Source organism: Nerophis ophidion, linkage group LG13, assembly GCF_033978795.1.
Source record: "Nerophis ophidion isolate RoL-2023_Sa linkage group LG13, RoL_Noph_v1.0, whole genome shotgun sequence".
Lineage (NCBI taxonomy): Eukaryota > Metazoa > Chordata > Actinopteri > Syngnathiformes > Syngnathidae > Nerophis > Nerophis ophidion.
This window is the reverse complement of record NC_084623.1, coordinates 16989399-17061487: the sequence shown is the minus strand read 5'-3', so window position 1 is coordinate 17061487 and position 72089 is coordinate 16989399. Positions and strand designations below refer to the sequence as shown.

The following is a 72089-nucleotide window of genomic DNA, read 5'->3' as shown; positions in this document are numbered from 1 at the left end:
CATGTAGTTGTTTCTTTAAGTGTAAAACTGTATTTAAAATACATTTTTAGGTCATGGTCATATGCAGAAGTCGTCATCTTGTATAGCAGTCCAAATCTATTGGAATAAATCAAAATTCCCAGACATGCGTCAAATTATTGTGTAAAGTCTTTGCAGAAAAGTGAAAGTTGTTGAATATCACAAAAGTGCACAAAAGCTTGGAGGTTTCTGTTTTCTGTCTTCTCAAAAAGAACAACCACGAAACAGCCTGCTTTAGGCCAAAACAAACATTAAAAAGCAGGGCGATGACTTACCACCAAATAAAAACAGCAACAGAGGCCCAGGGTGGAAAATCACACAGCAAACTGACAGCATGCATTTTCCCTCCGGGGGGGTTTCTGTGTTGCTTTTTGCAGTGTTGTGGCCACAGAAGTCAAGAGTGTGATGTCACCTCCACCTGCCAATCAATCAATCAGTCAGTCAGTCACGCACCATGATGCCGAGAAGACAGAGAAACATAAGTAATCAGAGTCATGGCTGTCATGTCCGGCGGCTTGCATGTTTATAACGTGAGACATTGTGGGATGGAAAGATGAAAATGAACCCAATGAAAATAAATGAATGCTGAAATGCATACTTGCCAACCCTACCGGATTTTCCGTGAGACTCCCGAAATTCAGCGCCACTCCCGAAAACCTCCCGGAAGAAATTTTCTCCCGGAAATCTCCCGAAATTCACGCCCCCTCCAGCTCCATGCGGACATGAGTGGGGACAGCCTGTTTCCACGTCCGCTTTCCTGTTCTATAAACAGCTTGCCTGCCCAATCACGTTACAACATCTACGGATTTTTAATAAAAAAACTGCACACACAAGGAGACGAAGCAGAAGAACGAGGAAGTTACAGCCATGGCAACGCCGTCTGTAATAGAGTGATTCTATGTTGTCTGTTGCCATCTCCTGGTGAATGTTGGCTTTAGCGTTATGGGGTATCTTTTTGATTGGCCAACGATTTACGTGGTGTTGTGCACCTGACGGCAAGTGACTCTCGCCAGTACCCAAATGGCAGAACAAAGGTTACTCAAATAGTGAAAGGTAAGTGTTGTTGTTGTTGTTTTTCTTAATAACCAGCAAGCATAGTACAGTTAGTAGAACAACTGTGTTTTTATTACTGTGTATTTGATAGGTGCCGTCTGAAATTCAACTATTTATTTTATTTAAAATAAATATATATAGCTAGAATTAAATATATAAATATATATAGCTAGAATTCATTGAAAGTCAAGTATTTCATACATATATATATATATTTATATGTATATATATGAAATATATATGAAATACTCGAGTTGTTGAATTATACTGTCCCCTCTTAACCACGCCCCCCGCCCAAACCATGCCCCAACCACCTTTAATTCATACAGAGTGTAAAGTGGAGATTATACACTGATGATTAACATTAGTGGGTAATATGAATCATAACATTACATGATTATTTTTAAGAATATGATCACCATATTTGTCGGACTATAAGGCGCACTTAAAATCCTTTGATTTTCTCACAACTCGACAGTGCGCCTTTTAACCCTGTGCGCCTAATGTACGGAATAATTTTGGTTATGCTTACCGACCTTAATGCTATTTTATTTGGTACATGGTGTAATGATAAGTGTGACGAGTAGATGGCAGTCACACACAAGAGTTAGGTGTAGACTGCAATATGACTCGAGTAAATAACACCAAAATTGTATACCTTCCTTTGAAAATACAGATTATTACCCTCAACGCTTAAAAATCCATCAAATTTTTTAGTACGACTTTGGTAAGCTATGAATTCGCACCACTTGATGGATTGTACTGTACTTCAATATAAGAGTATTATTATGGTGTATGTATAAGGTAAGACAAATTATCTGGCGTTTTGTTTCGCAATATTATGCAAATGCAACTTTTCTTAGCTTCTGGTACCTGCTGATCTGCATTTAGGATCTGCATAAATCCTGAAAAATTTGCGGGTATCCGCCTTTGTTGTCCATGTAGACACCGTAGTCGATAAGCTTCTTCTCTTTCTCTATCTTCCTGTTATGGGACATTCATCCTCCGCTGTTGCCATTTCTAATATAAAGTAGTGTAAAGTTCTTACTTATATCTGTCAGTAAACTCACCTTCCACACATTGATAGTCACACACACCAGGTGTGGTGAAATTACCCTCTGCATTTGAACCATCTCCTTGTTCCACCCCCTGGGAGGTGAGGGGAGCAGTGAGCAGCAGCGGCGGCCGTACTCGGGAATCATTTTGGTGATTTAACCCCCAATTCCAACCCTTGATGCTGAGTGCAGGGAGGTAATGGGTCCCATTTTTATAGTCTCTGGTATGAACTCATGACCTACCGATCTCAGAGCCAACTAGTGGTGCTATTCAGCTTCATTCTTTAGAACTATTTCAGAATTGTTCTGCCGTCCGTTAGAAATACTTTTTTTCCTTCTATAAACCACAAACAGTCGCTTTTGTAGTTATTCTATGCGTGTCCCACACACGGCGGGCTGCTTCCATTTAAATCCTGGAAATACGCTGCTGTGAGGAATAAAGCCAACAAGAGAATCCACTTTCAGCCTTTTTATATGGAAGAAAACAGAGTTTGTTTGTTCTGACTGAAAGTACCGTGTGGGCTCCGAAGGGCTTCTACAGTGAGCCCCTTGCAATTTCTAACGGGTTTCGGCTGCGCAAATCTCTTTATAAAACGAGATGAACACACTTAAAAGTACGACTCATTAGTTTGCTCTTTGAATTACCGATGTTTATGAAGTGTGCTACGCAACAACCTAACACATGGTGTGTTTGAAATCTAAGTAACTCTAAATCTCAGTAATCACAACCACCGCAATACAAGTGCGGTTACTGGGATACCGTGAATACAATACAAATATACACAACCAAATTCCACAAAGCCAAGTGGCAGCTGCCATGAGTTGATTGACGTGGACCCCGACTTAAACAAGTTGAAAAACTTATTCGGGTGTTACCATTTAGTGGTCAATTGTACAGAATATGTATTGTACTGTGCAATCTACAAACCCCGTTTCCATATTTCTACCTCAGTAGAAGCATTTAAGTCTCACCTTAAAACTCATTTGTATACTCTAGCCTTTAAATAGACCTCCTTTTTAGACCAGTTGATCTGCCCCTTCTTTTCTTTTTCTCCTCTGTCCCTCCCTCCCTTGTGCAGGATGACCATGGATGAAGTACTGACTGTCCAGAGTCGGGACCCAGGATGGACCGCTCGCCTGTGTATCGGTTTCGGACATCTCTACGATGATGATTCGACTCCGCTTGGGCTGGTTTCCTGTGGACGGGACTCTCGCTGCTGTCTTGGATCCGCTTTGAACTGAACTCACGCGGCTGTGTTGGAGCCACTATGGATTGAACTTTCATAGTATCATGTTAGAACCGCTCGACATCCATTGCTTTCGGTCCCCTAGAGGCGGGGGGGGGGGGGGTTGCCCACATTTGAGGTCCTCTCCAAGGTTCTCCTAGTCATCATTGTCACTGGCGTCCCACTGGGTGTGAGTTTTCCTTGCCCTTCTGTGGGTTCTTCCGAGAATGTCGTAGTCGTGGTGGTTTGTGCAGTCCTTTGAGACATTTGTGATTTAGGGCTATATAAATAAAGATTGATTGATTGATTGATATGAGTTGGGAAATTGTGTTAGATGTAAATATAAACGGAATACAATGATTTGCAAATCATTTTCAACCCATATTCAATTGAATATGCTACAAAGACAACATATTTGAAGTTAAAACTGATTAAAAAAAAAATTTTTAGCAAATAATCATTAACTTTAGAATTTGATTCCAGCAACACGTGACAAAGAAGTTGGGAAAGGTGGCAATAAATATTGATAAAGTTGAGGAATGCTCATCAAACACTTATTTGGAACATCCCACAGGTGTGCAGGCTAATTGGGAACAGGTGGGTGCCATGATTGGGTATAAAACCAGCTTCCCAAAAAATGCTCAGTCTTTCACAAGAAAGGATGGGGCGAGGTACACCCCTTTGTCCACAACTGCGTGAGCAAATAGTCAAACAGTTTAAGAACAACGTTTCTCAAAGTGCAATTGCAAGAAATTTAGGGATTTCAACATCTACGGTCCATAATATCATCAAAAGGTTCAGAGGATCTGGAGAAATCAATTTCTTGAGTTTTCCATACTTCTTTTTCATCTTCAACTTCTTATGTCGATGTCGGGCTCAGCAACACCTTCATTTATGTACACTCAAAATTTGGGAACTTCAACAACAGATTGTATATAATCTGTAAACAAAATTACATTTTCAAAATAAGCATTTGTATACAGTCCAGTGGCGGTACTTGGTGGGGAGTAAAAAGTATGAGAACCACTGCAATAATGTTTCAAGTAGTGATGTGCTGTCAGGGGAGGCAAGTCAGGCAGTGCCTCACCTTGCCACCAGGAGGGGTAAAAAGGCTTAACTATGAGATGTACAAAAAAACTGAGTAACAACATAAGTTTGAATAGTTCTCTTTTGGTCTATGCTTTTTATGTGATTTTGGTGTGGTTCCTGTATATTTGGATCATTTTAATGGTCAAAATCGCGGAAATTCTGTGTTTCCTGATCAAAATAACACAGCAGACCAGAAGTGAGGCAGACACAGGTGGTGCCTCCATGGCTACACATAGTGTGTATTGGGCGTTTGCGTGCGAGGGGGCGCATGCAAGGCAGGCCTTGAGGCAACAAGTACCTCTGCCTCAAAGTAGGGGGCGATATATTGTTCAATGCCTCAGCAGTAATCTGACTCGCCACACTGTGAGAAATGGGGGCAGACACATGTCTCTCCAGCGGAAGCCAGCCTTTTTAATTGTTTTATTTTTTAAACTAATACAGAAAGGTAAGATACACTCACAATACTTGATTTATTTTGTTAAAAAAATGGGACCAAAAAGTATTTAATAACAACTTTGTCAAATATTTTTTGGACCAATTTGTCGAATCATAAAGGCCTACTAAAACACACTACTACCCAGTCTGATAGTTTATATATCAATGATGAAATATTAACATTGCAACATATGCCAATATGGCCTTTTTAGTTGACTAAATTACAAATTTAAATTTCCCGCGAAGTGTCCTGTTGAAAACGTTGCGGAATGCTGACGTGTACATGACTTCACGGACTGTTAGGAAATATTAGCGCTGCGCACACACACAGATAAAAGTCATCTGCTTTAACCGCATAATTACACAGTATTTTGGACATCTGTGTTGCTGAATCTTTTGCAATTTGTTCAATTAATAATAGAGAAGTCAAAGTAGAAAGATGGAGTTGGGAAGCTTTAGCCTTTAGCCACACAAACACACGGTGATTCCTTGTTTAAAATTCCCGGAGGTGAAACTTTCCTATGGATCAGAGCGGTCAAGCGAACATGGATCCCGACCACTTGTCAACCAGCAGTTTTCGGTGAGAAAATTGTGATAAAAAGTCGCCACTTACCGGAGATCAGCTGAGCTTGTGCCGTCCGTACAGCTGGCGTCGACTTCCTTCAGACACTGGCCTCAAGACACCCCTCCGACTATCAGGTCCTATTATAAACTCACTAAAACAATAGGAACACAATAAAAAGATATGGGATTTCCCAGAATTATCCTAGTAAATGTGTCTAAAAACATCTGAATCCATCCCAATGCAATTGCGTTTTTTTTTCTTTTTTCTAGTCCGTCGCTATCAATATCCTTAAACACAAATCTTTCATCCTGGCTCAAATTAATGGGGAAATTGTCGTTTTCTCGGTCCAAATAGCTCTTTTTACTAGAAGCTCCCATTAAAAACAATGTGAGGATGTGAGGAGCCATCAACGGGTGACGTCATCATCTGCGACTTCCGGTAGAGGCAGGGCTTTTTTATTAGCGACCAAAAGTTGCAAACTTTATCGTGGATGTTCTCTACTAAATCCTTTCAGCAAAAATATGGCAATATCGCGAAATGATCAAGTATGACACATAGAAAGGACCTGCTATCCCGGTTTGAATAAGAAAATCTCATTTCAGTAGGCCTTTATTATCATTATGATAATGTTTTTATGAAAGCAAATTACTCCCTTCGTTTTCCTGTTTTTCTAATGTGCAACATAAATCAACAATGGTTAGAACTGCTCATATGAATTTAAGTAAAAAAGAAAAAGAAGAAAAAAAACTCCAAAAGTATCAATGCCTCACCTGGTGTTTATTTCACCGCACGTCACTTGTTTCAAGGGTATGTGTATTTTATTTTGTATCTTCTGACAAGCAACAAATCCATGCATAAATGTCTCTAAATGCCTAAAATCGTATTTTAGTTGTGATTTATAATGAATCAATGTTTTTTATGAAAATGCATCTGCTGACTAAAGATGCAGTTCAATAAGAGATGATGGTAAAAAAAAGAAAAAGTTCCAAGTCTGCATGAAAGATCAATAATGGGTTTGGCCTAAAGCAGGGATGTCCAAAGTGCGGCCCAGGGGCCATTTGCGGCCCGCGGGTTGTTTTTTAACAGCCCTAAGCACATTCTAAAAATACGATTGAAAAAAAACAAAACAGAAAAAGCGGTAAAGAATCTGGGTATTATCTTTGACCCAACTCTCTCCTTTGAGTCACACATTAAAAGCGTTACTAAAACGGCCTTCTTTCATCTCCGTAATATCGCTAAAATTTGCTCCATTTTGTCCACTAAAGATGCTGAGATCATTATCCATGCGTTTGTTACGTCTCGTCTCGATTACTGTAACGTATTATTTTCGGGTCTCCCCATTAAAACATTACAGTTGGTACAAAATGCGGCTGCTAGACTTTTGACAAAAACAAGAAAGTTTGATCACATTACGCCTGTACTGGCTCACCTGCACTGGCTTCCTGTGCACTTAAGATGTGACTTTAAGGTTTTACTACTTACGTATAAAATACAACACGGTCTCGCTCCATCCTATTTTGCCGATTGTATTGTACCATATGTCCTGGCAAGAAATCTGCGTTCAAAAGACTCTGGCTTATTAGTGATTCCTAAAGCCCAAAAAAAAGTCTGCGGGCTATAGAGCGTTTTCCGTTCGGGCTCCACTCTGGAATGCCCTCCCGGTAACAGTTCGAGATGCCACCTCAGTAGAAGCATTTAAGTCTCACCTTAAAACTCATTTGTATACTCTAGCCTTTAAATAGACCTCCTTTTTAGACCAGTTGATCTGCCGCTTCTTTTCTTGTTCCCCTATGTCCCCCCCTCCCTTATGGAGGGGGTCCGGTCCAATGACCATGGATGAAATACTGGCTGTCCAGAGTCGAGACCCAGGATGGACCGCTCGTCGGGACCCAGGATGGACCGCTTGTCGGGACCCAGGATGGACCGCTCGCCTGTGTATCGGTTGGGGACATCTCTACGCTGCTGATCCGCCTCCGCTTGGGATGGTTTCCTGTGGACGGGACTCTCGCTGCTGTCTTGGATCCGCTTTGAACTGAACTCTCGCGGCTGTGTTGGAGCCACTATGGATTGAACTTTCACGGTATAGTGTTGGACCCGCTCGACAACCATTGCTTTCTGTCCCCTAGAGGAGGGAGGGGGGGGGAGTTGCCAACATTTGAGGTCCTCTCCAAGGTTTCTCATAGTCAGCATTGTCACTGGCGTCCCACTGGGTGTGAATTCTCCCTGCCCACTGGGTGTGAGTTTTCCTTGCCCTTATGTGGGTTCTTCCGAGGATGTCGTAGTGGTTTGTACAGTCCTTTGAGACATTTTTGATTTAGGGCTATATAAATAAACATTGATTGATTGATTGATGATGTAAAAGAGTAAACAGGTGAAATGTAACAAGAAAATGTTGCAATGTTTACTCTAATAACACAAAGCTGCCATGCAGGCTGTTATTTTCTTTAAAAAAAAAAAACAATAATTAATCAAAACCAATGTCACATTAAATATTCCACTTTGAGATATTTTGGGGGAAAATGTTTCATATTTTGTGTTTGCCATATAAAAACAAGAAGGGCCTAATGAAGTGAAGTGAAGTGAATTATGTTTATATAGCGCTTTTTCTCTAGTGACTCAAAGCGCTTTACATAGTGAGACCCAATATCTAATTTTTACATTTAAACCAGTGTGGGTGGCACTGGGAGCAGGTGGGTAAAGTGTCTTGCCCAAGGACACAACGGCAGTGACTAAGATGGCGAAAGCGGGGATCGAACCTGCAACCCGTAAGTTGCTGGCACGGCTGCTCTACCAACCGAGCTATAAGAACAAACAAAAAACATAAACAACAATAAAAGTTTTAATTGACAGATGGATCTGAATTTGATTTCAAGACGATTGTGTTTAAAGTAAACAGTAAAAAAAAAAAAGTTTTTTATTTTTAATGAGGAGGACCCCTTTTTGATCCCCAATAAATTTAGTGCGATTTTTTGGGGTGTGTCATTGCTAAAAAAAATAATAACAAATTGAAATCAATGGTGTTGTGTTGACATTGTTAAGGCTCCAATTATTCTATAATCTCAAATATTCCACTTTAAAATTCTATTGGGGGAAACTATTGCATATTTTGTGTTTTTTTCCCCATAACAAAACAGGGTTTTCTTCAACAAAAAAGGGCATACAACTTAAATCTTTTAAAAACGTTATATTGACAGATAGACCATCTAGAGCAGGGGTAGGGAACCTATGGATCTCGAGCCAGATGTGGCTCTTTTGATGACTGCATCTGGCTCTCTGATAAATCTTAGCTGACATTGCTTAACACAATAAGTAATGAATAATTCCGCTGGTAATCCATCCATCCATCCATTTCCTACCGCTTGTCCCGTTCGGGTCGCAGGGGGTGCTGCAGCCTATCTCAGCTGTATTCACAGTGTTAAAAATAATGTTCAAAATGTAAAACATTCTCATGCATTTTAATCCATCCATCCGTTTTCTAGAAGTCGCATTCATGGTAAGAAGTCTTCCGAGGATGTCGTAGTCGTAGTGGTTTGTACAGCCCTTTGAGACATTTGAAGTGAATTATGTTTATATAGTGCTTTTCTCTAGTGACTCAAAGCGCTTTACATAGTGAAACCCAATATCTAAGTTACATTTAAACCAGTGTGGGTGGCACTGGGAGCAGGTGGGTAAAGTGTCTTGCCCAAGGACACAACGGCAGTGACTAGAATGGCGGAAGCGGGAATCGAACCAGCAACCCTCAAGTTGCTGGCACGGCCACTCTACCAACCGAGCTATGCCGCCCCCATTTGTGATTTAGGGCTATATAAATAAACATTGATTGATTGAAGTTGTTTTTATTTCTTATCTGTTAGCTTCAGAATAACAATGTTATCAAAAAGAACAAGAGACTTATTGTACTTCAAATATGTTGGTCGTACTTAAAAATGCATGCATTTAGTTGTAGTCAGTGTTAAAAAAAATATCATTTGGCTCTCACGGAAATACATTTTTAAATATTTGGCTTTCATGGCTCTCTAAGCCAAAAAGGTTCCCGACCCCTGATCTAGAGATCTAAACCTTGAATAACAATAATACAAAATAACAACACATTTGAAATATTTTTTGACCAAAATCCTTTGGGGTCCCCCTGGGATCAAGCCTGAGGGGAGGCCTAAATGTATATTTTTACACACATATTGTATTGGTTTTTAAAATAAAAACTTGCTTTGATTTTCCAGTGTGCGGCCCTCAGTGGAAAAAGTTTGGACACCCCCGGCCTAAAGGGTGACGCAACACTCCCATCTTCTGGCCGAAAGGGGGAACTTCACCCCCCTGTGAACAAAAGCGGGAGCGATTCTCCGTCCATTGCGTTTATCTCACAGGTCGAACGCAATCCCGGCGAGTCTGCTTCTCTGTCTGTATAATGAAGGAGTGTGATGGTGTTTTATCGCGCCTTCATCTCCTACATTAGCTGAGATATAATGAGGGTTACTCAGAGGACGGCGCGCCATGATTAAAGACCTTGGAGCGTGTTGGTGACACTGCATCGGTCATTAGGCCGCCTCACTTCGCCCTTTCATATATCTCCAAGTAAGTGCCTGGCAGCGGGTTTAACGGAGCACCTAATCTGCCTATTTAGCGGCCAAGGGGAAAGGGTGCCGTGTCAGGTAAATACGCCGTCACAGGTCCGCTCTTTTACTGGGGATTTCATCATCAGTCAGGCCAGGGGTCACCAACACAGTGCCCGCGGGCACCAGGTCGCCCGTAAGGACCAGATGAGTCGCCCGCTGGCCTGTTCTAAAAATAGCTCAAATTGCAGCACTTACCAGTGAGCTGCCTCTATTTTTTTAAATTGTATTTATTTACTAGCAAGCTGGTCTCGCTTTGTTCGACATTTTTAATTCTAAGAGAGACAAAACTCAAATAGAAATTGAAAATCCAAGAAAATATTTTAAAGACTTGGTCTTCACTTGTTTAAATAAATTCATCTATTTTGCTTCTTATAACTTTCAGAAAGACAATTTTAGAGAAAAAGTATAACCTTAAAAATGATTTCAGGATTTTTAAACACATATACCTTTTAAATTCCTTCCTCTTCTTTCCTGACAATTTAAATCAATGTTCAAGTAAATGTGTTTTTTTTTATTGTAAATAGCAATAAATACATTTTAATTTAATTCTTCATTTTAGCTTCTGCTTTTTCGACGAAGAATATTTGTGAAATATTTCTTCAAACTGAATTATGATTAAAATTAAAATTAAAATAATCTGGCTAATCTAGAAAATCTTTAAAGTCACATTTAAATCTTATTTCAAAGTGTTTCGAAATTCTTTAAAAAATGTTGGTCTGGAAAATATAGAAGAAATGATGATTTGTCTTTGTTAGAAATATAGCTTGGTCCAATTTGTTATATATTCTAACAAAAAGGCAGATTGGATTTTAACCTATTTAAAACATGTCATCAAAATTCTAAAATTAATCTTAATCAGAAAAAATTACTAATGTTCCATAAATTATTTTTACAAATTTTCAAAACGATTCGAATTAGCTAGTTTTTCTCTTCTTTATATCTTTTAATTTTTGAATTTTAAAGAGTCGAGATTGAAGATAAACTATTTTTCAAAATTTAAATTTTCATTTTTTTCCTGTTTTCTCCTCTTTTAAACCGTTTAATTAAGTGTTTTTTTTTCATCATTTATTCTCTACAAAAAACCTTCCGTAAAAGGAAAAACAAAGTACGACGGAATGACAGACAGAAATACCCATTTTTTATATATATATATATATATATATATATAGATTTATTTATTAAAGGTAAATTGAGCAAATTGGCTATTTCTGGCGATTTTATTTAAGTGTGTATCAAACTGGTAGCCCTTCGCATTAATCAGTACCCAAGAAGTAGCTCTTGGTTGCAAAAAGGTTGGTGACCCCTGAGTCAGTCAATACCAAGGTGTCTCCGGCCCATAGGGGGCGACATAATTGCCCCGAGCTTCCAAAGACAAGAAATAGTACATCGTGAACTACCTTGCAGAATGACGCTAAAGTCCCCTTTGTGTAAAATACACAAATCAAGCCCCTAAGTCATACTTGCCAACCCTCCCGGATTTTCCGGGAGACTCCCGATATTCAGCGCCTCTCTCGAAAACCTCCCGGGACAAATTTTCTGAGTGGGGACAGCCTGTTTTCACGTCCGCTTTCCCACAATACAAACAGCGTTAAAACAGCGTTATAACTGTAGAATGATCGAGGGCGAGTTCTTGGTTTCTTATGTGGGCTTATTGTTAGGCAGTTTCATTAACGTCCTCCAGCCCGGTAACAACATACAACAACAGCAGTCACAAAACACTGTCATCAAAATGTACTTTAACATTATAATAATGACTATAAATATGACAACATTCCTATATTTCACAGCGATGATCTGTTACTTAACAATTAAGTACTGTCATCAAAATGTACTTTGTATATTAATATAACTGTTATTTCACAATAATATACTGTCATCAAAGTGGAGTCTAGCATTAAAATAATGACTATAAAAATAACAAATAATACTAATCACAGCGTTTAACTGGTATATGATAATAAAATACTATCATCAAAATTTACTCTACATTAAAATATAACTGTTTTTTCACAGTAAAATACTGTCATCAAAGTGGAGTGTAACATTAAAATAATGACAATAAAAAAATAACAAATATTAATACTAATCCCAGCGTTTAACTGGTATATAATAATAAAATACTGTCCTCAAAATTTACTGTAACATTATAACAATGATTATAAAATGACAATATTCATATATTTCACAGCGATTAACTGTTATTTAACAATTAAATACTGTCATCAAAATTTACTGTACATTAAAATATAACTGTTATTTCACAATAAAATACTGTCATCAAAGTGTAGTGTAACATTAAAATAATGACTATAAAAATCACAACATTCCTATAATTTTAAACAATTAACTGTTATTTCAAAATAAAATACAGTCACCAAAATGTACCGTAACATTACAACAAATGACTGTAAAAAAATGGCGATATCCTTATAACTACTATAAAAATAACCATATCCTTAATTAACAGAAATTTACTGTTATTTCACAATAAATTACTATCCTCAAAATTTACTGTAATATTAAAATTATGACTATAAAATAAATATTATTGATATTCACGGCATTTAACTGATATTTAATAATAAAATACTTTCATCACAATTTACTGTAACACTGTAAAAATGACGACATCCCTGTATTTCACAATGATTAACTGTTATTTCACAGTAAAATACTTTCAAGATTTACTGTAGCATTAAAATAATTGCTCTAAAAATCACAATATGCCTATGTTTAAAGCAATTAACTGTTATTTCAAAATAAAATACTGTCATCAAAATTCCCGGCAACATTACAACAAATGACTGTAAAAAATGGTGATATCCTTCTAACTACTTTAAAAATGACAATATCCTTATAATAATATAACAGCCATTTACTGTTATTTCACAATAAAATACTACCATCAAAATGTACTGTAATATATAAAAAAAAACACATAATGTTAATAATCACAGCATTTAACTATTTAATAATAAAATAGTCATGAAAATTTACTGTAACATTATAATAATGACTATGAAAATGACAATATCCCTGTATTTCACGATTTACTCTTATTTCACAGAAAAATACTTTCATCAAGATTTATTGTAACATTAAAATAATTACTATAAAAATCACAATATTCATATATTTTAAAGCCCTTAACTCTTATTTCAAAATAAAATACTGTCATCAAAATTTAATGTAACATTACAACAAATGGCAATATCGTTAGAATTTCTATAAAAATAAGAATATCCTTAAAATTAACAGCCATTTACTGCTATTTCACAATAAAATACAATCATCACAATTTACTGTAATATTAAAATAACTTATATACTGGTAAGCTCAATAGTTCTGAATATGAATGCGTGTACACACATACATATAGGTGTGTATATATATATATATATATATATATATATATATATACACACATATACATATATGTATGTATATATATATACATATACATATATTTATATATACATATATATTCATGTGTGTGTATATATATATGTATATATATATATATATACATACATACACATATATATACATACATATAAACATATATATATACATACACGTATATACACACACACACGTGTGTATATAAATAAACACACACATACATATATATCCAGATATATATGTACAATATATATATATATATATATACACACACACATATATACAAATATTAGTGTGTATATAATGATACCCACATACATATAGTATATATATACACATATGTGTGTGTATATATACATATATACATATATATATATATATATATATATATACATATATATATATATATATATATATATATACACATATGTGTATATATATATAAATACATATATATATTCATATATATGTGTGTGTGTATATATATATATACATACATACACATGTATATACACATTATATACATACATATAAACATATATATATATATATACACATACACATATATATACACGTGTGTATATAAATATACACACACATACATATATATACGTATATGTACAGTATATATATATACACACACACATATATATATATATAAATATTAGTGTGTATATGATACACACATACATATATTATATATATATATATGTGTATATATATAAATATATATATATATATATACATATACATAAATACATACATATATACATGTTTATGTATATATTTTTATGTACAAATATATATACATATATTTTTGAATATTATGAATTAATTTAAAATTAGGATGAATAGGAATCGTGGTTCGGATGTAAATCGTTTTTATGGTGCACCCTTAGTACTATGATTACACCACTATACAAGTATGTGGTAAAAACATTGATTGATAAAATGAAAAAAAACAAATTTCCAGTATTTGTACAAAAAACATTTAATTAGCAAACGGCATAAAAAAAGCATCGTCACAGTCGTGTGAAATAAATGGAAAATGGGGAATGATTGACGAGGAATGTTCAATATTACATATTCTCTGTCGATAAAATAAAAATGAGGACAAGTATGATCACTGAAGCACTTAAGTAGGTACATTAACAGCTTTTATAAAACAGTTTGATTGTTGTCAGCAAGTCTCGAATTAGAAAATGGACCTTGTAGTGCGTGTTTGTCAAAAAAGCTTGACCTGTCATAGAAAACAAGACCGTCAAGGCGGGAATGGTGAGAAGGGTCATGTGACATCAATATGATGGAGCACCTTATGCACAAACACTGCCTGACTTATTTGTTCCAAACATAATGGCATTCGTCAATATTTGGCCACGTTTGCGCCGACCGACACTCCGGTTGCTAAAAAAAAAAGGGTTTATATTACCAATAAAATAGATTTGCTGTTAATATAGCTTCACACTGAGAAGAATTAGTGTTTGAAGTAAGACAAGACAAAGGCAGTCAGTTCATGAAGATGTGCAGTCAGTCAGGACAGTGATTAGCTTCCAATTGCACGGCCGCCCAAATTCTTGGAATTAAAAAAAAAATGAGACACTAACCTTATTTTGGCTATAAAAAAATATTTTTGTTTCATTTTCTCTCCGGGCTTGGCAGTTGTGCAATATAGACTTTCAAGGCACTCAGAGTAGACAGCATCTCTCTCTGAAGCTCTTCTTGTTCTTCTTGTTCTTTCCTTTTCCGTTTTTGTCCTTGTTTTCCGACATTTTCTTCCCCCGGATGTCTCGCATCAGGTCGAAGAACACCTGGAACGACACGTGAAGGAGGAACTTTGGCATGACGGCGGCGGGGCGCGGAGAGTGAGCGTGTGCGTGAGCACCTTGTCAACGTTGGCCCTGGTTTTGGCGGACGTTTCCACGTACTGCACGGCCCACTCCTCAGCCTTCCCGCGGGCCTCGTCCACAGACACCTGCCGACGCTCCTCAAGGTCCGACTTATTCCCAACCAGGAGTAGAGGGATCTTGTCCTCCTCGGCTTTCACCCGCAGGATCTGCTCCCTGTGCACACGCAGTATTGTGCTCATCTTTACTTCTTTCCCTCACAATTTGCTTCCAACAATCCATCCATCCATTTTTCTACCGCTTGTCCCTTTTGGAGTCGCAGGGGGTGCTTCCACCAATGCGGTCGCTAATCTTGTGTTTGCACATCACATTTTATAATTTCATTCCAAAAATTTTTTGGGACAAAATAGCATGGATACGAAAGGCAAGCAACTAACGTTGGAAATGTTGACATTTGCTGGGAATGTTGATTTTCTTTTAAGAAGTCCCTCATTTCTTTGGCGATTGTTCCAGACTATAATGTAATTGCAGCAAAGTTTTGATGCTAGGGCTGGGTGATATAGAAAATGACTATATCGTGATAGGCTTCACGGTGGGAGAGGGGTTAGTGCGTCTGCCTCACAATACGAAGTTCCTGCAGTCATGGGTTCAAATCCAGGCTCAGGAGCTTTCTGTGTGGAGTTTGCATGTTCTCCCCTTGAATGCGTGGGTTCCCTCCGGGTACTCCGGCTTCCTCCCACCTCCAAAGACATGCACCTGGGGATAGGTTGATTGGCAACACTAAAAATTGGCCCTAGTGTGTGAATGTGAGTGTGAATGTTGTCTGTCTATCTGTGTTGGCCCTGTGATGAGGGGGCGACTTGTCCAGGGTGTACCCCGCCTTCCGCCCGATTGTAGCTGAGATAGGCGCCAGCGCCCCCCGCGACTCCAAAAGGGAATAAGCGGTAGAAAATGGATGGATGGATATATCGTGATATTCGAGTATACCAGGGGTGTCCAAACTTTTTCCACTTAGGGCGGCAGACTGAAAAATCAAAGCAAGCGGGGGGCATTTTGACATTTTTTTATTTTAAAATACAATACAATATATGCATAACCAATATACATTCAGGCCTCCACACAGGCTTGATCCCGGGGACCCCAAAGGGTTTTGGTAAAAAAAATGTAAAAATGTTGTCATTATTCAGTATTATTTTGTTTTATTATTATTCAAGTTTTAAATCTCCAGATCAACATTAGGTCCACCTGTCAATATAATAATTTAAAAGATTTAAGTTGTATGCTATTTTTGTCAAAGAAAACCCTGTTTTTTGATGGAAAAAAACACAAGTGAAGTGAATTATATTTATATAGCGCTTTTCTCTAGTGACTCAAAGCGCGTTACATAGTGAAACCCAATATCTAAGTTACATTTAAACCAGTGTGGGTGGCACTAGGAGCAGGTGGGTAAAGTGTCTTGCCCAAGGACACAACGGCAGTGACTAGGATGGCGGAAGCGCGAATCGAACTTGCAACCCTCAAGTGGCTGGCACGGCCGCTCTACCAACCGAGCTATGCCGCCAAAATATGCAATTATCACCCAATATTTTTTTTAAGTGGAATATTTGAGATTATATAATTGGAGCCTTAAAAAAGTCAATAACTAATAACACCATTGATTTTAATTAATTATTATTTTTTGAGCAATGACACTTAAAAACAAATCACACTAAAATTATTGGGGATCCAAAAGGGTCCTACACATTAAAGTGTAAAAAAATAAATTATACATTTTTTTACTGTTTACTTTTAGCACAATAATCTCGAGATCAAACTTCAGATCTTTCCGTAAATTATAAGTTTTATTGTTGTTTATGTTTTTTGTTTGTTCATTTTAGGCCCTTCTTTAAAAAAACAGCTCAGTTTTTATGTGGCAAACACAAAATATGCAACATTTTCCCCCCAAAATGTGTCAAAGTGGAAAATTTAACGTGACGTACTTGGAGCCTTGAATAGCTAAATAATTCATAATGACATTGATTTTGATTCATTATTATTTTTTAAATAAAGAAAAAGCCTGCATCGCAGCTTTGTGTTATTGGAGTAAACATTGCAACATTTTCTTGTTACATTTCACACGTTTGCTTTTTCATATCACTTTTAACATTTTAAACATTTTTTAAATCGTATTTTTAAAATGTGCCGTGGGGCCGTTAAAATTTTTTCTGCGGGCCGCACTCTGGACACCCCTGGAGTATACGTTCTCACGCAGTTGCTTTTAGCTGCGGGCATTACACTGCATGCGTTTCCCACTCTTTCTTGTCTCTCCTTCTCCCAGAGACTTAAAACAAGCGCACCTTCTTACATAAGTCACATACGTCATACGCCTTCACGGACCAGACAGGTAGCGACATGGTAACGTTAGCTGTGATGCCAAGGGTGCGGTGCGAGTGGTAATACGAGAGCGAGAAGGTGCGAATCTGGTAACAAATGGAGGAAGAATTAATTCCCAAGAAAAACTGGCGGTGGTTTGGCTTCAAGTGGGAAGATGTTGTACAAATATGCAGCAAAAGCCTTGCTACAAAAGTAGCACCACTGCTTATATGTGGCACCATTTGAAAAGCCACCCGCTAGAGAATAAGGAGTGCTTGAAACTCCACATTCGGTGCCACACCAACAAAATGCCGAAGCAACCATTTCCAGATCAACACCCTATGAAAAAAATTGTCAACAACAGAAGGAGATAATGTGCAGCTTTTGATTATAATTGACCACTAAATGGTAACACCTGAATAAGATTTTCAACTTGTTTAAGTGGGGGTCCACGTTAAACAATTTTTTATTGACACTTATTGAAATATCTTGTGTGACATCATGCACAAAAGTTCACTTTATTTGTTTTATACTGTTGTAGTGGCATTCTGTACAAAAAGTGAACTTTAATTTAGTGTTGTTTTGATATGTTACTTAGTGACATCATGCACAAAAGTGCACTCATAGCTTGTTTTAAAATGTCTCTGACCATCTTGCACTTTCTGTTTTGAAATGACATGAATGTTTGGGCCACTGCTCAAAAACTGTTTAATAAATACACTTTTGGTCAGTTGACTTAGTTGTGATTTCCCTCTCTTCATGAAAGTTTAAAATAAGCATATATCAATGCAGTATGAACAAGAATGTTTTAATGTAGACACATAGAATCATCATACAGCTGTGATTATATGCATCAAGTGTTCATTCAAGGCTAAGGCAAAATATCGAGATATATATCATGTATCGTGAAAATATTGAGATATTAAAAGCCATACCCTCCAGCCCTATTTGATGCTTATTTTTTTCCCAATAACATTGAAAATATATAAAACTACAGGTTGATGCAATAACTGATTTAAGTGTTCCTTGTAACTTCAACCTTAAAAACCACATGATTGCAACAAAAAATGGAAAACAAACACTGTGTTGATGTTTTACTCTTTTTATACCACAGAGACTTAAAGGTGAACTTCACTTTTTCAAAATGCTGTCAATCATTCACAATCCTTATGCAAAAAGAGGATACGTTTTTTCTTTTGTTTTGCATTTAAAACTTCTAAGGAAAAGTTAGCTAACATGGAGCCAATGGAGTTCGCTCTATTCCGCCTATAAAACATACTAAAAAACCTCCATCATCATTGTACATACATGCTGTAAGTATATATGTATTGCAAATATATATGTATGTATGTAATATTTACATATTTTAGTCATTTTAAGAATACAGCGGCGTATTAATTTCACAGCCGCATCACGTTTTTCCCTTCAAGAACAACACTACTAATCATGCAGACTCCATGAGAGCCAACGATGACTACTTTAGGACGAATGATGATCCAGAATATTCTTTTTTTGAGCCTGAACATAAAGTGGATGCTCTACAAGTTTTAGAAGCTGTGTGCCAAACAACTCCAGCTTTAGTGAATCATTAAGGCTCATGTAGCAGTATTGCTCATTGCTAAACAAGATATAAAAACTAAAAAAATAATAAAGTAATCACTTACTGTACGCTTTCTGCTCTTACTGGGATGCCGACTGATGGGATGTCACGCAAATAAGTGTCTTTTTGCCATCTCCGGACATAAATCGAATGTTAAAGTTTACCAGTTTCTTTGTTTATGTTGTATTACAAGTGAGAGCCATGATTTATAATCTCAAATTAACTTTCACCAGCTCAGAGGCGATGCAGCAGCAGCAGCTGCTCACCGGCTACAAATATCAGTCAATACGACAGCATAAGCTAGTTAGCTCTCTTCTGATCACGGCGCCGTTAAAAATAAGTTTTTCTGTGTTGGCGCTGATAATAACGATATCATTAGTAAATAAATGGTAAATGGGTTGTACTTGTATAGCGCTTTTCTACCTTCAAGGTACTCAAAGCGCTTTGACACTACTTCCACATTTACCCATTCACACACACATTCACACACTGATGGAGGGAGCTGCCATGCAAGGCGCCAACCAGCACCCATCAGGAGCCAGGGTGAAGTGTCTTGCTCAGGACACAACGGACGTGACGAGGTTGGTACTAGGTGGGATTTGAACCAGGGACCCTCGGGTTGCCCACGGCCACTCTCCCACTCCGCCACGCCGTCCCTACTAGATAATTGTTTTTTCGAGGGCTCTATGGGCGCAATATAATACTTCCATTTTCCGCATTACATTAGCCATGTTAGCCGCCTTGTACTTGTCGTATTTACCGGCTTGGAATGCATAAAAAAAAGACATAGATAGGGATTGGGAATGATAGGCAAAAATTCAAAACATGCAATTCCCCTTTAATGTTTATGTCACAGACAATCACTTTATTTAATCCTGGCAGCCAAAAACGTGATTAAAATTGGATTAATCTTGCTGCCGTTCTTTAAGATAATTTATCAATCATCCATTTTTAAGCAAGCACACTGTGGAAGTTGCGTCCGAGCGAGTGCTGCTGATCACACTTTCACCGGAGCCTGCCGTTCAGATTTGAACACGGTATATCAACCATCAATGTATTTTTGATGTCTTGACTTTTCAGTCTGTCGTCTTTCTCTCCAACTCTCCAACCCTCCTCCTTCTGCTGTTCCCGACCGCTACTGTTAAAGACAACAGGGAAACCTGGGAAATCTAATCACCTGCCAGCTGTGTCTCGCCATCAGCAATGCCACGCCCCCGCCTAATGGTGCTCTGTCTTCAGCACCATGGACAGAGGCGGTGATCTTTACTCCTGCAGACGCCCTGATCACTCCCTCCCTACACACACATATTCTTGGGAAAGTGCGGTCTGATTCATATGCCTGCTATGTTCTTTATCCGTAATTTATTTGTACAAACCCTGTTTCCATATGAGTTGGGAAATTGTGTTAGATGTAAATATGAACGGAATACAATGATTTGCAAATCCTTTTCAACCCATATTCAATTGAATGCACTACAAAGACAAGATATTTGATGTTCGAACTCAAACTTGATTTTTTTTTTGCAAATATTAATTAACTTAGAATTTAATGGCTGCAACACGAGACAAAGTAGTTGGGAAAGGGCATGTTCACCACTGTGTTACATCACCTTTTCTTTTAACAACACTTAATAAATGTTTGGAAACTGAGGAAACTAATTGTTGAAGCTTTGAAGGTGGATTTCTTTTCCATTCTTATTTTATGTAGAGCTTCAGTCGTTCAACAGTCCGGGGTCTCCTCTGTCATATTTTACGCTTCATAATGCGCCACAAATTTTTGATGGGAGACAGGTCTGGACTGCAGGTGGCCGGGAAAGTATGTGCACTCTTTATTTTACGAAGCCATGCTGTTGTAACACGTTCTGAATGTGGCTTGCTGAAATAAGCAGGGGTGTCAGTGAAAAAGACGGCGCTTAAATGGCAACATATGTTGTTCCAAAACCTGTATGTACCTTTCAGTATTAATGGTGCCTTCACAGACGTGTAAGTTACCCATGCCTTGGGCACTAATGCACCCCCATACCATCACAGATGCTGGCTTTTGAACTTTGCGTCGATAACAGTCTGGATGGTTGGCTTCCCCTTTGGTCCGGATGACACAATGTCAAATATTTCCAAAAAACAATTTGAAATGTGGACTCGTCAGACCACAGAACACTTTTCCACTTTGCATCAGTCCATCTTAGATGGTCTCGGGCCCAGAGAAGCCGGCGGCGTTTCTGGATGTTGTTGATAAATGGCTTTTGCTTTGCATAGTAAAGCTTTAACTTGCACTTACAAATTAGTGACGAACTGTATTTAGTGACAGTGGTTTTCTGAAGTGTTCCTGAGCCCATGTGGTGATATCCTTTAGAGATTGATATCAGTTTTTGATACAGTGCCGTCTGAGGGATCGAAGGTCACGGTCATTCAATGCTGGTTTCCGGCCATGCCGCTTACGTGGAGTGATTTCTCCAGATTCTCTGAACCTTTTGATGATATCGTAGATGTTGAAATCCCTAAATTTCTAGCACTTTCTCTTCGAGAAATGTTGTTCTTAAACTGTTTAACTTATTGCTCACGCAGTTGTGGACAAAGGGGTGTACCTCGCCCCATCCTTTCTTGTGAAAGACTGACCATTTTTTGGGAAGCTGTTTTTATACCAAATCATGGCACCCACCTGATCCGAATTAGCCTGCACATCTATGGGATGTTCCAAATAAGTGTTTGATGAGCATTCCTCAAGTTTATCAGTTTTTATTGCCTCCTTTCCCAACTTCTTTGTCACGTGTTGCTGGCATCAAATTCTAAAGTTAATGATTATTTGCAACAAAAAAAAAAAAGTTTATCAGTTTGAACATCAAATATGTTGTCTTTGTAGCATATTCAACTGAATATGGGTTGAAAATGATTTGCAAATCATTGTATTCCTTTTATATTTACATCTAACACAATTTCCCAACTCATATGGAAACAGGGTTTGTACCATTAATTTGTCACTTGGTTGTTGAGGGGACAAAAAAAAAAGGAAAATCAAAAGATTATTTTTAAAGCAGACAAAACAGTATGGAACTGAAACCATTTGAGGTTTACAGGGTACAAACATACACCCACACACACACACACACACACACACACACAGTTGGTACAGTACCTGAACTCTGCAGTGGCAGCGAATGACTCATTCTCGGTGATGGAGAAAACCAGCAGGAAGCCCTCCCCACTGCGAAAATAGTTGTCCCTGATGGCGGCGTAGTCCTCCTGGCCAGCTGTGTCCAGGATGTCGATCTGGACCTCTTCTCCATCCAGAACTACTTTCTTTCTGTAGCTGTCGGCCTTGGTGGGCTCGTAATCTTCCACAAACTGGGAATGATACATATTACAATATCATGATACATAACTATATATATATATATATATATATATATATATATATATATATATATATATATATATATATATATATATATATATATGGTGAAGCAAGTCCTGGTAATCAAAGACTATTTATTTTTTTTGTTTTTAAGTCAGTGATATTATAAATGACCTTAACAATTTTTAATACCAATTCATTATGATTAACAATGTGATGTAAGTATTTTTGTGAATATTTTGCTTCTTGATGCCAAAACATGTTGAGATTCCTTGAAATTTAGACAACTAAAACTATTCAAACTGAATCAATGTATACAAATTCTATATGACTAAAACTAAAATATATTTTAGTAAGGCTGGCAAACAACTAAAATATTTAATTGCGAATGTTCACATTTTGTCTAAAGTTAACTCAGAAATAATCACAAACACGTTTTTTTTGTTAATTTTTATCAAAACATACACCCTACACGGGACAAAGCAAATTGATTGATTTATCCAATTATTTGTTTATTGATTATGATTAAGCTTTTTTGTAACCTGAAAGCCCACACACACAGATGCAACACATTTTCTCCTTTAGATTTATATATATATATATATATATATATATATATATATATATATATATACTATATTCTTCGGACTATAAGTCGCTGGGTTTTTTTGTAGTTTGGCCGAGGGTGAGACTTTTTTTTTTTTATTATTATTTTTTTATTTTTTTTTGGGGGGGGGGGTTTGGCCGGGTCTCTGGACTGTGGAGAAGACTGCGACTTATAGTCCGAAAAATACGGTATATACATACATATAAATGTGTGTATGTATATCCTAGTCACGTCCGTTGTGTCCTTGGGCAAGACACTTCACCCTTGCTCCTGATGGGTCCTGGTGAGCGCCTTGCATGGCAGCTCCCGCCGTCAGTGTGTGGATGTGTGTGTGAATGGGTGAATGTGGAAATACTGTCAAAGCGCTTTGGGCTCCTTAAAAAGGGGTAGAAAAGCGCTATACAAGTACTACCCATTTACCATTTTTGTATAGGTATATGTACGCATATACAGTTGTGATCAACAGTTTACATACACTTGTAAAGAACATAATGTCATGGCTGTCTTGAGTTTCCAATCATTTCTACAAGTCCTATTTTTTGTGATAGAGTGATTGGAGCACATACTTACTGGTCACAAAAAACATTCATGAAGTTTGGTTCTTTTATGAATTTATTATGGGTCTAATGAAAACGTGACCAAATCTGCTGGGTCAAAAGTAGACATACAGCAATGTTAATATTTGATGTCTTTTGGCAAGTTTCATGCAATAAGGCGCTTTTCGTCGCCATCCACAAGCTTCTGGTTGAATTTTTGACCACTCCGCTTGACAAAATTGGTGCAGTTCATATAAATTTGTTGGTTTTCTGACATGAACTTGTTTCTTCAGCATTGTCCATAGGTTTACGTCAGGGCTTTAGAAAGGCCATTCTAAAATATAGCCATTCCTTTACCACTTTTGACGTGTGTTTGGGGTCATTGTCCTGTTGGAATACCCAACTGCGCAAAACAGGCCCAGAGCATAATAATACCACCACCATGCTTGACGGTAGGTTTGGTGTTCCTGGGATTAAAGGCCTCACCTTTTCTCCACCAAATATATTGCTGGGTATTGTGGCCAAACAGCAACATTTTTGTTTCATGTGCCCACAGAACTTTCCCTCTAGAAGGTCTTATCTTTGTCCATGTGATGTCAGATGAAACAAAAATTGAGCTGTCATGTGTGAAACTTTTTTTTTAAAGACAAAAGTTTTGTTGTTTTATTATTGGCTGATGTCAACATTTATTTTTTTCTCATTGTGTTTATTGTAATGTGCCTGTAGGGCCGATGACAAAGGAGTCATGGGCCACAGATGGTCCCTGTGCTGCAGTTTGAGCCCACCTGGTGTAGAAGCTAACTGTTTATGGCTACTATAGTCCTTACACCAGCTATGGTTCCATATAGGACACGCGAGTCAGGTTGCGGGTTTTTCCTTTGTGATTAAGAGGGGATAAACAGGGAAGTCCTTCTTTAGCTGCAGCCTCGTTTCATCATATACTCCTGCCTTCAAGGAGTCAATGTTTACTTTTGCATTTAAATCAACATAATATCCGTAATACGGAGGAAACGTTCACAGGCTCTATTATTTGGCTTGTTAGCTTCCTGTTGCGGTCAAGCGATGATGATGACAAAGGGCTCCGTGATCGATAGACTGGCCACAACCTTTACGGAACCTTACAGTTTGTAAAAAAACGTGACAGAACTTCCAGCAGAGCACTGCATTGCTGGAAGGAGAAACTCTGGGCGCCTTTCTCATGATTCACGCCCAAAATGCAAGTCCTCCCACGCAAGAAGATGCTAGAAAATGTCCGATGCGTTGCAACAGCCAGCCTTAATGAATTGTTGCAGCTCGATGACTTTTGAGCATGTCATGAAATGCTCGTTTCGGTGTGGCTGAAAAGAGAGAGGCGAGGCGAGTGGGCGTTTTCTGATATGTTCACGATCGACTGCTAAGGTCCCAAAGATCCGTGAAGCGAGTCAGCACGTTTGTAGTTTTTTGTGGGGTAGGGTTCCTGCCACCCGCCTTAAAGTTGCTTTGTGCCAGTGAGAGCAATACAGAGCCCCTAAGGCCATGACAGAGGTTTCATTGAACTAGTTGTTAGTCGATGTACTATCTCAAAAGTTATTCAAATATTTTATGAAGGTTGAAAAGTTACTTTGTTTTTTTTTTGGTTTTTTTTGGTCCTCTCCAGCTTCTCAGGCAAATCATATAGTGGATGCAGATGCCCATATCGGCTGTTTAGATTTACTTTACAAAAGAGAAAAGTAGGATACTTCTTTAGGATAATTCTGGAAAATCCCTTATCTGCCTATTGTTTTAGTGAAATTATACAGTACCTGAAGTCGGAGGGGTGTGGCCACGGGTGTGTTGACGCCAGAGTCTCTGAGGAAAGTCACCAATGCAGCAGGACGAAGCTCCGCTGGTGTCTCCGGTAAGAGCTGACTTATTACCACAATTTTCTCACCGAAAACTGCCGGTTGACATGTTCGCTTGACCGCTCTGATCCATAGTAAAGCTTTACCTTCGGGAATTTTAAACAAGTAAACACCGTGTTTCTACTTTGACTTCTCCATTATTAATTGAACAAATTGCAAAAGATTCAGCAACACAGATGTCCAGAATACTGTGTAATTATGCGATTAAAGCAGACTACTTATAGCTTGGATCGGGCTGGAAAATAATGTCCGCTACAACCTGAGATGCAAACGCACGCGTCATCATACGAGTCATCATACCGAGACGTTTTCAACACGACACTTCGCGGGAAATTTAAAAATGCAATTTAGTAAACTAAAAAGGCCATATTGGCAAGTGTTGCAATGTTAATATTTCATCATTGATATATAAACTATCAGACTGCGTGGTCGGTAGTAGTGGGTTTCAGTAGGCCTTTAAATGTATTTATATTATCAGTTGGTGCAGCCAGGTCGGAGCAGGAGGGGATAGAAAGGGAAAAAAACAAAGACGGAGGGGGAAATTGTGGGGATTAGAGGGGGATTAGACAGAGAGACAAAAACAACAACAGCAAACAAACCAATAACAACAACAACAATGGTAAATGGGTTATACTTGTATAGCGCTTTTCTAACTTTTTACGGAACTCAAAGCGCTTTGACACTATTTCCACATTCACCCATTCACACACTGATGCCAACAACAATAGAGCCACCTCAGCACATACGATATGTACAAATATGATGGTAAAAGTAATAGCAAAGAACCAGTTAGAGAAAAAAATAATACAGACATGACAATGAGCATATTCACACTACAAATGGAACATTACAAATACCAATAGAAATAGCGTTATTGATAATGAACAATACCAATAATTTATCTCTATTATCAACAATACAGTTGTTCAAATGCAATAATACATATAAATAACTACAGGTACAAGATAATGCAGAAAAATGGAGGGTAAGAAAGAGAAGCAACCTATTTTAACCTTGTAGATTGTTATAGTAACAATAGGTCAAGCTTTGTCAGTGTGCCATGTGTTACCCAGTTAGTGTTACTTTAAGAAAAAAAACATTTGCTCGTCATATGCGGACTGGTCCATAGGAACCCTGGTGATAACTCACAGCAAATCTGCATGGAAATAACTTTGGTGTTGATGCTAAACTTGCCATTCAATATATATTTTACTTTCCTCATTCCTGCTCTTTGTTCGTTCCTGTGACTCAACATCTGCTGAAACGCTGCTGCTTTTCCACTGCTCCGATACACAGGACGGACGTTAATCGTGCCGTGAAAATAAACTTTGACTGCATTATTGTCGCAACATTTTAGTCAAAACAGTGCTAAAAGATTAGTAAAAAGGGCACAGTTTTTGTCATTGTAGTTAAACAAAACAATATTAAGACTGTTGCTCTTGCTTGGACTAATAAGAGACGACTCACCTCATCGTACATAAACTGTAGTGTGAGGGCGGACTTCCCCACGCCGCCGCTGCCCACCATGATCACTTTGTGCAGAGTAAGTGAACTCTGGTTTTTACTTTTACTGGTTGCCATCATTCACGTGGTTTTGGTTTCTCTCCGGGATGCAGACTTCTCCGCACTCTTGACACCACCTGTGTGCAACAGAGGACAGCTTAGAACCACCAGCATCTCCTGATTTCTACAACTTTAAAATCCGCCCATTGTGAAGACATAGGGCTTGATAAGATGTAACAGAGCGATCATTGGCTTGATTCAGGCTACTTAAAAAGGAAGGGAGCAGTTGCTGATTACCTGCACAATATGGGTTAGTGCCAGAGAAGGTGAAATCAATAAAGTCAATTGCTTTCGCCTGACTTCCATATCTTTCAATTAGGTCAAGCATTATGTGCAACAAATAGGTTATTTACTGCATTGTAAAAAAACTGCTGGCTGGTTTGCTTTGTAAGAAATTGTATTTTTTGGTAATTGTCACACTGACCATGAAGAACAGAATAAGTTAATTTGATTTCTTAACCTAAACAAAGGAGTAAATAACGAGTGAATTTTGTATGTACTGTATTTTCCGGGCTATAGAACGCGCCATTGCATAAGCCGCACCCACTAAATTTTAAATTTTCTTCCCCATATATTAGCTGCACCGGACTATACGCCGCAAAGATACAATGTTGTAAAATGAGTTATTTACACAGAAAGATTATGCAAATGTTTATTTACACACATTAATTGTTTCCAAACGATGCCTGTTACACGGCAGTAAAACGGCTGATCAAACAAAACAGAAGTCATTAGCTGTGTGTCAATTCAGCGGCTGCATCCTTTGCAGTCCGCATTTGTGGGGTGCTGACGTCATCGCGGTGCGCAAAGGCTGTCTAAATTTAAAAAAATCTGAAGTGTCCTTTGAATCTGGTTCACAAATGTGTCCTTTTCTCCCATTAGCAGAAAGGTTACATCTGTGTACCCTTCGCGTTAGGGCTGGGCGATATATCGATATATCGTGGGTTTGTCTCTGTGCGATATAGAAAATGACTATATCGTGATATTCGAGTATATGTTCTCACACAGTTGCTTTTAGCTGCGGGCATTACACTGCATGCGTTTCCCACTCGTTCTTGTCTCTCCTTCTAACAGAGACATAAACAAGCGCACCTTCTTACATACATCACGCGTGCAACGTCACACGCCCTCCCCGAGCAGAGAGTACATGGGTAACATTAGATGTGATGCTAACGGTGCGTTGCGAGTGGTAATACGAGAGAGAGAAGGTGCGAATCTGGTAACAAATTAAGGAAGAATTAATTCCCAGGAAAAACAGCACGGGGTGCATCGTCTGGCGGTGGTTTGGCCTCAAGCGGGAATATGTTCAACATTTATGCGGCAAAAGTGTTGCTACAAAAAGTATCAGCACTGCTATTTGATTTCCTATTATGCAGCTCATTTTTATTTCACACTTTTTAAATATTGTGTGTGACATCATGCACAAAAGTGCACTTTATTTTTTTATACTATTGTGGGTGGATGGATGGATAGACCGCAAGAAGTTGACTATGTTCAAATAATGTGTGTCTGGAATAATGAAGTATTATAAACGTGTGCATCAATTTACCTATATTAGTTTTTGCTGTGTTTTGTGTACATTTGCATGTTATTTGAAAATGTGTTTTTCTATTAATAATTATTGTGATCTTGTGTTCAACTTTTGTTATTTTGTAGTTTTTTTTTTACTGTGCAGAATAATCAAGGAGGACTCGGACAACAACAAAGCAAAAGAAATGCCAGTTTTGGAATATCATTAAAAAACAAAATATTTTTATTACCTACCGTATTTTTGGGACTATAAGTCGCAGTTTTTTTTCATAGTTTGGCCAGGGGTGCGACTTATACTCAGGAGCGACTTATGTGTGAAATTATTAACACATTACCGTAAAATATCAAATAATATTACTTAGCTCATTCACGTAAGAGACTAGAGGGATAAGATTTCATGGGATTTAGCAATTAGGAGTGACAGATTATTTGGTAAACGTATAGCATGTTCTATATGTTATAGTTATTTGAATGACTCTTAACATAATATGTTATGTTAACATACCAGGCACCTTCTCAGTTGGTTATTTATGCATCATATAACGCACACTTATTCAGCCTGTTGTTCACTATTCTTTATTTATTTTGAATTACCTTTCAAATGTTTATTCTTGGTGTTGGGTTTTTATCAAATAAATTTCCCCCAAAAATGCGACTTATACTCCAATGCGACTTTTTCGGACTATAAACCACAGTCTTCTCCACAGTCCAGCAGGGGGTGAGACCCAGCCAAACCAGAGTTTGGCCAAGTCTCACCCCCGGCCAAACTACAAAAAAAAACGCGACTTATAGTCCGAAAGATACGGGTATATATGTTTTTTTCCTTCTTTATTATGCATTTTTGGCAGGTGCGACTTATACTCCGGAGTGACTTATACTCCAAAAAAATACGGTATATAAATTAATAAAGTCATGTGCTGAAACTGTAATTGTTGGGATTAATTTCCTCTCCCTTCATTGCAAATATTGATATAATCATAATATTATGCAATCCAAGTATTTACTATTACTGGCTATAATGCAAGCAATTTGACAAAATTATAATCACATTTTAATAAATTAGCTGCGAAATAGGATTGCTGTATTGATAGACCGGGAGGACTCTTTCTGGACAGTCTGTGTTTTTAAAAAGGTACATGTCCCACGACAACAACCATTCACAAGCATGAAAATACATAAATCCATCCATTCATCATTTACTAATAATTAGGAATAACAGCTTTAGAACTCTTGTCAACACGGGACACATCTCCATCACAACCATCTGCAAAGATCAGTCGGCTGCAACCACAAGAAAATCAGACTGCGGCGCTGCCGGTAGATGTTAACAGCTTCCTCTAAAATAAAAAACAATAAAAGCGGGTCGACGATGTTATCTAAGGTTTGTCATTATTCAACCTTGCGCGACTGAGCAGCACATTTGGGGTGAGGATAACAGATGTAACCAGGAAGTATCCCGTAGGCCATACCGTCCCAATTCATATGGCTCCAACTCGTGCTGGAGGACTCTGGGCAGGACCCACACTTTTGTCGACCGCATGGGCTGGGTCCATGGAAGAATGCAGCCCCCGAATTGAGACACTAGCTTGCAGAAGCTCGCTCTCTAATCTGCTTGAGTCTGTGTAGCGGATTGTAAATCGAGGTTCAGCAGCTGCAGCTGGTGGTGCATGACGGTGATTTCTGTTTTGTTTGATCAGCCGTTTTACTGCCGTGTTGCAGGCACAGTCAAGGTATGTATATAAACATTAACAAAATATTTCTGTGTAGAAAAAAATCATTTTACATTGTATATATGTGTGGCCTATAGTCCGGTGCAGCTTATATATGGCTAAATATTGCTTTAGTTTAATATTTAGAGGGTGCGGCTTACTATACCGGTGAGCTCGATAGTCCGGAAAATACGGTATATGTATTTAAGTCATAGTGAAGTATTCCTATAAAACACAACCAAAAATAAGCCAGAAAGAGATGTAGTTACTATTACTTGCCATTACTTGACATTATCAAAGCTTCTGCCTAGTCCAGTGTTTTCCATACACTGTAGTGTGCCGTGAGACACAGTCTGGTATGCCGTGGGAGATTATGTAGTTCCACTTCTTTGGGTTAAAAATATTTTTTGCAAACCAGTGTGTCGGTGTAACCATTTTATTCTCTTCCATATCAGTAGGTGGCAGTCGGTAGCTAATTGCTTTGTAGGTGTCGGGAACAGGTCGTGTGAGACGACGATGGTTTGTCGTGATCACAATATGCAGGCGACAGCAGGAGGCAATGTGCAGGTAAAAAGGTATCTAATGCTTAAACCAAAAATAAACAAAAGGTGAGTGCCCCTAAGAAAAGGCATTGAAGCTTAGGGATGGCTATGCAGAACAAAACTAACACTGAACTGGCTACAAAGTACACATAAACAGAATGCTGGATGACAGCAAGGACTTTGTGGAGCAGAGACAATGTCCACAAAGTACATCCGTACATGACATGACAATTAACAATGTCCACACAAAAAAGATAGGAACAACAACTTAAATGTTCTTGATTGCTAAAACAAAGCAGGTGCGGGGAATAGCGCTCAAAGGAAGACATGCAACTGCAACAGGAAAATACCAACAAAACAGGAAAAGCCACCAAAACATCAATCAATCGATGTTTACTTATATAGTCCTAAATCCCAAGTGTCTCAAAGGGCTGCACAAGCCACAACGACATCCTCGGCTCAGATCCCACATCAGGGCAAACTCAACCCAATGGGACGAAGAGAAACCTTGGAGGGGACCGCAGATGCGGGACCCCCACCCCCGGGCGACCGGTGCAATGGATGTCGAGTGGATCAAGCGTAATATTGTGAGATTCCAGTCCATAGTGGATCTAACGTAATAGTGAGAGTCCAGTGCATAGTGAATCTAACGTAATAGTGAGAGTCCAGTCCATAGTGAATCTAACGTAATAGTGAAAGTCCAGTCCATAGTGGATCTAACATAATAGTGTGAGAGTCCAGTCTATAGTGGATCTAACATAATAGTGTGAGAGTCCAGTCCATAGTGGATCTAACATAATATTGTGAGGGTCCAGTCCATAGTGGATCTAACGTAATAGTGAGAGTCCAGTTCATTGTGGATCTAACGTAATAGTGAGAGTCGAGTCCATAGTAGATCTAACGTGATAGTGAGAGTCCAGTCCATACTGGATCTAACGTAATTGTGAGAGTCCAGTCCATAGTGGATCTAACGTAATAGTGAGAGTCCAGTCCGTAGTGAATCTAACGTAATAGTGAAAGTCCAGTCTATAGTGGATCTAACGTAATAGTGTGAGAGTCCAGTCCATAGTGGATCTAACATAATATTGTGAGGGTCCAGTCCATAGTGGATCTAACGTAATAGTGAGAGTCCAGTCCATAGTGGATCTAACGTAATAGTGAGAGTCCAGTCCATAGCGGGGCCAGCAGGAGACCACAATAGGAGCGCAAGACAAGAACTAAAACACTACGCACGGGAAAAACCAAAAAACTCCTAATAAGTCACGTCGTGATGTGACAGATCATGACAGTACACCTACTTTGAGACAATAGCTATAGTGATGCATGGTTGGTTATGGTTTGAATTTATATCCAACAATTGCGACAACAACTTTTTATTGTCGACAGAGTTTCATTTTTTATGATTTCTGCTGGTGGTGTTTTTCAAAGAAAAAACCACGCCTTGGCTTAAAAAGGTTGAAAAACACTGGCCTAGTCTACAACCAAATTCCAATAAGTGAAATTTCAGGGATTCTGGCATCAAGTCCATTATTGGTCACAGTGCACAACGTTGTCTAAAAGGGCGACGGAGGAGCACATGGTTTGCATTATGTGAACAGACTATTGTGAAGACCAGAATGGTGCTGAGGATGTGGCACCATCATTCCTCTCTCCTTAACCAGGAAGCAAGTCCGCTGTCTGCTCTTCCTGCTTTTGTTATCACAGCAGGTCAGTAAAAGGGTTTAGAGGACAGGATGCCCACTTCAACATACACACACGCTGAATAAACATGTGCCATAGTCCGCAATGAGCTGTGGAGAGGGTCTCACGCTAAATTATTTAAAATGTGACCCACTTCCATGTGCACAAAGGAAAAATATTTGTACATAAAGTAAAAAATCTAATCAATTAAACAAGAAATAAATTTACAATTTGCTGAGTGAGGGTCTTTCAATATATGTTTGAAATACAACCAGCAGTTGGTGCACAATGGTGGAACTGGACATACTATTTAGGCCTGACCTACATAATATGGAAGATGAGTTTGTTGAGTGCTGGTCTGCTCTTGGGAATGTGGAGCTTTAGAATAGGAGGGGGCAGTCGAGGGGACCACTTGGGCTGCTGAGCTCTTGAAATATAAATAACACTGTGCAGGTCTGGCTACAGAATTTAATCAAAACCCCCTTTTGGGGGAAAAAAAAAAACACACCACTAGAAGATGCACGGCCCTACGCTGATAATGCTGAAAGAGGACAGAAACAACATTGGACTAACTGTGGTGCCATACAAGCAATTTGTAAGATAGACCATTATGTAAGGCACATTACATATATTTTTCCATTTGAACCCTTCTTGAGTTGTCAGTTCTGCAAAAGACATCATTTTAAAAATTACGACGACCCAAATGTAAAAAAAAAAATATGTTGTGTGATGGAAACAGTTGTAGAGGATAGGTATTAGGGTTGTCAAAAGAACCATTACTATGATACCAACACCCACAAAATTACATTGATACCTGCTTTCTCAGTATTGTTTGTATCGAATATAGTACAACACTTTTTTGTTGGCGCGCTGCATGAATTCTTAGTCTGTGAGCACTCACTCAGCGCAAAAGAATGCCAGATGTTGAACCACTGCGTTCTTCGATACTTGAGAGTTTTAAACAGTGTTCAATAAGATAGTGAATGTAAATGTAAAACAATGTAAAACAACATGGGTTCAGTTTAAATTGAATAAGTATTGCAAATCTGGGAAATTCCCAGATATTCGTATCGACTACATAAAAAGTCTGTTATTGTGACAACCCTGCAACTTCAGTAAGTCTAAAGAATGTAACACTCGGTACCCAGCGTTACAAGGATCTAAGGCAGAGGTCGGGAACCTTTTTGGCTCAGAGAGCCAAAAAGCCAAATATTTTAAAATATATTTCCATAAGAGCCATATAATATTTTTTTTAACACTGAACACAACTAAACACGTGCATTTTTAAGTATGACCAACATTTCTAGAGTATAATAGGTCTCTTATTCTTTGTAATAACATTGTTATTCTGAAGCTAACTGTGGAGGGGGCGTGGCCTGCGGGCCTGCAGCGACAGATGCGTAGATGGCCCACCTGGGCCTTGTTATCTAATCACCTGTCGCTCTGTTATAAGCAGCAGCCAGCTGGAGACACTGGGTTGGGGCTGGAAAAACTATTGCTGGAAAGCAACTGAGAGACTTATTGAAAAATAAAACAATATTGTAACCCTGAAACAGGCTCTCATGTCGGTGCTTGGGGGTCTGAAGCAAGCCCCACACTAACCAATAATAAATAAATAACTTCTTACCATTAACTCAACTTCTTGAACAGGTGCGGTGGAAAACAGATGGATGGATTAAAAATGCATGAGAATGTTTTATATTTTGAAAATTATTTTTAACACTGTGATTACAGGTGGAATTATTCATTACTTATCGTGTTAAGCAACGTCAGCTCAGATTTATCAGAGAGCCAGATGCAGTCATCAAAAGAGCCACATCTGGCTCTAGAGCCATAGGTTCCCTACCCCTGATCTAAGGTGTTTCCTAGTCTGATAAAAGTTGCCGGATATCAACATTTTGATGGGGAGATTCTTCGATATTGATAATAATGTATAAACAAGGAGATAAGAGAGTCAGGTACCACATCGTCTCTCAGTTTAATAATAAACTTAAAACTTCTTCATGAAGATGAGTCAGGACTGACTCAGACCTGGGTCATGAACTGAGTTATGCTATGATCGGCCTTGACCCCCCGGGAGTCCCCCTTGATGCATGGGACTTCCCTCACCATATTACTAACATCTCTACTAGGAATATGAATCTTACAACAACTCATGATTCAACCTAATTCATTTCCTTAAATAATAAGAGAACTGCAGTAAACTTACACTGCAACTAAGAATGTTTACTTGACTCTTTAAAAGTTAAAAGTTAAAGTACCACTGATAGTCACACACACACTAGGTGGTGGAATTACCCTCTGCATTTGACACATCCCCTAGTTCCACCCCCTGGGCGGCGTTCGGGAATCATTTTGCTGATTTAACCCCCAATTCCAATTGTCAAGCCAGGTCCCATTTTTATAGTCTTTGGTATGACTCAGCCGGGGTTTGAACTCACGACCTACCAATCTCTAACCTGACTCTCGCCAGACCCTTGTAGTTCGCTTAGCTCCACAAAAGGATCTGGGCTCAAAGGCATTTCAAACTCCTTCCAGATATAAAAATAATAATAAACCAATCAGGATCGCTGGCCGAGATTTCATCGATTCAAACAACAATGGCGGTTTGACATTGACTCTGCTATTGCAACTGTTTTGTCAAATCTATCGAATATTAATTCATTAAAAGATGAATAGAGAACGTTTTTAAAAGCAATAATTGGTGGGTTAATCGTGGGTTTGTCTTTGTGCGATATAGAAAATGACTATATCGTGATATTCAAGTATACATTCTCACGCAGTTGCTTTTAGCTGCGGGCATTACACTAAATGCATTTCCCACTCTTTCTTGTCTCTCCTTCTCACAGAGACGTAAACCAAGCACACCTTCTTACACACGTCACGTGTGGAACGTCATACCCTCTCGCGGAGCAGAGAGGTAGCGACGTGGTAACGTTAGCTGTGATGCTAATGGTGAGGTACGGGTAGTAATACGAGAGAGAGAAGGTGCGAATCTGGTAACAAATGGAATAGGAATTAATCCCCCAAAAAAACAGCACCGCTCGGCGGTGGCTTGGCTTCAAGCGGGAATATGTTCAACATTTATGCGGCAAAAGCGTTTCTAGAAAAGTAGCATCATTTGATAAGTCACCCGCTAGAGAATAAAGAGTGCTTGAAACTGTGCATGTCAACATCTCCGGCCAAAGCCACACCGACAAAATGCCGAAGCAACTGTTTCCAGATAAACAGCGTATGGAAAAAAAAAAAAGACAACAACAGAAGGAGATAACGTCCGCAGGAACATACTATGCAGCTCATTTTTATTTGACAGTTATTGGAATATCTTGTGTGACATCATGCACAAAAGTGCACTTTATTTGTTTTTAACTGTTGTAGTGGCGTTCTGTACAAAAAGTACACTTTAATTTAGTGTTGTTTTGATATGTCATCTTGGTAACAACATTCACAAAAGTGCACTTATAACTTGATTTAAAATGTCTCTGACAATCTTGCACTTTCTGTATTGGAAATGACATGAATGTTTGTGCCACTGCTTAATAAATGTTTAATAAATACAGTTTTAGTAAATTGACTTATTTCTTTCTCTGCATGAAAGTTTAGAAAGAGCATATATCAATGCAGTATGAACAAGAATGTTTTAATGTAGACACATAGAATCATCATACTGCTGTGATTATATGCATCAAGTGATAATTCAAGGCTGAGGCAAAATATCGAGATATATATCGTGTATCGTGACATGGCCTAAATATATCGAGGTATTTCATCATTAGCCCTACGTGAAAACAGTACGTACGCCAGGTTTTTGTGCATACGCACTTTTAATACGTGAGGTCCCAGAACATCTGGGGCATTTGGGTAAAATAATCTCATACAAACTACAAAACATGGTGGTGGACATACCCTTGTTTACTTTGCTGCAGAAGGACCTGACCAGCTCACCATCACACAATCCACTAGGACAGGGGTCGAGAACCTTTTTGGCTGAGAGAGCCAAGAATCAAAATATTTTTAAATGTATTTCCGTAAGAGCCATATAATACGTTTTTTTAACACCGAACACAACTAAACGTGTGCATTTTTAAGTAAAGCCAACATTTCTAGAGTATAATAGCGCTCTTAATATTTGTAATAACATTGTTATTCTGAAGCTAACTGTGGAGGGGGCGTGGCCTTCAGTCCTTCAGCGAAGCAGGGTGTGGCAGGACCGGCCTCGAAATCAGCGACAGGTGCGTAAAAGGCCCACCTGGGCCTTGTTATCTAATCACCTGTCGCTCTGTTATAAGCAGCAGCCAGGAGGGCAGACAGGGGTTGGGGCTGGAGCCAGAGTGCGAGCGAGAACAAAAGAGAAAAAGACAATTGCTGGAAAGCAACGGAGAAACTTATTGAAAAATTCAAAAATACTGCAACCCTGAAACAGGCTCTCATGTCGGTACTTGGTGGTCTGAAGAACCCCCGGGAGGGCAAACCCTAAACTAATCAATAATAAATAAATCACTTCTTAACCTTAATGCAACTTCTTGAACAAGTGCGGTAGGAAAAGGATGGATGGATTCAAATGCATGAGCATGTTTTATATTTTGAACGTTATTTTTAACACTTTGATTACAAGTAGAATTATTCATTACGTTTTGTGTTAAGCAGTGTCAGCTCAGATTTGTCCGAGAGCCAGATGCAGTCATCAAAAGAGCCACATCTGGCTCGCGAGCCATAGGTTCCCTACCCCTGCACTAGGAAATCTCCATAAAATAGTTTCAAGTTTTCTTCATGCACTATCTGTTAAAATAGCCCAAGCGGAAGTGATCTCGCAGCATTACAATGACCTAACACATTCCACTGCATCAATTGCGATTATCACTTCTCTGACAGACAAAAAAGTGAGTGGAATATTCAACTAGGAAACAGCTCTTGTATTGTATCTCTTTAGATTATGTGTCATGAGAAATACAGATGTGGTAATAATATTAGCACGTTAGTACCAGATTAGTCCCTCTTACAAAAATAGTTTAAAGAAGCAAGGCAGAAATGAAGCAAAATGACCCACCATGAATACTAATAAGCCAAGCTAGGGGACTTACACAGGAGTCTTTGAGCAAATCAGGCAATCACGATACCCTCGCTACTCCACACACTGACCAAACTGCCAAATACATCCTTCTGGTTACAAAGATAGAGGGTGTTGTGCATCTTTGTTCATTTATTCCTGTGAACAACTAAAGTATATTAGTGGCTTTGCGGAATATTTCTATCTTTTTTTATTTGAAAAGAGACAATACATGCTTATTTACATCTAGAGCAGGGGTCTCAAACTCAATTTACCTGAGGGCCACTAGATGCAGAATTTACATCTAGAGCAGGGGTCTCAAACTCAATTTACCTGAAGGCCACTGGATGCAGAATCCAAGTGAGGCTGGGCCACAAAAAAAGATTTCTTAAAAAAAAATGTTGCATACTCCTCAGCATGTCTAGTTGTAAAATGGCGTTTCAAATTGTATTCCTTGTGCACCGCAACTTTCTCTGTGCATATAAGACACGTCGGGGTGCCCTTGTGCTCAACAAAGAAATACTGCATTCCCCACTTTTCCTGGAATTTTCTTTGCACATCACTAACCCTTCTCTTCACTGCAAGGCTTTGAAAAAGACATGTTTGAGGTTGTGGAATACATTTGTATTTAGTCGACGCACGGAGAATAATGTTATTTCCGCAATGTGAGTCGTTCCGCTTTTCCTCCCAACAGCAACACAGAGGTCGGCGGATAATAGCCGGGAAAGAACCGGTATACCGAGCGCAAAAAAGTGACGGCTCCCGGAGTGTTATCCGGCGTCACATAGAAATATATATGTAGTGTTCATCGTGTGAGGAAATGCAAATTGAACAATAAAAAAAACAAATAACGGTTTGAATTGGTCCAGGTTATCGGGGACTGCTATTACTGACGGACTGGTGTCGCGGTGTGACTGCAGCCAGGCACGTAAGAAAACCCTTGTCTCCATGGCAACGTCTCTGTCGCTTTCATTCATTTGCCGCTTTTCCACTAACGTAGGTGTAGGCAACCCAGAACGTTGAAAGAGCCATTTTGGACCCAAATAACACAACGCTGTCAAGTTCTATTCATTTAAAACTTGCGGGCTGCACTAACATTAAACTTTCATATTAAGGTGGGGGCCGCAATTGGCCCGCGGGCCGCATGTCGGAGACCTCTGATTAAGAGCAACAGCCCGACACTGTTAGTGTTGGCTTCAAACTGACACAGCTGTTAAAAAGGGGCAACACAACCTTGTTCTCTTACTAATTGTTTGTTGTTACGGTGTAATGAGATCTACAAAAGAAAACCAGAAAAAAAAAACCCACTAAACTGCTGTGTTTTATGCAATGAACACAGTTTACTAGGAAAACATGGGAGTGATAAAGCAGCTGGAATTTAGAGAAGCCAGTCTTATCAGTAACTATGAGGACATTCAAATAAATTTCTCGGCTGACACAATTTCAATTCTCAATAGCTTCAAACTGGTTGAATTACGGGCAGGCTAGTGCTTGCTTGAAATTGTTCTAACATAACTATCTCACTTAATAAACAATCTAGACTGTTGTTTATTGCCATTTTTTTCTGTAAATCATTTGATCCACTTGCACCATCGGACAGCAAAACTACCCCCGCCTACAGGAACTATGAGATGAATAAAATATGGATGCAGCTGGTCCCCTTTAATGTGTATCTTTTTTTTACACAACCTGTAAAAACTGGCCTTTTTCTGGTGCCTGTATGTCAGGGAATGGCGAAAAGCCAGAGTACTGTACTGTTTATCACTTCCATAACGCTGTTGTGTTGACAGCAACTGTCGCTGACTGAAAAATATTCCCAATGTCGCATCAGATACTGGCATTGATTTTATCATGCATAAGAAGCCCTGTTTGCACTGCAACGTTTTCAGGTGGGAATGGTAGAGTTTTGTTGGGGGAAATGGGAGTTTTATAGTACTCTATTGCACACCTTGCAGTGGCGAGCATGAACAATGTGATTGTGTGCGCCCCAACTTTGTTTCCTATGTGATGTCAGCGTGAAATAAATCTATTTGCATACATTTTTTTAAATCAAATAAGAACCCTTATTTCCAAAATGTTCAGCAATTTGAATTCAATTCAATTATTTACAAAACATGTTTTACAAAACCCAAAACCAGTGAAGTTGGGACGTTCTGTAAATCGTAAATAAAAACAGAATACAATGATTTGCAAATACTTCTCAACTTATTATCAATTGAATAGACTGCAAAGACAAGATTTTTAATGCTCAAACTGAAACTTGATTTTAATTTAGTCGACAGTTCACAACATTTTAGTCAGCTAAAATTACAGTAAACCTAGTTGACTATAATAAGAAGTATAAAAGATAAAAAAGAATTATAAAGTTTTCTTGAAAACAAGTTTATTCAAGCTACCTGCAAAGCATTTAACACAAAAGTAGCATGAACTAATGGTCAGGAATGATGCAGTTGGTCCTTTTTTGCTTTACATCTTTTAGAAATGTTTTCAATATCTACATCATAAAGTTTATCCACCCGACTGTGTTAAAATGTTCTTCTTATGCCGTGTTTCTATCATTCGTTTGAATAAAGTCCTCATCTTTAGCAGTAGTGAGAGGTAATCATGTGCTTTTAATCCATTTGAGAGTCATATAAGAGTTGGTATCATAGTTTACTGGCATTTTATGACCTACTTTGCACCATTTGGTGCACTGTTTTTATCTGAGCTCCTTTATGCCAATATTTTGTCACAGCAACTCCCATCTTTCATAAAACATGTAATTTTAAAGGCTTACTCAAACCCACTACTACCGACCACACAGTCTGATAGTTTATATATCAATGATGAAATTTTAACATTGCAACACATGCTAATACGGCCGGGTTAGTTTACTAAATTGCAATTTTAAATTTTGCGCGGAAGTATCCTGGTAAAACGTCGCGGTATGATGATGCGTGCGCGTGACGTCACGCATTGTAGAGGACATTTTGTTCCAGCACTGTTCCCAGCTATAAGTCGTCTGTTTTTATGCCATAATTCCACAGTATTCTGGACATCTGTGTTGCTGAATCTTTTGCAATTTGTTCAATGAATAATGGAGACGTCAAAGAAGAAAGCTGTAGGTGGGAAGCGGTGTATTGCGGCCGCCTTTAGCAACACAAACACAGCCGGTGTTTCATTGTTTACATTCCCGAAAGATGACTGTGAAGCTTTACTATGGAACAGAGCGGTCAAGCAAACATGTTTGGATTGGACCACACACACACAAAGTACAGTGTGTTATGCAGCAATTTTTTCGAAAGATCATGTTTCTAAGAGGGTCCCTTGCGAAAGGCAGAGATGGGCATCGCCACCACCCGTCAAACACTAGTAACACAATAAGCAGGGATTTTCCAGAATTATCCTAGTAAATTTGTCGAATAACATCTGAATCGCTCCCACTGTATAGTCTTTTTTTTTCTAGTCCTTCACTCTCACTTTCCTCATCCACAAATCTTTCATGCTCGCTCAAATTAATGGGGAAAACGTCATTTTCTCGGTCCGAAACGCTCTACCTGCTGGTGGCCATGATTGTAAACAATGTTCAGATGTGAGGAGCTCCACAACCCGTGAAGTCACGGGCATATCGTCTGCTACTTCCGGTACAGGCAAGGCTTTTTTATCAGCATCAAAAGTTGCGAACTTCATCGTCGATGTTCTCTACTAAATCCTTTCAGCAAAAATATGGCAATATCGCGAAATGATCAAGTATGACACATAGAATGGACCTGCTATCCCCGTTTAAGTAAGAAAATCTCATTTCAGTAGACCTTTAATGACCTTAATAGCACAGCAAAAGCATACCAAAAGCATATCAGTAGTTCATACATTAACAGTAATTTGAAGTAACAAGGGCATTTGGTTTTGATTAGTCATTGTCTCATTTTAGTCAGGGGGAAATAAGACCATAACAATAACTACATCAACAAAATAAACACTGATTGTCAGTTATGACATCATCTAACCCACAACCCCCCCAACCTGCCACAGATATATTTGAGTCAATCGGTAATCCCCTTTTTTTTTTCGTCAGAAAGGCCTAGTTGGGCCCCGCCCTATGGACCCCTGATCTGCTTGAGGGATGCAACGAATAACTGGTTTTACTAATAACCGTGATTAAAAAAGTTACGGTTATTTATTTGCTGACTCCACAACACTGTGTTTCAGTCCTCCTCACATGTTACGAATGGATATTATGCTGGTTTGTTATTTATAATGAAAACAAAGTTACACCTAAGGTGTATGCGCTTATACCTACCTATCGTGAGACACGCAAGTATGCTCCATTAGCTTAAAATGACAGCAAGACAAAGCAGCAAACTTTACCCACTAAAAAAACTGCAGAAGTCGGCAGTTTGGCAACATTTTGAGTACTTAAAAAATTACTGGTGAGTCATTGTAGATGATGGCTCACCCATTTCCAAAACCTGCCAAAAGAAAGTCGGGATTAAATGCTCTGCTACTGCCAATACGGTGCACCATTTACAGGATTACCATTGAGCTTTACACCCCAAAGTGATCATCAGAAATAAGAACTGAGTTTAATCATGTTAGTGCCAACTTAGTTACTGAAGAACTGAGATGGTAAAGAGTGAAATATAAACGTGTCAGTATCTTAGCTCAGTCGGTTCATTGTACACAAACAGCAACTGGTGCTCCTGGTGTGAGTTTCATTCAATGACCATTTGGTGTTACAGATTGCTTTTTTTCGGTCAGTGTTGACTAAACTATATACCTTTTAAGTCATTATAGAGAGTGTAAAACACTAACATAACTTCAGGAGTGAGTAGAATACTAGCACTTTACCTCGGAATCTAATTATGTGCATTCCAGTTATTAACGGAGCATAGAATAGATTATTAAAAATTAATAAATAGGCATGGAGGGCAGTTGATGACAAAAACACTTAATTTTATTACCCACATGACTAACTGGGGCCAACAATGAAGTTCAACTAAGTCTCAAATTGATAACATAATTGTTACTTAATTATTAATAAAACTTTTGTTTATGTCATTAATATTGTACAGTTATAATATTATTTGATCACTGTTATTTCTGCAGTATTAAATAACATCAAAATCTCTAAGAAATATCTCTGGGATTTTAGACATTTTTTGTTGTGAAATTAATCCATGCATAATAATCATGAAACCGTGATTAAGACTATTAATTGTACAGTCAAATTATGGGACCGACCGATTATTAGCGCCAAATAACATTTGCCATAGCGTAGCGGCCAGGGCCGCCGTGCCAGCAACTTGAGGATTCCAGGTTCGATCCGCGCTTCCGTCAGTCCAAAGGGCAGCTGTGGCCACAAATGTAGCTTACCACCACCACCATGTGAATGTGTAGCGAATGAATGATAGGTCTCACTTCTATGTGCGCGCTTTGAGTGTCTAGTGTATAAAAAAACGCTTTATTTAATTATTATTATTATTTTGACGTATAACGGTATCTGCTTTTTTTTACAAATATAACAGAACTACAGTACACATACAGTACACGAATGATACAAGTGTTTAGTTTAAAAAAAAAGAGAGAAGTAGATAGTAATAATTACTGCTCAAACACTGGTCTGTTTGCCCAGCATGAAAAAAGTTACCTTTTTCCTGTAGCCAAATCATTGTTTTTTTATTCATTTAAGACTAAAAATTGCTCTCATTGTCAATAATTATACTTAAATATGTTCTGCTAACTGATAGGACATTCATTTATTTCCCCGGTCTGCTCAGCGTTCACTGCTGCGCTCACGCAATAATTGGTATCTGCCCTGAAAAAAACAGATCAGTCGATCTAGGGCTGGGCGATATATTGAATATACTCGATATATCTGGTGGTTACACTTCAGGTGTTTCTCACTCTTGTCTCTCCTTCTCACAGAGAGATAAAACAAGCGTAGCTTGTTACATCCTTCACATACTGTCGCGCGTGCAACGTCATACGCTCTCGTACAGCAGAGAGGTAGAGGCATGGGTAACGTTAGGTGTGGTGCAAGCGGAACGAGTGGTAATACGAGAGAAATAAGGTGCGACTGGTAACAAATGAAGGAAGAATAATTAATTCCCAAGAAAAACAGCAGGGGGTCCATTGTCCGGCGGTGGTTTGGCTTCAAGCGGGAAGATGTTGAACAGACAACCCTAATGTGTCAAGTATGCTGAACAATTATGCGGCAAAAGCGTTGGTACAAAAAGTAGCATCATTTGTAGCATCATTTGAAAAGTCACCCGCTAAGAGAGTGAAGAGTGCTTGAAACTCTGCATGTCCATATCTACGGCCGGTGCCACACCAACAAAATGCCGAAGCAACCAGCACTGACCCAATTGAGCATGGTGTCTTCCATTTTCACATCAACACCGTATGAAACAAATAATCAACAACAGAAAGAGATAACGTTCGATGTAACCTACCACATAGCGAAGGACATACACACTTTGATTTACTATTATGCAGCTATTTTTGTATTTTATAGTTGTTGAAATATATTGTGACATCATGTATAAAAGTGCAATTTATTTGTTTAAAACTATTGCAGTGGCGTTATGTGCAAAAAGTTCACTTTAATTTAGAGTTGTTTTGATATGTCAGCTTAGTGACATCATGCACAAAAGTGCACTCACAGCTTGTTTTAAAACGTCTCTGACAATCTTGCATTTTTTGTTTTGAAAAGACGTGAATGTTTGTGCAACTGCTTAATAACTGTTTAATAAATACAGTTATGGTCAATTGACTTAGTTGTGATTTCCCTCTCTGCATGAAAGTTTAAAATGAGCATATAATAATGCACTATGATCAAGAATGTTTTAATGTAGACACAAAGAATCATCATACTGCTGTGATCATATGCATCAAGTGTTAATTCAAGGCTAAGGCAAAATATCAAGAGATATATCGTGTATCGTGAAATGGCCTAAAAATATCGAGATATAAATAAAAGACCAAAACCGCCCAGCCCTAAGTCGATCTCTAGTCAAAATCTATCATTCTTGCATCCTTAATCTACCCTACACTGTCCAAATGTTTCCTATTTTGATCTGGGCTACAAATAAGATAACTTTTCCAAGGTATCATGTTAACAAGCCAAGAGACGCCCAAATTACATGGTCACTACAAGTAAAAGGTCGATAATCCCCTATTTTGCCATGATGGACCAGTTTTGTTTAGCCCACATTATTTGTGCTTACTTGTAAAATGAGTTAGATCCTTACGTTGATAAACTCACAAAACATCCTCATTCGGTTGTAACTTCCTTGTAGTATCTGCTTTGTTAAAGAGGAACTGCGCTTTTTTGGCAATGTTTCCTATCATTCACAAGCCCTATGTAAAACAAGAACGCTTTTGTTTATGCATTCTAAATTGTACAATACGGCAAAAATGTGGTGGCTATTCTGCCCATAATAAGTGTCAATAATACTCCTTTTACATCTATTGGACTGAATGGCAACCAAGTATTGGCAATATTGTTATTTTAAGCGCTAAATATTTTTAGAAGTGCCCTGCGATGAGGTGGCAACTTGTCCAGGGTGTACACCGCCTTCCGCCGGAATGCTGCTGAGATAGGCTCCAGCGACCCAAAAAAGGGACAAGCGGTAGGAAATGGATGGATGGATATTGTTAGCGGTGCATTGAGCACTAACTAGCTTATGCTGCAATATTGACATACTGCATCGCCACTGAGTTGGTGAAAGTTAATTTTAGACTATAAATCATGCCTCTCACTTCTATAGCAGAAGGATGTGACCATAAACCGAGAAGTTGGTCATCTTAGAAATTTAACGTAGACCTGGAGATGGTGAGAAAGACAGAAAAACGCTCGTTTTTTTTAACCCTTTACGAGGATTATGATTAAATCTTCATCTAAACGGTAAGATATGAACATCTCATTAGTCGGCATCTCAGTGAGAGCAGACATTGTACAGTAAGTGATTGTTTTATTATGTATATCATAGTTTGTATATCTTGTTAAGCACTTAGCTTGATGCATAGTGTTTTATTACAGCTGGATCTGTTCAGCACACAGCTTCTCAAACTTGTAGTCCATCCTCCTTATAGTAAAGGGGAACTGCACTTTTTTATTTTTTTTAAATGTTGTCAATTGTTCACAATCATTATGAAAGACAAGAATGTATTTTTTTTTTATTGCATTCTAAATAGCAAAAAAATGGGATCAAACGTCTGCTTAAAATGGAGCCTGTAGAAGCCGCTCTATTCTGCCTATAAAGCCCTTTTATCTACATGATGTAAGTATTTATAAAAAATGTAGTAGCGGGCACATTTTTCATACTTAATATTTACATATTTTGATCACTGTAAGCATACGCGGCTCATTCATTTTAAAGAAACATCACAACACTCTTTTTAAAAAAAAATAACTTATTTTTACTCACTGCAGACTCTGAGAGCCAACAAACATAACAAAACATCACTTACTGTACAATGTCTACTGTTATTAGGATGCTAACTGCTACGGTTTTCATATATTCCCATGTTGATGGAGAATGACTCATAATCCTCGCAAATAAAAGGGGGGTGGAATCAGGCATCTTTTCGTGTCGTTCTCGCCATTGACTGTCTTGTCTAAATTGACTGCCAGAGTGTACCAACTTGTCGGAATACATCCTCACCCTTCTACTATCCAGGTGACATCCAAGATTTGTAATCTACAATAAAGTTTGACGAGCAAGGAAACGAGGAAGCAGCTAATCAGTCAATGACGTCAACATTGGCACGCAAGCTTGTGATCACGGTGACACCTATACTTGGTTAATATTAAAGTCAAAAAATGTAAATGGAATATTGTTGGCGGTTTTTGGATGGTTATTTATCGTATTTTACGGGCGGAATAGAGGAATAGAGACCTCCCTTTGGCTCTGCTGTAAGCAGACTTTTATATTGCAGCGTCCTGCAAGGGAACTGGGTATTTGTTCTGCTGTGTTTATGTTGTGTTGCGGCGCGGATGTTCTCCTGAAATGGGTTTGTCATTCTTGTTTGGTGTGGGTTCACAGTGTGGCGCATATTTGTAACAGTGTTATAGTTGTTTATACGGCCACCCTCAGTGTGACCTGTATGGCTGTTGACCAAGTATGCTTGCATTCACTTGAGTGTGTGCCAAGCCATAGATATTCGGTGACTGGGCCGGCGGGCAAAGGCAGTGCCTTTAAGGTTTATTAGTGCTCTATACTTCTCCCTGCGTCCTTTTTTCTAAAAAGTCATATATTTTACTTTTTGAAACCGATACCGATAATTTTTGATATTATATTATAAAACATTTATCGACCGATAAATCAGCAGGCCCATAATATCGCAGTGTTTCCCCCAGAATGTTTGTTCGTTAAGGTGGTGTCTTTCCAGGGTTACATGCGCTCTGAATACGCACTACTGATTGGCTGTTACCGCTCTGCGTGTAACCAATCAGATGGTTGAGTGGGTGGGACGATGCTGGGTGCTGCAGAGATGTACTGACAGAGGCAGAGGGAGTACGAAGCGTAGCAGCTTGTTTTAGGCTTTATTTTAGCACCAAATGATACTATAAATACATTCAATAAAGTCAGCTGGACAGGACAAAAAATATATATGTGTGTGTGTGTGTATATATATATATATATATATATATATATATATATATATATATATATATATATATATATATATATATACTCACATTTTTTTTTTTTTTTTAAATTTTTAAAGACTTTAGTGTAGGCGGTGGCTCTTTGTTAAGACGGTCGCTTTAACAACAAAGCGCTGTATCGGACATCTCTAGTTCTAGATCATAATTTATACCAAAGTAATTGTTGTTGGCTCAAATTAAGTCTGCATTATTTGAAGTATTGTTGTTGTTGAGGGGAAAAGTGATACGTCTGTGGAATTAATATGCCACAGCATGCTAAAAATTACCAAAATATAGAAGTATTACATGTTATAATGAATGTGCATGTTATTACAATATATGTATATGAAACTTTATAGGTGAAATAATGCAACTCCCACTGGCTAAAGTGTTAGCCGACTTTTGCTAAAGTTTATTTACGATTTAGAATGAAAGTAATGTATGGATGGATGGGGGAAAAAAAATATGTGTTCTTGTTTCACATAGGGATTCTAAACGGCGGGAACACTTCCAAAAAAGTGCAGTTCCCCTACACCAGGGGTGTCCAAACTTTTTCCACAGAGGGCCGCACACGGAAAGAATTAAGCACGCGGGGGGCCATTTTGATATTTTTCATTTTCAAACCATAACAAAATATATGATTTTTTTTTTTTATCCTTAGGGCTCCTGGGGAGTATAGAGGGTCTGAATCACTAAAATGTTAAAAATAAGTGAAATTATTTTTTTTTATTTAATGCTTACAGTAAATCTCTATATCAACTTGAGGTTGATATAAAGTAAAACAAATAAGGTCGTATGCCTTTTCTGTCAAAGACAATTAAGTTTTTTTTATAGTAAAACTGAAATATGCAGTATTTAGATAGATGGATAGTGCTTTATTGATTCCTTCAGGAGTTTTTATTTAGCAATTATAGCCCTCAAAGATCAATAATGCAGGACACCATTGATTTTAATTATTTAATATTTTTGAGTAATCACAGTGAAAAATTATATAAAATCCTACTAAATTTATTTGGGATCCGAAAGGTTCCCCACACATGAAGTGATGCATTTTTTTCAGTTTTTTTTTACTTTCAACACTTAAATTTCAAGATCAACTTCCGATATATCTGTCGAATTTAAGTTTGAACTATTATTTTGTTTGTTTTCGGCTCTTATGCCAAAACTTTGATGTTTTTATATGGCAACCACACAACATATGCAATATTTTTTCCACATAAAACATTTTAAAGTGATCATTTTTAAGTAATATTTCATTATAACAGATTTTTTTTGGTCATTTTTTTTTTGAGCAATGGACGGTGGCAGAGGGGTTAGTGCGTCTGCCTCACAATACGAAGTTCCTGCAGTCCTGGGTTCAAATCCAGGCTCGGGATCTTTCTGTGTGGAGTTTGCATGTTCTCCCCGTGAATGCGTGGGTTCCCTCCGGGTACTCCGGCTTCCTCCCACTTCCAAAGACATGCACCTGGGGATAGGTTGATTGGCAAAACTAAATCGGCCCTACTGTGTGAATGTGAGTGTGAATGTTGTCTGTCTATCTGTGTTGGCCCTGCGATGAGGTGGCGACTTGTCCAGGGTGTACCCCGCCTTCCGCCCGATTGTAGCTGAGATAGGCGCCAGCGCCCCCCGCGACCCCGAAAGGGAATAAGCGGTAGAAAATGGATGGGTGGATGGAAAAAAGAAAATAAAGACAAAAGGAACAAAAAAAACTGTCTGTGTGGCAGCTGTGTGTCAACATTGCCATATTTTCCTCATTAGATTTCACCTCATTCCACTTTTTTTTAAATGTTTTATTTAATTTTTTGCAATACTATCAATTTTGCAGAATGTGCCCTACACTAAAATACTGCTTTGAACAACTGACAACAACTGAGGTTTAAAATCTCAAGCACGATGAACTAAAAAGCTGATACAACATCCTTATCAACTTAATAAATGTTTGAGTGAGACATAAGTGACACATATATGAACTTTTACCTTGACAAATATGTAAATAGTTATCTACTAACTCAACGTGAGATCACATGAGCGACATAATAAAGGTTGGGCGCGTCACCTACTCAGGGAAACTTTTAAACACTAAACGTTCACAACCTCAAAAAAATTAAACACAAATACACGAACATTAATGGATACAATTACATTGAAAGTGTCCAAAAACTAATATATTGACAAAAACGTGTAAATATAAAATGAGTAACGTGGTGTCGGAGCCTATATAAACTACCTGGAGAGCCAATTTGACACAGAACCAAATGAAACTTAACACATAAACAATAAATGGAAAATATTATTCTGATTATTCTTATTTGAATGTGACGTTGCCTGTGTTTGTTCACCCACAACCACTTCAATGAGCATGGACATAATTATATTAACTTACCAATGCAGGATTTGTACTTCTGCCTTTGGTTGATGTTATCTGGAAGCTGGCGTGAATTGACTGATTCATGCATTGATCTCCAGAATAAAACACTAAACCGCTTCAGCGTGAAGCCCCGCCCACCGGATGTAATGGCTGACCGTCCTCATCGTCAGCGGGCATGCTCTTACTCGGCTTTTACCCGAGCACAATACTGCCACTTAGTGGCTGGAAGACTGCAGTTACCCGCCTAGTCGTCTAGGCCAGTGGTTCTCAAATGGGGGTACGCGTACCCCTGGTGGTACTTGAAATTATGCCAAGGGGTAGGTGAGATTTTTTTTAAACATTCTAAAAATAGCAACAATTCAAGAATCTCTTATAAATATATTTTTGTAATTCTTTGTAAATTCATAAACTGTGAAAAGAAATGCAACAATGCAATCAATATTCAGTGTTGACAGCTAGTTTTTTGTGGACATGTTTCATAAATATTGATGTTAAAGATTTCTTTTTTTGTGAAGAAATGTTTAGAATTAAGTTCAGGAATCCAGATGGATCTCTATTACAATCCCCAAAAGAGGGCACTTTAAGTTGATGATTACTTCTATGTGTAAAAATCTTTATTTATAATTTGATTGATTGATTGATTGATACTTTTATTAGTATATTGCACAGTTCAGTACATATTCCGTACAATTGACCACTAAATAGTAACACCCGAATAAGTTTTTCAACTTGTTTAAGTCGGGGTCCACGTTAATCAATTCATGGTACAAATATATACTATCAGCATAATACAGTCATCACACAAGTTAATCATCATAGTATGTACATTGAATTATTTACATTATTTACAATCCGGGGGGTGGGATGAGGAGCTTTGGTTGATATCAGAACTTCAGTCATCAACAATTGCATCAACAGAGAAATGTGGACATTGAAACAGTGTAGGTCTTATTTAGTAGGATATGTACAGCCAGCAGAGAACATAGTGAGTTCAGATAGTATAAGAACAAGAATATACATTAGAAGTACATTTGAGTTGTTTATAATCCGGGGAGATGGGATGTGAATGGAGGAGGGTATTAGTAAAGTGTTGAAGTTGCCTGGAGGTGTTGTTTTAGAGCGGTTTTGAAGGAATATAGAGATGCACTTTTATACCTGTTGGGAGTGCATTCCACATTGATGTGGCATAGAAAGAGAATGAGTTAAGACCTTTGTTAGATCGGAATCTGGGTTTAACGTGGTTTGTGGAGCTCCCCCTGGTTTTGTGGTTATGGCGGTCATTTACGTTAAGGAAGTAATTTGACATGTACTTCGGTATCAAAGAGGTGTAGCGGATTTTATAGACTAGGCTCAGTGCAAGTTGTTTTACTCTGTCCTCCACCCTGAGCCAGCCCACTTTGGAGAAGTGGGTTGGATTGAGGTGTGATCTGGGGTGGAGGTCTAAAAGTAACCGGATTAGCTTATTCTGGGATGTTTGGAGTCTAGATTTGAGGGTTTTGGAGGTGCTGGAGTACCAGGAGGTGCAAGCGTAATCGAAGAAGGGTTGAATGAGAGTTCCCGCTAGAATCCTCAAGGTGCTTTTGTTAACCAGAGAGGAGATTCTGTAGAGGAGTCTTGTTCTTTGGTTGACCTTTTTGATCACCTTGGTTGCCATTTTATCACAGGAAAGATTAGCCTCTAGAATGGAACCTAGGTAGGCGATCTCATCCTTCCTGGTGATAACAATGTCACCCACTTTTATTGAATCATCCATCCATCCATCCATTTTCTACCGCTTATTCCCTTTTGGGGTCACGGGGGGCGCTGGCGCCTATCTCAGCTACAATCGGGCGGAAGGCGGGGTATACCCTGGACAAGTCGCCACCTCATTGCAGGGCCAACACAGATAGACAGACAACATTCACACTCACATTCACACACTAGGGCCAATTTAGTGTTGCCAATCAACCTATCCCCAGGTGCATGTCTTTGGAAGTGGGAGGAAGCCGGAGTACCCGGAGGGAACCCACGCATTCACGGGGAGAACATGCAAACTCCACACAGAAAGATCCCGAGCCTGGATTTGAACCCAGGACTGCAGGAATCAATTCTTTATTTTTCCACAAGTTTTTTGTTATTTTTATATCTTTTTTTTTCAAATACTTCAAGAAAGACCACTACAAATGAGCAATATTTTGCGCTGTTATACAATTTAATAAATCCGAAACTGATGACATAGTGCTGTATTCTACTTCTTTATCTCTTTTTTTCAACCGAAAATGCTTTGTTCGGATTAGGGGGTACTTGAATTAAAAACATGTTCACAGGGGGTACATCACTGAAAAAGGTTGAGAACCACTGCTCTACGCCAGTGTTTTTCAACGTTTTTTGAGCCAAGATGCATTTTTTGCGTTAAATACTGCCAGCAGAAATTTTTCAAAAACGAAACTCTGTTGACAGTAAAAATGACTTTAAACTATTTATAACCAGGCATGCATTACTATAGCTCTTGTCTCAAAGTATATGTACTGTCACCACCTGCCACATCATGTCCTGACTTATTTGGACTTTTTTTGCAGTTGTCTTGTGTGTAGTGTTTTAGTTCTTGCGCTCCTATTTTGGTGTTTTTTCTTTTATTTTGGTATTTTTTATAGCCGTTTCATGTCTTCCTTTGAGCGATAATTCCCGCATCTACTTTGTTTCCAAAATCAAGAATATTTCAGTTGTTATAATCCTTTATTTGTGGGGCCCTTTTTGGTTGTCATGTCATGTTCGGATGTACATTGTTTTTAATCCACAGTAAGTCTTTGCTGTCGTCCAACTTTCGGGTTTTATTTACTTTGTAGCCAGTTCATCTATGGTTTCGTTCTGCATAGCCTACCCAAAAGCTTCAATGACTTTTTCAAGGGGCACTCAACTTTTGTCTATTTTTGGTTTGAACATTAGACACCTTTTCACCTTCACACTGCTGTTTCCCACATCTACAAAGCAAATAGCTACCGGCTGCCACCTACTGATATGGAAGAGTATTACATGGTTAGTCTGCCGAGCTCTAGGCAGCACTGAAACTCAACAACACACATCATTTGCAGACTACAATTACTTGTTTTGCAAAAAACATTTACCCCAAATAGGTGGAATTAGATAACCTCCCACGCGCAAAGTGGTTGAAAAACATTGGTCTAGGCTTATGTGACTTGTTTTTTGATAGCGTGAAAAATGTTAATATTTTTGTTCTTAAAAATGTTGCGGCAGTAGACCGATTGTGCCGATGTTTTCAGATATGTCATTTACCTCCTAAACAATAGGAAAACTGGACACAAAAGTTTACCCCAAATTTTGAAAAACACAGGATGCTTTGCATTTACATGGTTTATTACAGGGGTTCACAAACATTTTGGGACCACGGGCCCTTTACAGTGAGAATATTTTCCAATAACCCCTTTAAAAAAATAAAATAAAATTCAGTTTTATTAGTTATGCACTTTGAAATAATGCACCCTGACTTTGTAATAAAAAAAAACCACGGAATTCAAATTTTAGCTCATACTTAAAAATACTAATGTACTTGCTTGTAGTACAATACAAGTTTTTCTTGATAAAAAGCGTGTTACATGTTAAACTGTGGTGTTTCGGGGGCCTTACATACATAATTACTGTCATAATAGTGTATATGTCATTTGGGGAACAATGTTTTTAGAGCGCTTTCAGATAACGTTGAACTTGAATGTCCAGGCACCATGGTAGATACTTCCATCGCCACATTGCACATTTTTTAAGCATATCCTATATAATTTTTGCCCTAAATTAAGAACTTTCAGGCTTAAGAATTGCAAAATTCACTAAAAACAGTAGTCATTACCATGAGATGAAACCAAACCAATCAGCGGGTGCTGTTCAGTATCGTGGCCAGTGATTGGCTCAGCCTCATATAGCATTAACATATTGGAAAAGAGTGAAACAGGAACTAAATGGTATTATTTCCTCATAATGTTGGAAACATTCATTTAGAACATGGGTGTCAAACTCTGGCCCGCGGGCCAAATTTGCCGCTGTCACACCGCATTCACCGCTAATACTCATACTTGCCAACCCTCCTGATTTTCCCGGGAGACTCCCGAAGTTCAGTGCCCCTCCCGAAAATCTCCCTGGGCAACCATTCTCGTGAACATCTCCCAATTTCCACCCGGACAACAATATTGGGGGCCGTGCCGTAAAGGCAATGCCTTTAACGTTCTCTACAACCTGTTGTCACGTCCGCTTATCTTCCATACAAACAGCGTGCCGGCCAAGCTTCATGATATAAGCAGCTTGTACACACTCATAAGTGAATGCAAAGCATACTTAGTCAACAGCTATACAGGTCACACTGAGGGTGGCCGTATAAACAACTTTAACACTTTTACAAATATGCACCACACTGTGAACCCACACCAAACAAGAATGACAAACACATTTCGGGAGAGCATCCGCACTGTAACACAACAGAACAAATACCCAGAACCCCTTGCAGCACTAACTCTTCCGGGACGCTACAATACACACTACCACCTAAAAGGTTAATTTGTTCAACCTTTGCCCGCGGCTTTGTTCAGTTTTAAATTTTGGCCCTCTCTGTATTTGAGTTTGACACCCCTGATTTAGAAGGTAATAAACAGAGTTCTTATGCCTTAACTATGAAAATATTTCCATCATTAATGACTTCAATTTAACGGAAAATAATTTAAAAGCCATAAGAGCAGAGCAATATTACTTTATATGGATGGTCATTTTTGTCTTTGGCTCCGTTCACAATGCAATGATATCCAATTCAGATATTATGAAATTTGTATATATTTCATTAGTTTAATTTACTTAGTTTTGTGTCTAATGTAAACAAAATGTCCATGAAGTTCGCAATTCTTGGAAGATCTCTGACCTGGCATATTTTAGGCATTTTCCAGAATTTTGTGCAACCAAATTATTTTTGACCAGATAATTTTTCCATAAGCGATTAAGGAAAAAAGGGGGCAATAATTTTGACTATGACGGTTTGTGAGGCACTTGCTGTGTCGTCTGTTCTAAAGAATGTGTGGGTAAGAAGTCGGAGACAGGACCGGTGGAACATTGAAGTGAGCTGCCTCGCTGCTTTCCAAGCCACATAGATGGGATTATGTGACCTGATCATAGACTGCAGTCAGATTTATAACCATATGAAAAAGACCTGGGTCTGATTTGGAAAAAATAAAATACATTCGGAATTGTACTTTTTATTACAGGTCACATATGTGGAAAATCTTTGGTAATTGATCTGCAATGTGAACGGTGCCTTTGCGATTAACAGGTGATAATGATTGTACACGATCTACCACCCCAAGTCAACTGCGATAGACTCCTTCTACCAACAATTTGGCACATTTTAGGCAACGTAGAAACCGTATGGATTAAAAACAAGGAGTGTAAATCTTACAACTCATGATTCATTTTGATTCCGATTGTCAAATCAGAATCAATTATTTTTAAAACATTTAGCTCAATGTATAATTTGGCCTATAAGGCCTGTTAAAATGATGAATTGAGTCAGAATCTTTCAAAATACCTATTTGGATGTGAATCCATATTTTTCCGGCACCGCCATGAAAAATCATCACAGACCTACACAAGCAAATATTTCATCAATGTCGTCATGTTTTCCAGAGTCAACCGTGCATGCGGTTGCTTTGTCCATTTCGCTTAACCCGCCATCCTGCATCAACAGTCCCAATGACACACATTTCTTCTGCCTTTGTTTCCTTTTTACATGCCTTCTCGTTTCAGGTGACCTGAATTGCATCCTGAGGGTCCACACACGTGTTCTCAGGCGACCAAGTCTTCTGCAAGCTCCAGCAGGCGGGCAGGTCTTCCGCACTGGTCCTGGGACGCCGCAGAAGGCCTGGCAAGCTTCTTGTTTGAATGTCTTTAACTTCTTTTGCACTCTGCAAATGAAGATGATCAACCTCTGTTGACAAACTAACCAAACAATTGTGTAAAATATACCTACTTGTAACCTGCAGCCTCTAGTCCTCTCAGCCGACGGCACTTCAACCTTAGGAAGGTTAGGAGGCGTTCACGCTTATTCGTTTTCTTGGACTTGCACCACAGGATCAATTCTTCGAGACAGGAGGCCATGTCTTTAAACGTCGAGACTTGATTTACTTGTCTCTGCAACATCTGTTTCTTCTCATCCTTCTTTTTTTCCTTTGGGAGGATCTTCTTCTTGGATATAAGAATGATGTACTGGTTAGAGAAGCAGCAGTCTTAACATAGCAGAAAATAGTGAATGTTGTCCAGTTACATACCTTTGGTATATTCCCGAAAATGTTTTGAATAGGTTTGATGTCCGAGTCAAACTCCAGTTCTGCAATGACAGTACAATATACTGCACGTGTTAGAGCGAATGCAAGTTCAGATCGGTCAACAACAGAGCCCCAAAATTACTTCTTTTACGACATATTGACAGCAATTACAGGTCATTGGAAACAATGTTTAAATGTTTTCTTCTCCTGTGGGATGTCACACTTCCAAATTACGGTGATTTAATCGTGATTTTCTTTCTACGCTTAAAACATTTCCTTGTGTTCCACATAAAAGGTAATGGTTCCTTTGTCAAAACGATGCATGGATTATTATGTTTGATGGACTGTCTTCAAGGCGCTTTCTTTTGGGATGCGCCGTTTTGTAGGCATCCTTTTTTACATGCCTCCACTTTGACAGCGTTTTTTCCACGTCAGCCATATTGTAGTTTTTAGCGCTTCCGTATGGAGTCTGGAGTCTGTGTCATGCTTTGCCATTCCGTTTTCTCAAGTCCTCCAGTGGCAATGTTACTGAGAATAATTTGTGTTTATTTTCCATCATGGTGGTGAGGATTAGTAATTTTAGGAGCGACTAAGCACCATGGATCGACGACGCGTTCATTGCAGATTGCTTTCCAATTTGTGTTCTGGCAGCAAAAAACTGTGCATCCTTAAAGGGGAACTGCACTTGTTTGGAATTGTGCCTATTGTTCACAATCATTATGAAAGATATGATGACGGACGTATTTAAAAAAAAAACAAACAAACAACAACATTCCAACTCATAAAAGGTAAATAAAAGTTTGCTTATCGCGGAGCCAATGGGAGGTCCTTTATTCCACCCGTAAAACCCAATAAAAAAATAAAAAAAATAAAAAAATGCCAAAAAATACTCCATGTACATTTCATGACTTGAATATTAACCAAATATAAGTGATATTGTTATTATAAGCGTTAACGCAGACAAATTATTTATAACACTAGTGTGTGTGTGCCAATGTTTACTTAATCGAGTGGTAAGGGGCTTCCTATTCTCCTGAAAGTTTATTGTAAATCATGTCTCTCACCTGGATAGTAAAAGAATGAGGACGTATTCCGACAAGTTGGTAGACTTTGACAGCCCTGGAACCGGCCAGAGCGACACAAAAAGACGCTTGATTTTATCCCCCTTTTCACCGCAAGGATTATTAAGTCATTCTTCATCTAAAACGAGAACAGAATATTCTATCAGTCGGCATCCTAATGACAGCAGACCTTGTACTGCAAGTGATGTTTTATTATGTTTGTTGGCTCTCATTAAGTCTGCAGTGAGCAGTAATCAGTGATGTAGTAGGAAAAAAAGTAAACACTGTAATGTGTTTCTGTAATTATTGTGCAGCATATTTTTAAAATGATCAAAAATTGTAAATATAAATGTGCCGGTTACTACATACTGTATATATACACTTACATCATGTATATAAAACCTTAATAGAGGTGTTTGGAGGTTTTTAAGGGCTTTCATAGGCATAATACAGCGACTCCTATTGGCTCCATTGTAATCGGACTTTTGATCACATTTATTATTATATTAATATCTTATTAATATATTACACATTAATATAATTAATATATTATTGCTCAACATATTTACAAAATCTAATTAATTGTAAAATTATTGATAGAAATGAGTGCATGTTTATTAAAATTTTTTTAGAAAATATTCGCGAGAATAACTTTTAAGTAATATTATCCGGCAGATGACACACCTGTATAGAATATGCTTTGTATACAAATATAAATGATGTGACCTAGCTCTGTACAATACAATACAAATGTATATAAACGGGTTGCATCAGTCTAACTAACACTGCACATTACGACGTTGGATGCTTAATTTGAACCATTCTGTCTTTTTGGGTAGGGGTCTCACCAGTATGGTATACCTCCCCTTGGCAACATTTGTGGAATCTTCCTTGTCAAGCACCATAAATCTGTCATGACAGTGAGGGAATTATTTGTGCTCTGCTATCTTCTGGCACATCATTTATAAAAGTGTGCGAGGAACTGAATGTAAAACAGCGCGAAAGTACAAATTTTAGGATGTACTGTATGTACACATCAAAAAATTCAGATATATAAAAAGTATGCTGAGCACACTTGTACGCACTCAGCTCATTAAATCACACCTGCAGTCAATTGAGCGCGGAATAATTCCTCCCCAGTGTCCTCCCACAGTCATCCATTAATGGTCATGATAATTAGCTCATGAATATGGTGATTATTTAAAAGGTCCTGTGTCGGACAGTCAACAACAGACATGGCGAATCGAAAAAAAAGGCAGCGATATTTTTAGAATAGTGCCTATTACGTCAAACAACAAAAAAATATTATTTTAAGAGGGCTAAGTAACATCACATCTGATATAAATTACATTTTAATGAGAATATTTGACTAATTCGAGTGTCAGCTCCAACGTGACTGAGAACGGTTGCAAGGATAAATAAAACATGTTCACATTTTAAACTAATTTCTGCCAAGTCCTTTGTCCAAACGTATTCATCCTTTATACATATTTATTTTATCAAGTATTCCAAAGCAGACATTCAGTCAGGGGGCTTCACGGTGGCAGAGGGGTTAGTGCGTCTGCCTCACAATACGAAGTTCCTGCAGTCCTGGGTTCAAATCCAGGCTCGGGATCTTTCTGTGTGGAGTTTGCATGTTCTCCCCGTGAATGCGTGGGTTCCCTCCGGGTACTCCGGCTTCCTCCCACTTCCAAAGACATGCACCTGGGGATAAGTTGATTGGCAACACTAAATTGGCCCTAGTGTGTGAATGTGAGTGTGAATGTTGTCTGTCTATCTGTGTTGGCCCTGCGATGAGGTGGCGACTTGTCCAGGGTGTACCCTGCCTTCCGCCCGATTGTAGCTGAGATAGGCGCCAGCGCCCCCCGCGACCCCGAAAGGGAATAAGCGGTAGAAAATGGATGGATGGATGGACATTCAGTCAGTTTTGTTTGATGACAGGAATTTTGACACATCACTGAAAGTTTCTTGTGGGCAATTGGCATGCATGCAAGGTTATTTTTATTGACACAATGAATGTGTTTTGTGTACAGTTGTTTCTCTTATAAAAAAAGTATTTTATTCGTAATAATCACCAATGCATTTTTTGTACTGTTGTTTCTTATAAAATATTTAAGTGGTATTAATAATAATAATAATAATAACAACAGGTTACATTGAGGCTGCGTGAGAGCCAAACATTTGCACTGCAAACATGTTATTAACCCCTAAAGTCTAAATGTATTGAAAAAAGTTCTAGGTCTTAATTTCCTATAATCATACAGACAGCCATCAGACTGTATAATGCATATGTTCCTTGACTGCACTTAAATGTAGAATATATGTAGAATATATTTATACTATTCATATATTATATAGTATATATATATATATATATATATATATAATATATGTTATATATTATTTATTATTATTATTGTCTAAATAGTATAAATATATATATTATATAGTATATATATATATATATATAATATATGTTATATATTATTTATTATTATTATTGTCTATTGTGTGCGAACTGTGGTGCTGAATTTCCCCCAGGGATCAATAAAGTACTTTCTATTCTATTCTATAACATTACTTTATATAACAAAAGACTGTACTCCAATCCAAATTTTTTGGTCTTTAGTGCTACAAAAATATTTTTTTTACTTTGCGACACCCTAAAAAAAGTACCAATGATTGTCACTCACACACACACGGGGTGTGGGGAAATTTTTTTCTGGGAAGTAAGAGGAGCAGTGAGCAGCAGCGGTGGCCACCCCCTGGAATCATTCTTGGTGATTTAACCCCCAATTCCAACCCTTGATGCTGAGTGCCCAGCAGGGAGGTAATGGGTCCCATTTTTATAGTCTTTGTTTGGTATGACTCGGCCGGGGCTTGAACTCACTACCTAACGATCTCAGGGGGGACACTCTAACCACTAGGCCACTGAGTAGGCCATTTATACTGTGAGATATATGTTGCAGGTATATGCTATGTTTTGTAAAAAATGGCAACAGCAGAGGATATCAGCATGCATGTGAATGTATGGAAAATTTGATTTGGTCCAATGGGACCAAAATTTAGACAAATTCCACTGAAGTCTTTGTTTAATGGTTTAGGGGATGACGTTTGCAGGCAATAGCAGCAGAATCAGAGGCATTGCTTGCTAGGACTGGTAGCTGCAGGAAGCAATAAAGTGCTCTGATTGCGCTTGTCAAAATGCATGCAGAGTATGAAAAATGCCTTCATGTTGGCCAGTTTTTGACCCACCTCTTTGCACAGCAACGCCGAGGTCTTCTCTGATCTTCCTCGTCGGCCCCAAGTTGTTTGTTTTGATTGGAGGCTTTTGTTTTTCAACTTTCCCCTTCTGAGCTTTAACTTGAATTTTGTGCTTTGCAGGGAGTAAAGATGCGTCAGAAGGACCAAGAAAGTCAACCACGTCTGCTGGCAGACAGTAGTCTGTGAGGAAGGGCATGGGCTTAGCGTCGGATACTTTGCCACGGAGATCATAGAGCTGCCGATAGAGAGAGCACAGACTGGCCAGGATCCCTCTGAAAATCACCCTGAGGGGAAACAAATAAACCATGCTGTTTCATTGATGTAGGCGGATCCAAAACAACATGCAACTAACAAGTAAAGTTACAGTTCGGCACACGTTTACGTTGAAACAAACTCAAAAAAGTCGACAATGACTCACCAGAAACGACTGAACATGCTGGTTATCACCATATTCAGGATGACGAACTCAAACTTCATGTGCTGCCTTGACAAGCTGAATCAATTGTTAAAGGAAGGGAAACTACAGAGATAATGCAAACAACAACAACCAAAATGTCCAACATAGATGTCATGTTTTGCACCACATCTGAAAAGGATACACAAAACCTTTGCTGCAGCGTTTCATTGTGCAGATCATTAATTGTGCCGCTCCCAGCACTTTGAGACAGAGCCACTCCAACATGGGTTGGCTGGGAAGTTCACACTCCTCAACCTTCTTGCTCAACTTCCTGTAAGTACACACATGCATGCAATAGTGATGAAAACCTACTAAGGCAGTGGTCACCAACCTTTGAGCCAAAGATCCCTGGTCTCAGCCAAAAATCAAGGCAAAATCTACCAATGCACTAACACATTCATACATACATATGTTTTCCCATTTTTTGCAAGAGTTTTATTTTTATTTTTGTGTCTATTGGGCCAATGACAAAGGAGTTATGGGCTGCAGATGGCCCCTGTGCCACACTTTGAGCACCCCTGCTTTAGAAGCCGTTTATGGCTACTACGGTCTTAGCGCTGTACTACATTTGTACATTCTTTGTCAGGTTACGTGAGCACTGGAAGCAGTAAAATCAGCTGTTCACCTGGTGGGTTTTTCAGTGTTGTTAAGAGGGGATAAACAGGGAAGTTGTTAGAATAATTGTATCAAGTTATCAAAAAACCTTGTGTTTACATGAGTTCCCGGCGAGAAGACAAAAGCTGTCTTTATACCTACAATGATTTGCAAATCCTACAATAGACTGCAAAGACAAGATACTTAACGTTTGAACTAGTAAAATGTAAGTCTTTGCAAATATTAGCTCATTTGGAATTTGATACCTGCTAAATGTTTCAAAAAGGCTGGCACAAGTGGCAAAAAAGAACCCAACACTTATTTGGAACATCCCACGTGTGAGCAGGCGAACAGGGAACAGGTGGGTGCAATGATTGGGTATAAAAACAAGCTTCCATGAAATGCTCAGTCATTCACAAATAAGGATGGGGCGAGGGTCACCACTTTGTGAACAAATGCGTGAGCAAATTGTCGAACAGTTTAGTAACAACATTTTTCAATGAGCTATTGCAAGGAATTTAGGGATTTCACTATCTACAGCCCGTAATATCATCAAAATGTTCAGAGAATCTGCAGAAATTACTGCATGATCCCTCAGGCGGTACTGAATCAAAAACTGACATCAATGTGTAAAGGACATCACCAAATGGGCTCAAAGCAAAAGCCATTTATCAACAACACCCAGAAACGCTGCCGACTTTGCTGGGCCCAACCTCATCCAAGATGGACTGCTGCAAAGTGGAAAAGTGTTCTGTGGTCTGACGAGTGCACTTTTCAAATTGTTTTTGGAAACTGTGGACGTCCTGTCCTACGGACTAAAGAGGAAAATAATCGTCCGGACTGTTATAGGCGCAAAGTTCAAAAGCCAGCATCTGTGATACTATGCACATCTTACGCATCTATGAAGGCCCCATTAATGCTGAAAGGTACATACAGGTTTTGGAGCAACATATGTTGCAATCCAATTATAGACGCCCGCTTATTTCAGCAAGACAATGCCAAGCCACGTGTTACCACAATGTGGTTTCATTTTAAAAGAATGTGGGTACTAGACTGGCCTGCCAGTAGTCCAGACCTGTTTACCATTGAAAATGTGTGACGCATTATGAAGCGTCAAATACGACAACGTAGACGTCGGACTGTTGAACAACTTAAGCTGTACATCAAGCAAGAATTGGAAATAATTCCACCTAAAAAGCTTCAAAAATTGGGTCTCCTCAGTTCCCAAACGTTTACTGAGTGTTGTTAAAATGAAAGGCCATGTGACACAGTGGTAAAAATGCCCGTGTCAACTTTTTTTGCAATGTGTTGCTGCCATTAAATTCTAAGTTAATGATTATTTGCTAAATAAAATTAAGTTTTACTGTTTGAACATTAAATATAAATAAATAAATGATAAACGGGTTGTACCTGTATAGCGCTTTTCTACCTTCAAGGTACTCAAAGCGCTTTGACATTACTTCCACATTTACCCATTCACACACACATTCACACACTGATGGAGGGAGCTGCAATGCAAGGCGCCAACCAGCACCCATCAGGAGCAAGGGTGAAGTGTCTTGCTCAGGACACAACGGACGTGACGAGGTTGGTACTAGGTGGGATTTGAACCAGGGACCCTCGGGTTGCGCACGGCCACTCTCCCACTGCGCCACGCCGTCCCATAATATCTTGTCTTTTGTATCTTAGGCCTCCCCACACCCACCTGTCTGTGGATTAAGAACTTCCTGACCAACCGACCCCAGACAGTAAAACTAGGCCCCGTCCCTCCTCCTCCCGCACACTCAGCATCGGCTTTTCACAGGGCTGTGTGCTGAGTCCTTTGCTGTATTACCCCTACACCCATTATTGAAGTTCAAGCCCACCCGGAGAACACCATCATCAAATTCGCTGATGACACAACGGTGGTTGGACCCATTATAGACAAGGGGGGGATGAGTCTGCATACAGAGATGAGGTCCTGAAACTTTCAGGTGTTTAGTGAATAACCTGGCACTGAACACCACTAAAACCAAGGAACTCATCTTTGACTTCAATAAAAACACTGCAGACCCCACATCCTCCACATTAACTGCAAGGAGGTGGAGAGAGTCAGCTCTTTCAAATTCCTCGGCACCCTCATATCTGCTGTCCTCTCCTGGACCCCAAATACAACTGCGGTCATCCGGAAGGCCCAGTTCCTCAGGGTGCTGAGGAAGAACGGACTGGAGAGGCAGCTGATGGCGACCTATCGCTCGGCTGTCGAGAGCCTGCCGACATACTGCATAACAGTGTGGTACGCCAGCTGCAGAGAGCCAGACAAAAAGGCGATTCAGAGGGTCAAAAAGTCTGCACAAAAAAATCATCGGCTGCCCCCTCCCTGAAGGATTTACACAACTCTGGTTGCCTCAACAGAGCAAAAACCATTACTAAGGACAGTACACACCCTAGCTTCCACCTGTTCGACCTGCTACCATTGGGCAGGCGCTACAGGCAGGTGCATCTGAGCCAGAACAAACAGGCTCAGAGACGGCTTCTTTCCCAGAGCTGTCACCATCTTCAAATCTAACTTATAATAAATAATTCACCCCATACAATATCCTACCCTAATATTCTACTGTGCAATATTACCCTTTGAGTGCAATACATCCGACACTGATTGTTATCACTCAGGTACTCTTGTCTTGTTATGTATATTGTACAGTAATTTTTACATTGTTTTGTATATTGTACAGGATTGCTTATTCTTTTTATTGGAAAGTAGTCTATTTATTTCAATTCTTAGTTGTATCTTTATTACTTCTTGTGTAATTAATCTTTATCCTATATTTGTTCCCACTACCGCATATATAGATAAACAGACAGACAGACAGACAGACCATACAGACAAGACAAGACAGACAAGACAGACAGATCTTAATTGATTCCTTCAGGAACTCTCAGACAAGACAGACAGACAGATCTTAATTGATTCCTTCAGGAAAATTTAAATTCCAGCAGCAGTGTACAGAGTTGAGATCAATTTAAAAAGTAGAAAGTAAATTATAGGGGTATAAATGGAAACAAAGTAGAAAAATATTACAATAAGAATAAAAATAAAAAGAAACAATGGAAATAAAAATATAACGGTAAAATAAGAATATAACAAGAGAAACGAGGCAGTAGTGACCATGTTATGAAAAAGTATTGCACTGTTATTGTTTTGCATCCCCTGTCATCCTAGTACCCCCCACCCTCCACCCCAGAGAGGAGTTGTACAGTCCAATGGCGTGTGGGACAAAGGAGTTTTTGAGTCTATAAGTCCTGCATTCGGGATGAAGCAGTCTAGCATTGAACAGGCTCCTCTGGCTACTGATAACACTATGCACAGGGTGAGTGGCATCATCCAGGATGCTCACAGTCCTCTTCTCTACCACCGTCACCAGTGAGTCCAGTTTTATTCCGATTGTAAAACCGGCCCGTCTGATCAGTTTCTCCAGTCCGGAGCTGTCCTTCTTAGATGTACTGCCCCCGCAGCACACTACCATGTAGAACAGTACACTGGCAACCACAGACTGGTAGTACATCCACAGGAGTTTTTTACCAATGTTGAAGGAGCGCAGTCTCCTCAGGAAGTACAGCCTGCTCTGTCCTTTCTTGTACAAGTGGTCCGTAATAACAGTCCAGTCCAGTTTATTGTCCACCCAAACCCCCGAGAAACTTGAATGAGTACTTACTGAAGCTGGAGTCCTTAATCTTGTCATATTAAAATTAGGGCTGGGCATTATATCGATATACACGATATATCGCGGGTTTGTGTCTGCACGATATATAAAATGACTATATTGTGATATTCAAGTATACGTTCTCACACAGTTGCCTTTAGCTGCGGGCATTACACTAAAGCAGGGGTCGGCAACCCGCGGCTCCGGAGCCGCATGCAGCTCTTTGGCAACTCTGATGCGGCTCAGCCGCACAATCGCCGACCCCCCAGATTGTTGCGGGGAGATTCCGGAATTCAATGCCTCTTCCGGACATCACCCGGAGTCAACGTTCTCCAATTTTCACTCGGACTACAATATTAAGGGCGTGCCGTGATGATATTACTCTTAACGTCCTCTTGAACGTCATCGCGCCCGCCATTCACGGAATGCTATTCGCGTGCCGACCGGACACATGCATTTCGCTGCTTCTATCGGCACATGTATGAGATTGCAAGGCATACTGGGTGACACAGAGTACACTGACGGTTGTGATATAAACAACTTTAACACTCCCACCAATATGCGCCACATTGTGAACCCACACAAAAGAAGAATGACAAACACATTTTGGGAGAAAATCCTCACAGTAACAACATAAACGCAACCAAACCACCCCCCCCTCCCTGCGTGGTTGAGGTGGGCGGGGTTTGGTGCTTGCGGGGTGTATAACATAGTCAGGCTTTGTCATGGATGCAAAGGATTCTGGGTATTTGTTGTGTTGTGTTTATGTTGTGTTACTGTGACGATTTTCTCCCGAAATGTGTTTGTCATTCTTCTTTTGTGTGGGTTCACAATGTGGCGCATATTAGTAGGAGTGTTAAAGTTGTTTGTATCACAACCGTCGGTGTACTCTGTGTCACCCAGTATGCCTTCCAGTCGTGTGCGTGCAACTGCGGAAGCCTCTCACAACATGTTGCTGGACTGGCAAGCAGTTTGTACATGTTGTAGAAGGTATTTAAGGCAATGGCTTCATAGCATGCCCTTATTCTTGTCATCTGGGTGACCACCAGCAGATATTGGAGAGAATAGTTGCGGCTCCCATTGTCTTCCTCATTTTGTGAAACGGGTCGAAATGGCTCTTTGAGTGGTAAAGGTTGCCGACACCTGCACTAAAGGCTCTCCTCGCTCTTTCCTGTCTCTCCTTCTCAGAGACAAGCGCACTTTCTTACATACGTCACGTCATACGTCACATACATACGTATACACCCTCGCGGAGCAGAGAGGTAGCAGACTGGGTAACGTTAGCTGTGATGCTAGTGAGGCCGTGCAAGTGGTTATACGAGACGAAGAAGGTGCAAATGAAGGAAGAATTAATTCCCAAGAAAAACAGCAGGGGGTCCATCATATGGCGGTGGTTTGGCTTCAAGTGGGAATATATCGAACAGACAACCGTAATTTGTCAAGTGTGGGCCAAAAGCGTTGCTATAAAAAGTAGCATCACTGCTAATATGTAGCATCATTTGAAAAGTCACCTGCTAGAGAATGAAGAGAATTTCATAACATCCGTAGTAATTTACCACATCGCGAAGGACGAATACTATTTGATTAGCTATTATACAGCTCATTTATATTTGACACTTAAATTGTCTCTGACAATCTTGCACTTTCTGTTTAGGAAATGACATGAACGTTTGTCCATCCGTCCATTTTCTACCGCTTATTCCCTTTCGGGGTCGCGGGGGGCGCTGGCACCTATCTCAGCTACAATCGGGCGGAAGGCAGGGTACACCCTGGACAAGTCGCCACCTCATCGTTTGTGCCACTGCTTAATAACTGTTTAATAAATACATTTTTGGTCAATTGAATTAATTGTGATTTCCTTCTCAGCATGAAAGTAGCATACATTAATGCAGTATGAACAAGAATTTTTTTCATGTAGACACATAGAATCATCATACTGCTGTGATTATATGCATCAAGTGTTCAAGGCCAAGGCAAACTATCAAGATCCATCCATCCATCCATTTTCTACCGCTTATTCCCTTTTGGGGTCGCGGGGGGCGCTGGCGCCGATCTCAGCTACAATCGGGCGGAAGGCGGGGTACACCCTGGACAAGTCGCCACCCCATCGCAGGGCCAACACAGAAAGACACATATCGTATATCGCGAAATGGTTCAAAAATATAGAGATAATAAAAAAAGGCCATATCGCCCGGCTTTAAGTCCAGTCCAGCTTATTGTCCACCCAAACCCCGAGGTACTTGAATGAGTACTTAAGATGGAGACCCTAATCTTGTCATATGCAAATATAATGACAATAAAGTCCATTCTATTTTATTCCTTGTAGTTTATTCAATTGACAAGAAGATTAAAAAGGATTTGCAAACCACCATATTCGTTTTTTATTTAGGATTTACACAACGTGCCAACGTCACTGCTTGGGGGTTTTGTAAATAAAAGCATAAGTGAACCGCTTGTTGTGCCTACCTTTGAATCTTTTTAGGGCAAACATCATACAGATCCTGGAGAGCAACGTCCAACTTCATATCTTTCAGTCTGTTGATGCATTGCTCCACCTGTAAGACATGCATGAGGTACATTACGTGCAATGGTTATTGTTCGACTTGTGTTCAGTTGTAATGTTGCTGCGAATCACTTAAAGGCCTACTGAAACCCACTACTACCGACCACGCAGTCTGATAGTTTATACATCAATGAGGAAATATTAACATTGCAACACATGCCAATACGGCCGGGTTCAGTTTACTAAATTACAATTTTAAATTTCCCGCGAGGTATCCTGTTGAAAACATCGCGGAATGCTGACGCGTGCAAGTGACGATCACGGCTAAAAGTAGTCTGTTTTTAATCACATAATTACACAGTATTCTGGACATCTGTGTTGCTGAATCTTTTGCAATTTGTTCAATTAATAATGGAGACTACAATGAAGAAAGATCTTGGTGGAAAGAGGTGTATTGCAGCCAGCTGTAGCAACCAAAACACAGCCGGTGTTTCTTTGTTTGTTGTGAAGCTTTGTTTGTTGTGAACATGGTTCTCTACCACATGTCAACCGGCAGGTTTCGGTGAGAAAATGGTGGTAATAAGTCGGCTCTTACCGTAAACATGAGCGGAGCTTGTGTCGTTCTTCCTGCAGCTGTGACTTTCTTGGCTCCTCCGTGGCTTCCCTCAGAGACACTGGCGGTCACCATACCCCTCCGACTTTCTGGTATGACTATATAATCTCACTCAAACACTAGTAACACAATAAACAGATAAGGGATTTTCCAGAATGATCCTAGTAAATGTGTCTAATAACATCTGAATCGCTCCCACTGCCCTCGTCTTTTTTTTCTAGTCTTTCACTCTCACTATCCTCATCCATGAATCTTTCATCCTCGCTGAAATTAATGGGGAAATTGTCACTTTCTCGGTCCGAATCGCTCTCGCTGCTGGTGGCCATGATTGTAAACAATGTGAGGAGGTCCACAACCCATGACGTCACTCACATATCGTCTGCTACTTCCAGTACAGGAAAGGCTTTTTTATTAGCGCCCAAAAGTTGCGAACTTTCTCGTCGATGTTCTCTACTAAATCCTGTCAGCTAAAATATGGCAATAACGCGAAATGATCAAGTATGACACATAGAATGGACCTGCTATTCCCGTTTAAATAAGAAAATCTCATTTCAGTAGGCCTTTAATAGGCTTATTTTTGTTTTCTCCACTCGCCATATCTTACCTGCTTCATCACCCGAAAGGTCTTGTTGCCTCTGGAGCTGTTGTTCAGATTGTACAGCAAGTCGTACAACACTCGCACTTCCGTCTGGAGTAAATTATGTCGAAGTAATTTGAGGACTTTGCCATTTTCCACCAACAAGTTGCTTACAGTCACATCTGCACACGCACACAGCAAAGTTATTATTCCACGACACGTGACGCGTCCCACGTGGCCGCCTTTAAAACACCTAGTTCGGCATCATAAAGTGCGCCGTTGTGAGAGTATAAACACTTAAATGACGTGTCTCACCTGTTTTTGGCGTGAAAGGTACGCAAACACAATAAACGGCACTCGGGAGGAGAACGTTAATCCTGTTCCACGGTTCTTGTGCCATTTTTGTGTGGGGGAAATACCGGAAGTCCGTCGTCCAATGGCAAGCGAGGATATAGTGACGTCACGAACAAGCCCGCGCATGTTAAAGCTTCTTTTTTTTTTAACCCGTGTGTGGTGTTCGGGTCTGTAGCACCCGTTATACTTTTTTATTCAAATAAAAATGATACAATTGTAACCGAGGGTTTTATATAAGTCGCCTTTGCTGTGTAAAACTATAAAATAACAAAAATACGGAGGATGTAGTTTTACACGAGGACCACTTTATTTTCTCTCTTTTCAAAACCTCCGCTCCACACCAACGTGACACCACTTCCGCTCTCCACGCCTTCAAAATAAGAGCTGAAGGCATATACTGTATAACAGTGGTTCTCAACCTTTTTTCAGTGATAAAATAAAAATGATACAATTGTAACCGAGGGTTTTATATAAGTCGCCTTTACTGTGTAAAACTATAAAATAACAAATACGGAGGATGTAGTTTTACACGAGGACCACTTTATTTTCTCTCTTTTCAAAACCTCCGCTCCACACCAACGTGACACCACCTCCGCTCTCCGCGCCTTCAAAATAAGAGCTGAAGGCATATACTGTATAACAGTGGTTCTCAAACTTTTTTCAGTGATGCACCCCCTGTGAACATTTTTTTGATTCAAGTACCCCCCTTCAGAGCAAAGCATTTTTGGTTGAAAAAAAATAGATAAAGAAGTAAAATACAGCACTATGTCATCAGTTTCGGATTTATTAAATTGTATAACAGTGCAAAATATTGCTCATTTGTAGTGTTTTTTTTTAACTATTTGGAAAAAAAGATATAAAAATAACTAAAAAGTTGTTGAAAAAAAAAGAGTGATTCAATTATGAATAAAAATTTCTACACATAGAAGTAATCATCAACTTAAAGTTCCATCTTTGGGGATTGTAATAGAGATCCATCTGGATTCATCAACTTAATTTGAAGCATTTTTTCCATCCATCCATCCATCCATTTTCTACCGCTTATTCCCTTTTGGGGTCGCGGGGGGCGCTGGCGCCTATCTCAGCTAAAATTTTTTCACAAAAAAAAATACAACTTTAACACCAATATTTATGGAACATGTCCACAAAAAAAATCCAGCTGTCAACATTGTTGCATTTCTTTTCACAGTTTATGAACTTACATTCATATTTTGTTGAAGTATTATTCAATAAATATGTTTATAAAGGATTTTTGAATTGTTGCTATTTTTAGAATATTAAAAAAAAAATTCACGTACGCGTACCCCCATTTGAGAACCACTGCTGTATAACACAGTTGTCGGCAACTTAAAATGTTGAAAGAGCCGTATTGGACCAAAAATACAAAAACAAATATGTCTGGGGCCACAAAAAAAATAAAAGCCATATTACATACAGATAGTGTGTCATGAGACATAAATTGAATTCAGAAGATTTAAAGGAAACCAAATGAGCTCAAATATAGCTACAAATGAGGTATGATGATGCAATATGTACATATAGCTAGCCTAAATAGCATGTTAGCATCGATTACCTTGCAGTCATGCAGTGACCAAATATGTCTGATTATCACTCCACACAACTCAATAACATAAACAAAACTCACCCTTGTGCATTCATGCACAACGTTAAAAGTTTGGTGGACAAAATGAGACAGAAAAAAAAGTGGCATAAAACACGTCTTAGAGAGTCGGAGAAAGTTATACATGTAAACAAACTACGGTAAACAAACTATTACCATGAATTGATTAACGTGGACCCCGACTTAAACAAGTTGAAAAACTTATTCGGGTGTTACCATTTAGTGGTCAATTGTACGGAATATGTACTGTACTGTGCAATCTACTTATAAAAGTATCAATCAATCAATCTAAAAACGGTGCGTTCAAGGACCGCCAAAAATAGTAGGACAAAACGGCCCTGGCCAAATACTCAAATCAGTGAAGCATGTTTAATACAAACAGTGTGCTTCATAACAATTAGGGAGGTTTGTGTCATGTTTGTCCTCCTACAGAAACTATATTAAAACAAAAAATATATTTTTTATATTTTTTTTCCTCTAATATTTTTCCATTTTTTACATTTTTGAAAAAGCTCCAGACAGCCACTAGGGCGGCGCTAAAGGGCCGCAGGCGGCTCTAGAGCAGCGGGTTGCCGACCCCCGGTATAACAAGAACTTAACATCGCAAAGAGGCAAAGCCATAAAAATAGGTTACACAATGAATTGATTTTTCAAACTGAGACTCACCGACTTTGGCTCATTTTCTGTGAAGAACATATATCAGAATACATATTTAATGACCACACACCATACACCCCCTTACACATTTCATTTACATATAAGATGTCTGGGTCCACTGGATCATCACTTGTGGGGACCACCCTCTCTGCAGGTTGTAAGGCATAAAAAAAATTAGGTAAAATGTCCACTGACCAGTTAGCTCATACACGTCTTTAAATATCTGGATTGATGAAGTAATGTGCTGATCGGACCTGGGGAAAAAGAGTTAATATGGTTCATGGGGACCAAATTTAAATAATTTAGTACAAATCAGACACATTTGTTCGTGACTACTGAGGAACATTTTTTTTTTTTAAAAGTCCAAATTATATATGACATGATCCTCAGAATACAGCACTACAGCTGTCTTCTTATAGGAAGTTTCACCAGGTGGAAGTGATTAACCATACATGGAAGAAGTGTGAGCAGAGCAGCGAATGCAGTACCAGCTACAGCCCGATGAGGGGGCTGCTGTGCAAATGTCTCACACTCAAACTAACCAGTAAACATGTTTTATGGGCCAAAGCTTAAAAATCACTGAAGCATCTTCGGAATGGATCTGACTATTTTCTAAAAAGGTTTCCCTTTAGAGCAGTGCTTCCCAACCACAAATTGGTACCGGGCCGTGGCCCGATTGGTACCGGGCCCAGAATAATATTTTGTTAATTTTTAT

The 72089-nt window shown here is 39.0% G+C and overlaps 2 protein-coding genes across 3 annotated transcripts; both read right to left on the bottom strand.

Annotated features, from left to right (window-relative positions):
* Positions 1-14429: 14429 nt before the first annotated feature.
* ralba (v-ral simian leukemia viral oncogene homolog Ba (ras related)) lies at positions 14430-49871 on the bottom strand. Its single transcript, XM_061918472.1, has 5 exons — positions 49713-49871; positions 27095-27267; positions 22386-22594; positions 15339-15516; positions 14430-15264 (listed from the first exon to the last, which is right to left on the bottom strand). The coding sequence occupies exons 2-5, from the start codon at positions 27209-27211 to the stop codon at positions 15142-15144; spliced, it is 627 nt and encodes a 208-aa protein (XP_061774456.1). The 5' UTR covers positions 27212-27267; positions 49713-49871; the 3' UTR covers positions 14430-15141.
* A 3162-nt stretch (positions 49872-53033) lies between these two features.
* nepro (nucleolus and neural progenitor protein) lies at positions 53034-69186 on the bottom strand. 2 transcript variants are annotated; one of them, XM_061918470.1, is made up of 9 exons: positions 69058-69186; positions 68770-68924; positions 67516-67604; positions 60915-61043; positions 60734-60808; positions 60307-60599; positions 55994-56052; positions 55696-55910; positions 53034-55630 (listed from the first exon to the last, which is right to left on the bottom strand). In XM_061918470.1, the coding sequence occupies exons 1-9, from the start codon at positions 69140-69142 to the stop codon at positions 55303-55305; spliced, it is 1428 nt and encodes a 475-aa protein (XP_061774454.1). In that variant the 5' UTR covers positions 69143-69186; the 3' UTR covers positions 53034-55302. The 2 variants fall into 2 exon arrangements, with proteins under 2 accessions (XP_061774454.1, XP_061774455.1); XM_061918471.1 differs by having other exon boundaries at positions 55696-55907.
* Between the last annotated feature and the right edge of the window lie 2903 nt (positions 69187-72089).

Excerpts from the sequence above, each read along its gene's own strand:
- nepro (XM_061918470.1), bottom strand. The coding sequence starts at position 69,142 with ATGGCACAAGAACCGTGGAACAGGATTAACGTTCTCCTCCCGAGTGCC. Across the intron at positions 68,925-69,057 it reads ACCTTTCACGCCAAAAACAG|ATGTGACTGTAAGCAACTTG; the intron begins GTGAGACACGTC and ends GTGCGTGTGCAG. Across the intron at positions 56,053-60,306 it reads CGGCGTTGCTGTGCAAAGAG|AACTGGAGTTTGACTCGGAC; the intron begins GTGGGTCAAAAA and ends CTGTCATTGCAG.
- ralba (XM_061918472.1), bottom strand. The coding sequence starts at position 27,211 with ATGATGGCAACCAGTAAAAGTAAAAACCAGAGTTCACTTACTCTGCAC. Across the intron at positions 22,595-27,094 it reads TACAGTTTATGTACGATGAG|TTTGTGGAAGATTACGAGCC; the intron begins GTGAGTCGTCTC and ends TATCATTCCCAG. Across the intron at positions 15,517-22,385 it reads GCTGCCACTGCAGAGTTCAG|GGAGCAGATCCTGCGGGTGA; the intron begins GTACTGTACCAA and ends GCGTGTGCACAG.